The 52,299-nt window shown below is 36.8% G+C and overlaps 5 protein-coding genes across 15 annotated transcripts; 4 read left to right on the top strand and 1 right to left on the bottom strand.

The window, feature by feature from the left end:
- The first annotated feature begins 209 nt into the window (after positions 1-209).
- Positions 210-1,743, top strand: akip1 (A kinase (PRKA) interacting protein 1). The gene is made up of 5 exons (XM_051870124.1): positions 210-377; positions 638-813; positions 895-975; positions 1,058-1,162; positions 1,310-1,743. Exons 2-5 carry the CDS (start codon positions 661-663, stop codon positions 1,451-1,453), a joined length of 483 nt encoding a protein of 160 aa, XP_051726084.1. The 5' UTR covers positions 210-377; positions 638-660; the 3' UTR covers positions 1,454-1,743.
- c18h11orf16 (chromosome 18 C11orf16 homolog) lies at positions 1,670-9,721 on the bottom strand. 10 transcript variants are annotated; one of them, XM_051870121.1, is made up of 10 exons: positions 8,610-9,720; positions 7,905-8,005; positions 7,051-7,769; positions 6,680-6,897; positions 5,827-6,183; positions 5,584-5,714; positions 5,359-5,500; positions 3,813-4,050; positions 3,126-3,701; positions 1,670-2,104 (listed from the first exon to the last, which is right to left on the bottom strand). In XM_051870121.1, exons 4-10 carry the CDS (start codon positions 6,887-6,889, stop codon positions 1,842-1,844), a joined length of 1,917 nt encoding a protein of 638 aa, XP_051726081.1. In that variant the 5' UTR covers positions 6,890-6,897; positions 7,051-7,769; positions 7,905-8,005; positions 8,610-9,720; the 3' UTR covers positions 1,670-1,841. The 10 variants fall into 10 exon arrangements, with proteins under 10 accessions (XP_051726081.1, XP_051726079.1, XP_051726080.1 ...); XM_051870119.1 differs by having other exon boundaries at positions 8,604-9,720; XM_051870120.1 differs by having other exon boundaries at positions 7,051-8,005; positions 8,610-8,696; positions 9,608-9,715.
- An 89-nt stretch (positions 9,722-9,810) lies between these two features.
- znf143b (zinc finger protein 143b) lies at positions 9,811-19,491 on the top strand. Of its 2 annotated transcripts, none has more exons than XM_051870110.1 (16): positions 9,811-9,935; positions 13,126-13,241; positions 13,333-13,422; positions 13,603-13,698; positions 13,790-13,870; positions 14,157-14,341; positions 14,574-14,642; positions 14,726-14,842; positions 14,944-15,019; positions 15,101-15,226; positions 15,352-15,531; positions 15,665-15,892; positions 16,641-16,774; positions 17,288-17,443; positions 17,545-17,688; positions 19,140-19,491. In XM_051870110.1, the coding sequence occupies exons 1-16, from the start codon at positions 9,811-9,813 to the stop codon at positions 19,221-19,223; spliced, it is 2,007 nt and encodes a 668-aa protein (XP_051726070.1). In that variant the 3' UTR covers positions 19,224-19,491. The 2 variants fall into 2 exon arrangements, with proteins under 2 accessions (XP_051726070.1, XP_051726071.1); XM_051870111.1 differs by having other exon boundaries at positions 13,615-13,698.
- Positions 19,492-20,122: 631 nt separating this feature from the next.
- Positions 20,123-25,800, top strand: wee1 (WEE1 G2 checkpoint kinase). The gene is made up of 10 exons (XM_051870123.1): positions 20,123-21,210; positions 21,656-21,861; positions 22,189-22,255; positions 23,007-23,179; positions 23,287-23,555; positions 23,659-23,751; positions 23,844-23,929; positions 24,029-24,199; positions 24,325-24,470; positions 24,598-25,800. Exons 1-10 carry the CDS (start codon positions 20,740-20,742, stop codon positions 24,752-24,754), a joined length of 1,839 nt encoding a protein of 612 aa, XP_051726083.1. The 5' UTR covers positions 20,123-20,739; the 3' UTR covers positions 24,755-25,800.
- A 339-nt stretch (positions 25,801-26,139) lies between these two features.
- swap70b (switching B cell complex subunit SWAP70b) lies at positions 26,140-48,043 on the top strand. The gene is made up of 12 exons (XM_051870915.1): positions 26,140-26,337; positions 26,996-27,136; positions 33,778-33,951; positions 34,826-35,053; positions 36,674-36,820; positions 36,980-37,088; positions 37,932-38,113; positions 40,388-40,495; positions 41,047-41,213; positions 46,015-46,213; positions 46,385-46,481; positions 47,152-48,043. The coding sequence occupies exons 1-12, from the start codon at positions 26,179-26,181 to the stop codon at positions 47,268-47,270; spliced, it is 1,830 nt and encodes a 609-aa protein (XP_051726875.1). The 5' UTR covers positions 26,140-26,178; the 3' UTR covers positions 47,271-48,043.
- Positions 48,044-52,299: the final 4,256 nt, after the last annotated feature.

Genomic DNA, 52,299 nt, shown 5'->3' on the forward strand with positions numbered 1-52,299 from the left:
AAGTTTTGAATAGGTCTAGTTAATGTTGCAAGTTGACATGATAAGCTTATTAAAACGCCTTAAATGAAGGCAAACAGTACATAACGTATTTTTTTTTAATTTTTTTTTTTTAAATGTAGATTATAGGTTAAAAAAAGTAAATTAATGTAATATTGGTATTCTTGTTTGTGTCGCGTTTAAACCAAGGGCAAAAGACTCCATTTCCCAGCAACGCGTCACGTGGGAGAGGAGGAAATGCATTTGAACTTTCACTTTAGCGACTACACACCCATCACTAACATACAGCGGCAACAGTTTGAGAATTATTGGCCTAAATGCGGTGATGAGTTTATAGAGTTCAGCGAACAAACAGCTAACATTTTGGGCGCCATTTGAACGTAAGTTTTGCATTTAAATGCAGATAAATTTGTATGTTCATGTTTGCCACGCGCTTAAAATTTTGGAGAAAAATGAAATCCAAAACAAGTAAAAAAATTCTGACTTCCGCTTCTAAATAGTAGCACAGTTTTCATGAATGCAAATATGTCCAAAATCAGAATTATTGCTCTGCTGCAAATAGTTTTTCGTATTATGACGTAATTGTTGTGAGAATCATTTTGTTTATATGAGATGCAATAACGGGCATATGCAATTCCAGTGCACTCGAGGACGCTTGTGTACATGGCCAGTGAATCCTGGCTGGAGTCTTCCCTGCGCCGTTCATCTAAACTCGGGCAGGAGGTGTTGGAAAAGGCAAAAAGACGGTCTGTTAGCTGCTCAAGTGCAAGACCAAGACCTTCACCCATGTTCAATCACTATGAGAGTGACTCAGAAGTGAGTAGACTTAATTCCCATCAGTTAGGTCACTAAATAAATAACGTCCATGACACTAATTCTTTTTGTCTGGTGTTACAGAGAGACGTTTCCCATTCAAACTTGGACCATGCTTTTGCTACAATAGTGGAGTACATGTCTGAGACTACAAGACAGTGCCAGGTGGAAAAATGCTTTATTCGTTCATTTACTTTAACTGTGTTGAGATGTGAATTAGAAGAAACAGCTTGTGTTTCTTTAACAGAAGTTTTATAAGACTGTGCACCTGGCTCAGCCCAGTGAGCGAGAACACATCTGTCGCTACCATTCACAGCAGATGTTGAGGACTGCAGCCATCAAACGAGACATTGTAAGTATTGAACTTAGCAAAAAATAAAAAAATACGTATATTTTTTGTCATATTGTGAATGAACTTGAACCGTGAAGGCATAGTACAACATTTTAACCAGGCCATAGTTAATACATCAGAGTGGTTCATCTACATATTTTATTGAAGGGTTCATCAGAACCAGAGGATTTTCTTATCGAAGTGTCTCCAGGAACCTATTCCATCACAGCAGCAATGCAAGACACAAGACCAGAGACGAAAACTGTCCACATCGACGCAGGAGAAAGCATAAGCCTTACATTCAACCTCTGAACTTGAACCTGTATATGAGTGAAATTCAATGCCTTAATTGAGGACTTGCACTGAAATATTAAATGCACTGACTCTTCTTGATTTATCTTTGTGTGTTCATAAGTGTTATTGTTTAATACTCAGGAATATTTATTTTGGCTATTCATTTTTATAGTAATCATGAATTTATAATGAGGCATAAAAGCCATAATGAGATTTTACAGCAAGACAAAAATGTACATGTAATTTCACTTTATTTATACCTCTTACAGACGTTTCATTTTAATAAAGTTTTGCATGATTTTACACAATAGTATTTTGTATTCACTTTGTACACCAGCAATAAGATATTTGAATTACAAACAAACATCATCCCTGAAAAATATCAGCTAAAGCTGACTAGCAATTCTCATAACACTTTGAACTTTGGCTGTGGAACTAGTATCACTTTATTTGGCCTTGTGCTGATTGCTACAGATATTGGTGATGGTGATGACTTTAATTCAGTTGATCCAAATATGTCCCTCATATTGACTCCTCGTTTTGGTGATTCACGAACCAGTTTAAATAAAGAGCTGTGATTGGTCATCATAGAGTTATCTGTAGCGCTCCCAGAAGTCCCAGTGTCTCTTGGCCAAGAATGGGTTACATTTGGAGACCTGACTGCTCTTCCTGAAATACCAAGAACACTCAGTACAAATTAAATCCGTTTTGAAAGACCAAATGGTTCTAAATGACATTAGTTCGTCTGCACACGTTTCTGCCACATATATACTACTACCATTAAAATGTTCGGTAAAATTATTAAAATGCTTTTGAAAGAAGTCTCTTATGCTCACCAAGTCTGTATTTATTTGCTCAAAAATACAGTTAAAAACTGTAATATTGTGAACTATTATTACAATTTAAAATAACTGTTTTCTATTTGAATGTCTTTTAAAATGTAATTTATTCCTGTGATGGCAAAGCTGAATTTTCAGCATCATTACTCCAGTCTTTAGTGTGACATGATCCTTCAGAAATCATTCTAATATGCTAATTTAGTGCTCAAGAAACATTTCTTATTATTATCAATGTTGAAAACAGTTGTGTTGCTTAAGTGCAAACCATGATTTTTTTTTTTCAGGACTTTGATGAATAGAAAGTTCAGCAATTTTTAAAAATTATTTGAAATAGAAATCTTTTGTAAGATTATAAATGTCTTTACTGTAACTGATAAATTTAATTAAAAAAAAAAAAAAAAAAAACATTATTGACCCCAAACTTTTGAATGGTAGTGTATATGCTCAAATATACTATGTCAGATCATGATCAGTACTTTTAATGTATTTGTCCATTTGACAGCTACGGTCAAACCAAAATTTATTCAGACACCTTGAACATTTCATTCATTAATACAGTTTATTCACTATAGTTGGTAATAAAATATGACAACGTCTCAGAGTTAAACTGTCAGAATTTTTTTTTCTTAATTATGACAGATAACACTTAAGCAAAACATGGTCAGGTCAAAGTGAATAATTTTTGGTTCCAAATTTTTATCAATTTTACTGGTAGTCCACTGTATGAATTTATTTTGCTATCCTCACTTACATAAATGAACTATAGTGTTCTGCACCCACCAGTAAAAATATATAAAAAATGTCAGAATGATTTTTGGTTTGACTGTATGTCGTAAATATTTAATCATTACCTGGTTGCTTGTGCTGTGGTTCTGCAGAACCACTTTTCCAGTATCTCCAGGCTGGTTTGGACTCAGGTTGAGTGTATGGCTTTCTCAGGCAGGAAATCTCTGTGTTTACTGAGCGACTCACCAGTTCTGACCTGTGTTTTCCAGCTGCAGTATCCTCCTCATTCTCATCCGAGTCAGAGGTTGATGATGAGGAAGATGAAGGCACTTGTGTCTGTTGAGAGCTCTGTAATTCTTTCAGTTGGAGATCAACTTTCCTTTCCAGCTCATCTCTCCTCTGGTTGTTCAGTAGTGGAGATGACATGAACATTGGCCAGCATCTCTTGACTGGACAGTGGAGCAGGGGAATGGAGGAGGACAGACTGTGGTGGTTGCACCGGTGACATGGCAACTCAAAACAGTTCATGGTGCTGCAGCAGTGGGAAACCCTGTAGCTACATGGCCTGGATGAATAATGCTGGAGGTCTTTGATAATTTGCTCATGGTGAGAGGCTGGAATCCGTACAGCAAGCTCTTTGGGGACATGAATTGTCATCCCGTTCCAGAAGAGAACCTGGAGTCCCAAAAGACCTTCATCACCTTTAATGAGACAACAGATCTGAGCAAATGAACCTGATTAATTAAATTAACCAAATTAACAGATCACTCTTATGATTTAGTATTGGTTTAAAAATTGTAACTAAAACTTACTTTTTAGAGGATATCTTAGCTCCATACCGGAGACGACTCTTCCAGGCCCATATCTTCTCAGATCTGGCTCCCATGGTGCTAAAACGGTGTCCCCTGGTACTATACTGTGCCCATGTGCAATGGCTAGATTAACTATATCAGGCTGGCAGGTTGGCTGAACTGTATTTAATGTTTCCTTAAATGTATTTCCTTTAGGTCCAAACTTATCAAACTCCACCATATAAAGATTTCCTCTGCCCTAGAGACCAAAAGAAATGTTTAAATGTTGAACAAACTGATTATAAATATAGATTTTAACTAAATTTTCGATTGAATTTGAATTGAAGAGCGGACTATATTTAAAGGATTAGTTCACTTTCAAATGAAAATTACCACAAGCTTTACTCACCCTCAAGCCATCCTAGGTGTATATGACTTTCTTCTTTCTGATGAACACAATCGGAGATATATTAATAAATATCCTGATGCATCCAAGCTTTAAAATGGCAGTGAACGAGATCCACGAGTATGAGCTGAACACAGTGCTTCCATCCACATCCATCCATCATAAACGTACTCCACACGGCTCCGGGTGGTTAATAAAGGCCTTCTGAAGCGAAGCGATGCGTTTGTGTAAAAAAATACCCATATTTAACAAGCTATGAAGTAAAATATCTAGCTTCCGCCAGACCGCCTTCTGTACTCAAATTATGGAAAAAAAATGGAACTGGCATCGCGTCAGTTAAGCTTTTTCCGTACGTTGAATAGGGAAGTTGTAGGACTTAGTGTAAGCTTTTTGAACTGCGAGAGGCATTACACTTTCTTCGTAAGTTGAATGCGGAAGGCGGTCTGGCAGAAGCTAGATGTTTTACTTCATAACTTGTTAAATATGGATATATTTTTTTACACAAACGCATCGCTTCGCTTCAGAAGGCCTTTATTAACCCCCCGGAGCCGTGTGGAGTATGTTTATGATGAATGGATGTGGATGGAAGCACTTTCTTCGGCTCATACTCATTGATCCCGCTCACTGCCATTATAAAGCTCGGATACATCAGGATGTTTATTAATATATCTCCGATTGTGTTCATCAGAAAAAAGAAAGTCATATACACCTAGAATGGCTTGAGGGTGAGTAAAGCTTGGTGACAGTAAAGACTTTCATAATGTTACAAAAGGTTTCTATTTCAAATAAATGTTGTTCTTTTGAACTTTCTATTCATCAAAATTCTGAAAAAAAATGTAGGCCAATCACGTTTTTCACTGAAATATTAACCAGCACAGCGGTTTTAAATCAGCATATCAGAATTATTTCTGAAGGATCATGTGACACTGAAGACTGGAGTAACGATGCTGAAAATTCAGCTTTGCCATCACATGAATAAATTACATTTTAAAATATACTGAAATAGAAAATTGAATATAATTTTAAATAAATTAAAAAAAAAATTGCAGCCTCGCTAAACATAAGAGACTTCTTTCAGAAACATTAAAAATCGTAGACTCAAAAACTATTGACTAGTAGAGCATGTTTATGATGATATTCTGTTTTTTCCCCCCTCAGTACCTGATGTATGATTGTCCCCAGGTAGTAAAACCCGTCTATTTCTTTCCTGGCTAACACACGACAGCCGCAAATAAGCTCAGCACCTCGCATTACCCTTCCAGATACACATGATACTGCACTAAAAGGATTCACAGGCGAACACCTGTAAAGATATACATTTACCACAATATAATTATTTATTGTTTTTCTTTCTTTCACTCTTTACAGTTAAATTAGAAAGCATACCAGTATGGTGTAGAACAGACACAGCTTGTGCAGTTGTAGTATGGGGCCTGACAGAAGTCCACTGAATGCCTTGGATTTTCCGAGTATGATGGACTTTGAATCAGGTCATCCGTTGAATGCAACAAACTGAGCTGTTATATTATAAAACATTAAATGGTGAAAAATATCCGATTAACTAATAAAGGCTGGCTAATATAAGTGGTGGTCAGTCACCATAACATTCTGCAGTTTAAAACTTCTTACCTGATCCACAGCGCCAACTGAGTCGAGAGACATAGCATAACAGCTTCCTCTAGTGGTGGAAGTGATGCACTGCAAGAAGTCTGACATGTCAGTGTTCACGGGAGTCTTGTCAGAGAGGTAAAATATATGCACAGGGCGTGTCACCAGGGTTGATAATGAACCCAAGCATTGTGTGGGGTTGTCTGGGAGACCGTTGGTCACCAAATGGACAGACTGACAGGCAGGGTCAGAGAATGCTAAGGCCAGTGCTGTGTGGAGGTCCCTGCCAGGACTCGTCTGTAACGTGTGGATCCAGCTCAAGGCTTCATAGACTACATCAGGAGTGCAGGGCATCATGTGAGAAGACCATGGTGTTGCCTAGTGAAATATATATAGATATGTGCCCTCGTAATCTTTAATCAAAATAACTTCCACTCCCTCTTGCAGCGACATCTCTTCTCTTCTCTGATGACATGTTAACTGGTGTGAGGGCGGGGCAACCTGTCACTCACATGAGATCGACTAATAGCAAACCACAGCAATCCAACCATCCAATCAATTCCTGATGGACAAAATCAAGTCCCGCCCTACATTTTTTTCTTGTGCAAGAAGCCATTTCTCTTGGATATACGTCACAAGAGGGAAGAAAAGACAGTCGCTGCTTCCGTTTCATGCTGACTTTAATAAACTCAACCATTTAAGATATGAATAAAAATAATGATTAAATTGTAAAACTGTTACTAACCAAATTTGAATCCTCAATATTGGAGACAGTAGTGCCACATGTACAATTATCATACACTTTATGTTTATTAGAATATATATAAGTAACCTTTTGTGACAATATGTTCAGAGTGATTCATTGTAAATTTACCTTGTATGAAAAGCTGATAATGTTGAAGAGTGAGTCTCTGAGTGAAGCTTTAGTAATTAAGGTTTGGATGATAAGATTCTTCACTGGTCCCAAAAAGCCATTCATTCCCACAGATGAGTCCAGAATAAAAGTGATATTTCTGCTTTTACCCATGAACAAGGGAAGGACACTTTGGCTGTGAGATACCTGAGATGACATTGTCACTCGCATCGAATGATCTGCAACACAATTGAATTTGCTGTTAGTCGACTTAAAGACCCATCTGACTAGCTTCTTGTTAACACAAACAACTCTTTTCAACTTTTTGTTAGTAAGCAATAGAATGATTTAGAATGAAAATGCATGTAAAAACAATTAAAAGGTATTCATACCTTTCCTGACTCCAAGAACAGACTTGCAAACTGTAGTAAGTTTTGTTCTATCCCTAGTAATAATCCATTTGAACAAGGATCTCTGTGTCTACTGTGTACTGAGGTTGCCATAGTGAGCGAGCCCTAGAATGTCATTACATCCATCTAGTGGTGACAGAGAACATTTGATGCGCACTTGGGAACATGGTGTAAGTGTGTCTGGAGGGATCATTCTGGTAATTGTTTCTCTAAGCACCTGAGTCTACTAAGAAAATAATAACAAAAAAATGATTAAAACATTTAAGTTGCTTTAATATCACTTGTCTACAGCCTGAAATAAATGACGTCAAACTACTAGTTCTGGGTCACTGAGAACAAAAATGATGCTTAAAATTGCTGATTGGCTCCAGTTTTCAAAATATGCTATTGGGTCAGCATATACAACAGTATAAACAGCCTTAAAGCTGTTTTGCTGCATAATGGCAATGTTTTGCCATCAATTCTAGTTGGTCATGCAGTCCATATGAAGGAAATGTATGACAATGTGAAACAACTTTTGAGGTGCATAAACTATGACCAACATCAGTGGCAGCTTTGTGGCGATTTGAAGGTAGTTGCTCTTTTGCTTGGTCTGCAGACTGGATACACAAAGTACTGCTGTTTTCTCTGCGAATGGGATAGTCGTGCAAGAGATTCCCATTACATCATGAAAGACTGGCCACTCCGACAGTCATTGGAGCCTGGGAGGGAAAGTGTTTAGCATCCACCACTTGTTGAATCAAGGAAGATTTTGTTACCACCTTTACACATCAAGATGGGTCTGATGAAAAAACTTTGTCAAGGACATGGACAAAACACCAGCAGCTTTCAAGTACCTCAGTGGAAAATTGCAAGGTTAAGAGAAGCTATAAAGGAAGGTGTCTTTGTTGGGCCTCAGATTTGTGAACTTCTTCGAGATGATGCATTTGACCATGCACTGTGTGGCAAGGAAAAGACAGCATGGAGTTAGTGGCAGTACATTTTCTTGGAAACAACGAGGCAGACAATTACAGGTTGTTGGTGGAAAACCTCCTCAAGGCATACAAAAGCCTTGGTTGCAACAGTGATTTCACTAGGACATTGCAACAATGGAGAAATGCTATCAGGGCAAATGGAGCCCATCAGTGCTTGCAGACTTGCTAGACAGTGACAAGATCATTTAATGAATACAAGAGACAAGCCAAGAAGTGCAGAGTAACACTGAATAAAGTATGTACATGTAAAATGTAAAAAAGTTTTTTGCCTTTTGTTTTATAATAAATTTGATTTTTATAACCATTTTACTGACTTTTAAAGCGTTACATAAACAGGACAGGTGACAGGTACTAGCTACACAATATACATGGACATAAAATGTAAAAACTTAAATATCTTGGAAACAGTAGCCAATCATTTGTTTTGTCATATTTGAATTCAGCACGTCAAAATACATAATAGCACATTTTACAAAGCTGCACCAGGGCTGAAACTGTTAAAAATGTGTATGATGGCTTTGAGAGAAATGCCATTTGAGATCCTGCACCAGAAAGAGTCACCTGAACCTGATTTCAGTGCTATGACGTCCATCCCAAAGAAAGACTCTCAGTCCAAAAATAGATTATGTGCTGTCATCCTCTCTTCCACAGAAGCTGAAATGTGAAGAGGACACAGAGGTGAGAAAAGCTGATAAAAAATACATGATGTTTTGGAAAAAGGACCCAACTTTGACAGACATTAAAAAGTAGAAATGTTGCAAACGTAGAAAAGTAGCCCTGCGAACATCCAAGAGAAAACTCATTCCTTCATTTGCATGTGTCAATCAAAAATAGACTTGATACATATTGTAATGGAATACACACATATTTTTATATGGTATTAAACTTACACTATTGGTCAAACGTTTTTTTTAAAGATGTATCTTATATGGAAAACACAGTTAAACAGTAATAATGTGAAATATTAAACTGATAACAACATTTATAAAATTATATATAATAATTAAGCACCAAAGCATATTAGAATCATTTGTGAAGGATCATGTGACACTGAAAACTGGAGTAATCTAATAAACTAATTACACTAATAAATTACATTTTAAAAGATATTCAAATAGTTTAAAACAGTTATTTTAAATTGTAATACTGTAATATTAAATATAAATAATATTAGTTTATTGCATTTGTCATCAAATAAATGCAGCCTTGGTGAGCATAAGTGACTTCTGACGGGTATACACTATATAATATATTAAGGCATTTTTTTTTTTTTTGCATAAAAACCTGAAACTAACACAACATAAAAAAATAAGCATGGTGTAAGAATGTATGTCATTCTGATACAAAACTTCATCATTTCAAACAGGGTACTCGTCAGACAAACAGAAAAAGTGAAGCCGTTCTACTGCACTGCATTGCCCATGCATCCTCACTTCGGCCATGACATAATGCTATTCAAAATGGCTACCAAGCCTTCTGTGACACACTGTATAAATGTGCTGTTATAAAACCAATAAAACCACTGGTCAAGTAATGGCGTTCGAAGAAATGTACACAAAACCCACAGCATCTATCCGCCCAATAAATATATCATGCTCAAACGCTGCTGTGCTAGATTTGCTTATTCACGCTTGAACAATACACCCAACAGACCCGAATGGCGTCCCTAAGGTGCCCCTGAACATGAATTTCTGACAACACGAATTCGCATGGACTGGCGTTCAGCCAATGGGAGCGCGTCAGAAGCCTCATTCAGCCAATCGCATATATGTATTACCGATCAGTTGGAGGAATTCTTCCGTTATTCATGTTCTGGGGTTGTATTTTCTGCATAGCGTTTCCTGCCCTGGTGCATGGTGGTCGAACGAAGGGATTGTTGGAAAATTTTCGGAGGTTAGTATATAAATGTGTTTTTACCCAGTGTGCCTTATTTCCTCAGACGCCGCTTAGCTGGAGGGTGTGGCAGTGGAAGTGTGGTGGAAGATGAAGTGGGATTCAAAACGAAATAAAATAGTGAAAATGCATCGGAAGCGGTGTTTTATTTATTAAAGGCAGTTGGACGCAGGGTTGTAATCGGTTGCAACATTGTAACGTTCCGATTGTGATTGTCAAGTTACCGCAGCAACGAACTTAACATGGGCTAACGGCTGTTCTTTCGTTTAAACGCCTTTATAAGGGACTAAATAACTTTACGTTAGTTTGGGACATGGTATAGTTATATGAATCTCAACGGCGATTATATTATGTAAACATTAGGAAACGGCCAGAGTAAAACGCGAGCATTTTGGTAGCATATTTGCTAACATGTGAGGATGAGTTAGCATGACAGATGTCCTGTCAACTAATAAAACTAAAAACTTGTGAGCAACTTTAGCCGGGTTGCCTTTACATTCCTGCCGTTTTCCGTAATTTACTAACTTTTGTACTCCTAGTGTTATTATTTACAAACATGTTTCTTAGCTATTTGGCTAAAATGGGCATTAGTATTGAAATGCCCGCGTTAGCACATACTCGAATTCGATACACGTGCCTAATCTCAACATTTATTATTGCACCATATGAAATACTCTTCGCAGAATGCTAAGCAATATTCTACGGCAAGCCGTTTTAACATTTACATAATAGCATAACTATTGTCTATTTTGTTATGTTACTAGTACTTTAATAATTTAAAATTTTATATATATATATATATATATATATATATATATATATATATACATACATGTATATAAATTCTAATAGTGTCAAGTAATATTTCATTGTTACTGGTGACAAATTACACATTTTTGCCATTGAATCCTTTGGGCATCTGTCTTTCACCCATTCACTTCTGACTAGTACAGGTGCTGGTCATATAATTAGAATATCATCAAAAAGTTCATTTTTTTATTATAAATTATTTTTAAAAATGAAGCTTTCATATATTCTAGATTCCCTACATGTAAAGTAAAACATTTCAAAAGTTTTTTTTTTTTAAATTTTGATGATTAGAGCGTACAGCTCATGAAAGTCCAAAATCCAGTATTTCAAAATATTAGAATATTTCCTAAAATCAATCAAAAAATGGATTTGCAAAACAGAAAAGTTAAAGTTCTTTAAAGTATGTTCTTTTGTGCACTCAATACTTGATCGGCAGGACATATTACAGCAAATGACTTGCTCCTAGCACAAATTACAGCATCAGTGAAGTATGGCATGGAAGTGATCAGCCTGTGGCACTGCTGAGGCACTATTGAGCCTTCAGATCATCTGTATATTGTTGGATCGACTGTTTCTCATCTTTCTCTTGAAAATATCCCATAGATTCAGGTCAGGCATATTGGCTGGCCAATAAAGCACAGTAATATCATGGTCAGCAAACCACTTGGAAGTGGTTTTTGCACTGTGGGCAGGTGCTAAAGTCCTGCTGGAAAAGGAAATCAGCATCTCCATAAAGCTTGTCAGCAGATGGAAGCATAAAGTGCTTCAAAATCTCCTGGAAGATGGCTGCATTGACTTTGCACTTGATAAAACACAATGGACCAACACCAGCAGACGTCACGCCCCCCCCAAATCATTATTGACTTCAGAAACTTCACACTAGACTTCAAGCAGCTTGGATTCTGTGCCTCTCCAGTCTTCCTTCAGACTCTGGGACCATGATTTCAACATGAAATGCAAAATTTACTTTTATCTGAAAAGAGGACTTTCGACCACTGTTCACTGTCCAGTTCTTTTTCTCCTTAGCCCAGGTAAGATGCTTCTGACATTGTCTCTGGTTCAGAAGTGGCTCGGTAGTCCTTTTCCTGAAGATGTCTGAGTGTGGTGACTCTTGATGCGCTGACTCCGGCTTCATTCTACTCATTGTGAAGCTCTCCCAAGTGTTTGAATCGGCTTTACTTGACAGTATTGTCAAGCTTGCGGTCATCCCTGTTGCTTGTGCACCTTTGCCTACCCAATTTCTTCCTTCCAGTCAACTTTGCATTTAATATGCTTTGATATTTCACTCTGTAAACAGCCACCCCATTCAGTAATGACCTTCTGTGACTTACTCTCTTTGTGGAGGGTGTCAATGATTGTCTCCTGGACCATTGCCAAGTCAGCAGTCTTCCCCATTAGTGTGGTTTCAAAAAACAAAAGATACCCGGATTTTATACTGTAGGGATGGTCATTTAATGAAACTCAAATGTAAATATTCTAATATTTTGAGATACTGGATTTTGGACTTTCATTAGCTGTACGCTCTAATCAACAAATTTACAAAAAAAAACTTTTGAAATGTTTTACTTTACATGTAGGGAATCTAGAATATATGAAAGTTTCATTTTTTAAAATAATTTACAATAAAAAAATGAACTTTTTCACGATATTCTAATTATATGACCAGCACCTGTATGTACACTAGGTGTTGCTGGTATCTATTCCATTTTTCCCAGCACTAATTGAATATACACAAGTCTTTTATTCAAGTAAACACTGCTACAAGTTACATGTTTAATATTACTAGAAAGAGTTTTAATTGAGCTATAACACATGGCCCACAGTCACTACTTACTAGTAATTATAGTACATTTATATAATGATTAAATAAAGTATATTTAAAATGTAAAAAGTACTAGGACAAAAATAGATATTAGTTTTAGGAAATGCATATTAAAATGATTTCTATAGAATTGACATGAGCAACTACACAAGTACAGTTCTGAACAATATAGTACTGTAGGGGTATGTTCACTATGATTTAATTTTATTTAAATATGTGGAAATCTTTAAAAAATTTGGTCATACAGAAAGAGTACACATGCACAAAACCATGATCATAACTAATAACTATAAAAAAAAAAGTAATATCCTGTAATAATGTAATATCCTGCGATTTTTGTCAATGTGTGTTTGCAGTTTGTAAACTGAATATTGCTAAAATATTTGTATAATACATTTAGGGACAAAAAAAGTAGTTCATGCACTGTTTAAATTCTGTAAAATGGCAATAAGAGTACTTCAAAACCCACCATGACAATAAACCATCACAGGCGTTTGATTGGCATTTGAACCCTCTGGGTTTTAACACAAAATCTTTGATGGTTGTTGGTTTGTACAGGCAGATCATGCTCTTAGCCCAGGTGAATCGAGACACCCAGGGCATGGAGTTTCAAAGTGTGGACGGGGACCCGCAGCAGGTCACCCTTTGTCTGACGGAGGCAGTAACGGTTGGAGGTGAGATGGATATGGATAATATTTCTGCAGTAGTATTATATTTTGTGCATAGTGCAATGTAGATGAATAACGGCCAACTGTTACCACACAGATGACAACATGGAGGGAATGGACACAGTGAGCTTGCAGGCGGTGACTTTAGTGGATGGCTCCACAGCATACATCCAACATAGCCCTAAAGGTACACATAAGGACTACTTTTTGCAATGCATTAGCTAATAATCTGGTTCTTCTGATTAAAAAAAAGTCTAAGATATTTTATTTACTGATTTGAAGATGTCCAGTATTTCATTCAACAAATATTGTGTACTGCACAAATGTTCTTGCTCAGTCCACATTCAAATCTTACAGCATATAATAGTTTCTCTCACAGAAAACAAAATAATGGAAGGACAAGTGATTCAACTGGAGGATGGATCTGCTGCTTATGTCCAGCACCTACCAATGTCTAAAACAGGTATATTTATATGGATTTCATTTTTGATAAGACTTTTTCTGTATTGTAAAGATTATACATTTGCCTTTATGCTTTAAAATGTATTTCTTAGGTGGAGAAGGATTGAGACTAGAAGATGGGCAAGCTGTGCAACTGGAGGATGGAACGACCGCTTACATTCATGCACCCAAAGGTCTGTCTCTGAAAAACTATCTACTACTGTGTATTGTGATTACGATTACAGCATGTCACTCCTCAGACATGGCGAAGACAAGCTCCAACAGATGCCAACAGACTCCGACAGGGGTAACACACTAATCCAACAAAACCCGACGAAGTGTTTGTTGCCGTCTGTTGGTGCTGTGTGGCCTTTACAGACACTAGATTCTTTTTTTAAAAAAAATACATTTTCAGCTTAAATGTTAGATTCATTCTGATGAAATCAAGTAAGCAAATCTCCATGTGTTCACTCTTTTTAGAAACATATGATCAGGGCGGTTTACAGGCTGTTCAGCTGGAGGATGGCACCACTGCATATATTCAGCATATGCCTCCATCCAACACCATCTTGGCCATCCAGGCAGATGGTACTGTAGCAGACTTACAGACGGAGGGCACGATTGACGCAGAGACCATCAGTGTGCTGGAGCAATACTCTACTAAGGTTAAGATCACTGCCCTGTCACTTATTCTGTATTCTTACTATTTATTCTGTTTATATGGTTTAATTTGCCCACTCTGTATTTGAATGCTAAAAGAATTTAAACTTGTATATATGCTTTTTGTGTACTGTATGTGATACGCCTTGTTTCTTTTTAATTGTTAATTTAAAGAAAGTGTTTTATGTTTATGTAATGTAACCACATATGTGTTTTAAAATGTGTGCCTTTTTGTAGATGGAGGCCACAGAATGTAGTACTGGGTTACTTGGTCGAGGAGACTCTGATGGCAGTGTGCATATGCAGGTACTGTGTCTACTGATACTATTTTCTGCATAAAATGAATGCTTTGCATGTTAATGAAGCTGTGACCCACTTTGTGTACTCAGATTGTACTGCAGGGTCAAGACAGTCGGTCACCTAGAGTCCAGCATGTTGGGGAAAAGGCTTTCCGTTGTGATCATGAGGGTTGTGGAAAACTCTACACTACTGCTCACCATCTGAAGGTGAAATCATGCAAGAGAGGAGTTTTTCTGTTCAGATGTGCCCTAAGTCTTTGTAGTACTTTATTCATTTCTTAACCATGTGGTTTTCGAAATATTTTTAGGTGCATGAAAGATCGCACACTGGGGATAAACCATACATTTGTGAACATATGGGTTGTGGCAAAAAGTTTGCAACAGGTACCGATTTTTTTTCCAAAAGCACATTTCAATTTTTTTTTCGTACAAGCAGCATTTTATTTTTCTTTCGGCTGTCTTCAGGGTATGGTCTCAAGAGTCACGTCCGAACACACACTGGAGAGAAACCGTATCACTGTCAGGAACTTAACTGCCTCAAGTCTTTCAAAACCTCTGGAGACTTACAAAAACACACAAGAACACATACAGGTGGTTTTCATATTTACCTGGGTTTCATCTGGCTTATAAAATAATTTTGTCTTAAAAAGATGAATTTAAGTTTTTGGTTTGTTTTTAAATTTGTTGTTTAAATCACGTACCTGTTCATTTTCTAGGCGAAAAACCATTTAAATGTCCATTTGAAGGATGTGGGAGATCTTTCACCACTTCAAACATTCGTAAAGTCCACATCCGTACTCACACAGGCGAGAGGCCGTACTACTGCTCCGAACCTAGCTGTGGAAGAGCCTTTGCAAGTGCCACCAATTACAAAAATCACATGAGGATCCACACAGGTACTTGTGTTGTCCTCTCTAACTGCTTTCAAAATCTTATAAAGTATCATTATAATAAAACCAGAAGCTTCGAGTTTGCAATCATTTATTTATAATTTCAGACAATAAGTTTAAAAGTGTGTCTCATCTTCAGGTGAGAAGCCTTACGTCTGCACTGTTCCTGGCTGTGACAAGCGTTTCACTGAGTACTCCAGCTTGTACAAGCACCATGTGGTTCATACGCCCTGCAAACCCTACAACTGTAACCACTGCGGAAAGACGTATAAGCAGATTTCTACATTAGCCATGCATAAACGCACAGCGCACAATGACACCGAGCCCATAGAAGAGGAACAAGAAGCTTATTTTGAGCCTCCTGCAGGTCTGTTTACTTAAATCTCCATTCACAAACAATGACTACATTTACATGTGAGCCAATAATATGATTATTCCAGTAATCAGGATTATTACTTACTTAATCGCAGTAAGATGTGTAAATGACACGAGCAAACCTCTTCACTCCTGTTTACATGCAATTTTCATTATTCTGATTATTCGCTAAGAATTGTGGTAATTTTTACCACTGTTATTCACGCACCCCATCGCATACAGTGGGTGTGTTACTGGCCACTGTTTTAATCTACTTATTTCAAATGTAAAACATCTCTATGGATGTCTATTGGATCTATTTTTATTGGATTTTTTCAGTGACATGCCTAAAATGTCTTCATTTCAATGTTTTCAACCATTAATATACTGCATTATATTAATGTTTGGCAACATTGTCAACGTGAACATTAATCTGCGCATGACAACGTCATCCATGTACGTCACACGCACATACACACTTAGGTTAGGTTGGAATAGATGCGATTAAAATGTTTACATGTCTGTTTATTGCAATTTAAAATCTGCATACATCACATTTTACTACAATTATGGTTACTGCGATTATGTGCTTCACATCAATTTGATTATAAGTATTGTGTTTACATGAGTGTTTACAAGTTAAATCGCAATAATGCCTAAACTTACTGTAATCACATTATTAGACTGCATGTAAATGTAGTCAAAAACCATGTAATATTGATGAACTAAAAATCTGAATTTCAAAATTGCACCTTTTTCAGAGGCCATTGATGAACCTGGGTTAATGTACACACCAACAGTGGTGGAAGATGACTCTGGGTCTGAGCAGATGTCAGGATCAGAGATCATGGGACAACAGCATGTGGCTCTCATATCTCAGGATGGCACACAACAGGTCAGTGATGATTTACTCTGTGTCTGCACCGAACGCGACCAGTGTTGCGTCACGTCGCACCACAACAGCTATAAGCTGTCTGCAATGGACGCGACTAAACGACCATTGCAAATCCATTTGTCCTTCATGTCAGAAATAGCGCAGGCACTTGGAGTATGTAAGAAATAGAACGGGGCATCAGTTTACTGGAGTAATTTATTGTGTTGTCTCTCACCGCACCACATCCAGTGTAGACAGTAGCATCACTGATTATAATTTTGTCATGTCACGTCGCTTGCGTCCGGTGTAGACACGGTGTTATATAAATGTCCACCAATGCTCTGTTGATCTCACACAATATCATCCGGATCTATTTTATTTCACTTTCGCCTCATACTTGAGAGTTTGCAATATGAAACATCAAAAAAATCACAGTGGAAAAGTAAAACACATGTTGATGTAGTAAAATTTATGTCAGGGTGGTGGATATGCAGTTATCTTCCAGGTAAATACATATTGTCTTTTCCCTCTCAGGTTCTGTCTCAAGCAGATATGCAGGCTATGGGAGGCACGATTACCATGGTAACGCAAGAGGGAACCACCATAACCATCCCAGCACATGAAGCAATGCTTTCTTCGGGGGGAGCTCATTCTGTTACTATGGTGTCTGCAGATGGTACAGAGGGACAGGTAGGTGGTGTTACTAGCTGGTTTCCTACCTAGGGACTCCATTACTTTGCTAAATACACAAATAATTTGAGCTAATTTTGTTAACTTTATTTGCATTTTAGGTGGCTATTGTGACGCCAGATCTGTCTGCATACCAGACAGAAGAAGGGGAGCTCGTGCAAGATCAGGAACAGCATGTGGTTTCCACAAGACCACACCCAGTCACACTGCTGGCTACCTCTAACGGCACACACATAGCTGTGCAGGTATAGAATATATACAAACGCCGACACGCGTTATGGAATTTTACTCTCACAAACAGAGTTACATTAACACACACAGCTAGGAGCGGTCACAAAGCTTAAATCATGTGTTTACTTTGCCTGAGAGTAAATAATAAAAATTGCAGTTAATGCTGTAAACCTTTAAGCCCCTTTTAGGGTGGGAACATGCAATTATTTCCAAAAGACTGTTTGTTGGTAGCTGGTAGTATCCTTCTTTCCATTTGAGTGTTTTTTTAGGATGTGTGTTAATGTGTGTAGGTCTCAACTGAATTAGTATTGTAGACTGTTCTGTAGGTCTAATGATTGGAAGCATTTGAAATGAAATGCACTACTCTCTCAGTATGATATAAATCATTTTAAGCTAAGCCAGACTAAATATATTTGATACAATATCACCTGGTTTCACAGACAAGGATTAAGCTAGTCCTAGACTAAAATGCATGTTTGAGCTGTTTTAACTGAAAGTAACTTGCTTTGACATATCTTAAAATATGTCAGTGCCATTGTTTTGTCTCAAGATGCACATCAGTAATGTTTTTTTTCTAGGGCACATTTATAAAAGCTACTTAGATGCCCTAATTGAATTAAGGCCTAATCCTGTCTGTGAAACCAGGCCTATATTTCTTTAAAAAAAAAAATCTTTACACCAAAGCCAGGGTCATTTTTTTTTTATGACTAAAGTGCATAAATGTGATTAAAAATACAGATTTTGTGGATACCTGAGAGAAGATTAATGCAAAATTGGTGCAACATAAACTTAAAATTAAGGTGTGCAAAAACAGTCACCAGTTTTGTACTCATGTCCCTGGTTTCACAAACAAGGCTTAAGCTAATCCTAGACTAAAATGCATGTTTGAGCTGTTTTAACTGAAAGTAACTTGTACTGACATATCTTAAAATATGTCAGTGCCATTGTTTTGTCTCTCAAGATGCACCCCAGTAATGTTTTTTTTTTCTAGGGTATGTTTATAAAATCTACTTAAAAGTCCTAATTGAACTAAGGTCTTATCCTGACTTAGCTTAAGTCCTGTCTATGAAACTAATCTTTTTAAAAATCCTGGCTTCCAAATAATACTATTTAATTAAGCATTGATTTCAGCTCTTAGTGTGTAATAATAGTTTAAATCAGTAGCAGATAATGATCTAATAATTATGATTAGTGATTGTATCACTTGTCTTTTTTGCACTAATGGAGAACTAACTGAGCAACCTAGTCCAATCAACCTTGTTGACTGGTTTGCCATTCAGTCCTGATTAATGAGCCCTTACTGCCAACAAAGGGGCAATGTGTCATTCTCTAGAAGAGTGACTCTCTGCTTGGTGGGTGGTGCCATTGAGCATTGCAAGATTGACAGTTTTTAAATTATTTTTTATACATTAACTGCAAACATTTTAGTTTTATTAAATTGAATTTCTACTTTTTTCCCTCTCAGCTCAGTGATCAGCCCTCCCTAGAAGAAGCCATCAGAATAGCATCAAGAATACAGCAAGGAGAAACTCCTGGCATGGATGATTAACTCAAATTGTATAACAGTGAACTAAACGTCTCAAGGGGGTGTGTGTGTGTGTGTGTCTGCGTGTATGTGTTTATGTAAGTCTGGGTATTGAAAAGCATCATAGTTTTTTCTAATGCTGACATCATGAATGCAATATATCAAAAAGATATTTTTGTGTGGATATGTACATAACTGTTTTAAAAGTAGAGTTTTTCTGTATATATTTGATTATGCTATTTTTTTGCAAACTGTTAAGAAAAGGCCTACAAATATATTTAAAAAAGAAAGATTTCATTGTATTGTATTCTTTGACTTAACAGCAAAATGTGCAATTTACAAACTTGAGTCTTCTAGTTAAATGAATTCCACCAGTTTTATTTTTATTTTTATATTTACCATATAAATCTTAGGGACTTCCCAAACATGGCTTCTAATTTCAATACTGTGATTGTTGGTTTTATGAGTTGCTCAAAACAATTCTGGAAAGTCCCATTAATATGGTGTGCAAAACATCATTTGTGTAACAAGCTTTTTAACAGGCTTTTAAGTGATTGCTATTGTTAACTGATTGCCAGTCAATTCCACTGGAGAAGCTCTGCCATCAAAACAAAACCATGTGGCTAATTTACACCACCATAAAAAAACTACCAAAATGATTAATCTTAAATGTAAATATTAAATATAATGCCGTGTAATTAATGTAACATGTTCCAGTGTGCCATAATGAAAGCTATTGTCACAAAAAACATTCATCTGATCAACTCAGTGATCAAACGAGACCATTTCGTAGATGAAAGAGGAGCATTCGCGCCAAATTGAGGTCACAGTCTGTGGACATTTCAGGGGAGGGGCTTACCGACGTAGTACTTACGTCCCTCCTATCTTTTAAACTTTGGAAGTCGGCGTTCATTGGTGTATATCACGTCACATGACCAACGGTCGCGGGAAGAGTTTGACCACGCTTGTTAGTGGGAGGAGTAGCTCGCCATTCAAACTAGTCTTGTAAACATTATTGTCTTAAACGATACTATTTTGGATGTTTTGACATGTTTTAAGAAGTTTACCTTTTAGTTCGGCGTTATATATATCGCGCTATTACTATTAGGAATTTATTTTTTTCTAGTTCTTTCAAAATCAGTTGGAAGTTTGTGGAGCAGCCATTTTTTCACCCGAAACGTCTCCGTGGACGCTTGTTTTATACGATTTCGACGTCGTTATCAGTTTCTATATGCGTCTAAACTGAACTTGTTTGGACTTGTCACGGAGATATCAGTCAGCGGGAGGAGAAGATATTTTTCGGACAATCTGTAGCAGTTTTCCTCCTGGAACAAGTTTGGAATCACATCGCTGTTTTCGGGACTGTTCATCAGCGCTCTGGTTGTTGCATTGCATGAGCAGTATTAGATATGTTTATCTAAATTACATAATCTCTGCCTGATTTCCCAGCCGTTGGGCTGGTTTTTATACTTTTACACAACTTGGTTTGTGTTTTTTTAAGTTTTATCCTTTTACATAAACTGAACTTTTATCTGGAAAGATGAGTTTCGGCCCACGGAGGCACGGCAAGTCTCCAAATCTGAAACCCGTTCGCCAGAAGTTGCAGTTTTCGGCAAGTGATGGTGAAGAGGACAGCATCGAAGATGCGAACAACAGCACCGGGGCCGAATCGGGCTTCACGGAGCTGGACTCCCCGTTGTCCGTGCGGCGCAGCAACGATAAGAGGCCGGAGGACCTGGGCAGCAGCAGCCCGCTTAGCCGAACCAGAGACGACGACGAGTCCTGGGATGAGGAGGGATTTGGCTCACCGTCTCGCGCTAAACAAACTTTTTACATGAAAAGCTCTCCATCGCCAAGGAAAAGTCCCCAGGCTTACGATAGTTCTCCCGAAAGGAGTTACATTCATGATGACATGGAAGGATCCAGCTCCCCTATCCCGGACTGTCCTGATACACCACCCCATAAAACCTTCAGAAAACTCCGTCTCTTCGATACCCCTCATACTCCAAAGGTTTGTATTCACACAGTTAACTTAATAACTAAGAACAAAAAAATGTTTTTAAACATCGGTTCCTCTCAAATGCTGAACGTGAGAGCATATTTTGTTGTTTACATTTGTATAATTAATTCTCCTTACGTTTTTCCTCTGTCATTGTTAATATTCAAAAAAATCTAATTAAGTAGTTATGATTTGAAAAAACAGTCCAGCCTTTACCAGGTGGATGAGCTCAGCCTAGTGACCCAGAAATTTGACTTACTGTACAAAGTTGCGTAACAGCTTTAGTGAATCAGTCTATTGATACTAGCACATCATTACATCATTTAAAGTGTTCCGTTTTTTCCCTGTTTTTGTTTTGATACTGTCGGTTTGTTTTTTAATTTTCCTGTGCTGTGGTCTTTTGCTTTAGGAATGTGTTTTAAATGATTTTTAAAATGACTTAATTATGCATCTACAGAGCTTGTTGTCGAGGGCCAGGACGATGGGATCGACGAACCGGAGAGTCGCCCTGTTTAAGAATGTGGATTCCACGAGCAAAGCCTGTCTGGACGGAAGACGAAACCAGACACCTCTAGTAAACATCAACCCCTTCACCCCGGACTCCATTCTGGTGCAGTCATCGACACTACAAAGAAACAACAGGAAACGATCACACTGGAATGAGTATGTTGACCACAGTTTAAAATGTCTTTTCTAACTTTTCCTCGTGTTTTTTTTTTTATATTGGTTAACCTCCAGGAGGTTACTAAGTGCTGTGAAGTAGTTTTAATAGAATGACAGACTAATGTGTCGATTCTGGACAGGTGTGGCACAGGTTGCAGAACCGTTCGTTAAATCCGTTTACTAATTCTGTTACAAGACAAAAAGTTGGCGAGGAACCAGCTCCTCGTGTTCGCTCCATCTACACGCCATGTGCTTAGTCAGTCCTTTCTGCTGCCCCCTAGCGCTTGATGTGTGAATCCGTTCTAATAATGTCTTTTCTTTCTGTAGCTCATGTGGGGAGGACATGGATGCAAGTGACGCTGAGATAGAGGAGGAGCTAATTCCGCCCTCAAAGGTAAATTTGAATTAATTATAGCTGAGAGTTATTAGAACTTATGCTCTTAAATACTTATACTACTTTTTTTAACCAATGAAGCACTGAAATAAATTTAGGCAGAAACTGACACAAACTCAAACTGATTTTTAAATCAAACCTAGGACTTTATTTTCTCTGTCAAAGTTCCTGTTATTGAATGTTAAAGTAACAGTTTTTGGTCAGTTTCAGTCTGGATTTTTAATTTGTTTTCCCGGCTGAATACAGGAAATGGCAATCGTTTTCTGTGGCAGGAATTTTGGTGCATCCCTACTTGCAGTCAAACCAAAATTTATTCAGACACCTTGAACATTTCATTAATTAATACAGATTATTCACTATAGTTTAAAAAAAAAATGGTAATAAAATATGACAAGATCTCAGAGTTAAACTGTGTCAGAAAAAAATAATCTTAATTATGTCAGATAACACTTAAGCAAAACATGGTCAGGTCAAAGTGTCTGAATTTTTGGTTCCAAATTTTTATCAATTTTACTGGTAATCCACTTTATGTTGAATTTTTGGGAATGATGTCACAGTTTACTTTATTTTGCTATCCTCACTTACATAAATGAACTATAGTGTCCTGCACCCACTAGTAAAAATATATTAAAAAATATCAAAAGTATTTTTTGGTTTGACTATATCCATGACTGTGTAGTTAGTTAAGTACCACTGTATTTTTTTTTTTTTTTTTTTTTTTTCTGTCTAATAAAAACTGATTTTTCCACAGAGGATCACAATGATGGAGAATAACATGATGTCCAGATATGCATCTGAATTCCATGAGCTGGAGAAGATTGGCTCTGGAGAGTTTGGTTCTGTTTTCAAATGCGTCAAGAGGTTGGACGGGTGTATCTACGCCATCAAACGTTCGAAAAAACCCCTGGCAGGCTCTGTGGATGAGTAAGTGAACACAACACCTTTTATGAATGTGGTTTCTATTACTCTAACTATATTGAATGGAGGTTCTTATTGTTTTCTAATTATTCCTGTGAATTTTCTCCCAATAGGCAAAATGCACTTCGTGAGGTATATGCACATGCAGTTCTTGGACAGCACCCCCATGTTGTGAGGTATTATTCTGCTTGGGCAGAAGATGACCACATGCTGATCCAGAATGAGTACTGCAATGGTGGAACCCTGTCTGATGTCATTGCTGAGAATAACAGACGCATGCACTTCCTGTCTGCGATGGAGCTGAAGGATCTGCTGCTGCAAGTCTCTCGTGGACTCAAGTACATTCACTCTACGGCACTTGTTCACATGGATATCAAGCCAAGTATGTATTTGCTTGTTACAGCCTTTAAAATATCTTGTTGATGTGTTATGTTAAATTGCAATTTTATTTTTATGCTTTAATTTTGGGATTTTTTTTTTTTCAGGCAATATATTCATTTCACGCAAACCTGCTCCAAGTGTAGAGGAATTTGAAGATGAAGAAGATGGGCCCACCACAAGTGTGGTGTACAAAATAGGTAAGATACTGAAATTACATGCCCAGATGATGGTTTAATACACACTTGGCTTAATGGAGTGGACAAGAGTTTGACAATCTCTTCTGTATCAGGTGATCTAGGTCATGTTACAACGGTTACCAATCCACAAGTTGAAGAAGGTGACAGCAGATACCTGGCAAATGAAGTTCTTCAGGAGGTAAACACTTGTTTTCATTCTGGATCTTAAGAAATTGCTGGCAGGTCACAATCTTCTGTGAAATATATCATGTACTAATTTAGCTGATCTTGCCCACAGGACTACAGTAACCTGAAAAAGGCAGACATATTTGCCCTTGCTCTGACTGTAGTCAGTGCCTCTGGAGCAGAGCCCCTTCCCACCAATGGAGAAAAGTGGCACAAAATCCGACAGGGCATTCTGCCCCATATCCCACAAGTGCTTTCTCAGGAATTTTTAAGCTTGTTGAAGGTGAGGTTTCTTCTATAAAGTAGTCCTAAATATAAGTAATTCACTCTAGTGCTTTCCATTTCTGCCAGAACTGTGTTGAATGGGGTCTTGAATGTTTGATTAAAATGCATATATCCTCCTGACAGCTTATGATCCATCCCGACCCAACACGGCGACCCTCAACCTCTGACCTCGTCAGGCATCCCGTTCTTCTGACTGCTTCCAGAATGAGTGCTGACCAGCTGCGTGTAGAGCTCAACGCTGAGAAATTCAAGAACGCACTTCTGCAGAAGTATGTGACGTATTCTTTCATTTACAAAGGCAAATTCTTGGTCTTTTACTTGTTATAAACATACTAAATGCTACTGGTGGAAACTGTACTTCTTTGGATTTAATTAATTCTGGTTTTTGTTTCTCAGGGAGCTAAAGAAAGCTCAGATGGCAAAGGCTGCAGCAGAAGAGAGGGTTCTGTCCACAGACCGTGTTCTCACACGTTCCACAGTCCAGTCCAGCTCCAGAGCTTCTCGAATCATCGGGAAGAAGATGAACCGCTCTGTTAGCCTCACCATTTACTGAACTGAAATCCAGACAAAGGAGATGGCCAATCCTGTATAGGAACTACAGTGGTGCTTATGAAAGATTGTGCACACAGACAGTTTTGTCTGTAGCCAGAAGGATGACACAGACTGTCATGTGACTTATAGTGCTTATACTGTTTGACACAAGTACCATGGCCTTTACTGAAGCTTGGGACCTTCTGCCTTGTTTTGGCAATAGCCTCTGAGTACGTAATGCAGATCTGCCTTACCAGTTAGGTTTGACTTCTAAAAATCTCTGACAGAATTGCCTTATGATGGACACATTTTTAGTATAGATCTGTCTTCCTAATCCTTGCTTTAAGTTCCATAGGTAAGAGTCAAAATGGTCTCCCTGCACTTGCTTTCTCAAAGGTGCAGTGTTGCTCTTTACCAAATTGGAGGTGTGTGCCCCTATTGAGCCCTGATATGTGAATGTACCAGATCGAAGATTTGTGCACCTTACTGCCTGTGAAAAATGCCTGTTGGGCCACAGAACTTGGGGATTGAGTTAGATTGCCATTAAAATGAGCACTTTGGAGGCAATGGTGAGCTTGCCACAGAAAGCCTGCTGCTATTCATGTTCGTCTGTATCCAGTTAGGGTTGGAAGATTTTTTTTTTTGTTTGTTTGTTTAAATGCCTTTTAAATCATTTTATCCATTCTAACAAGCAATATTTCATAATATCATCATCATCATCATCATCATCATAAGTGTTTGTGCTCCAGTAACTTTTTTTTTGCAGATTACATCCACTGATTTTTTTTTTTTTTGCTGATTTAACCATGTGACAAATGCATGCTTAAAACTGGAAGCAAATGATTTAAATGTACATATGCCATTCAAATCTCCAACCCTATTTTTGTAGCATTAAAACAATCTTTGTCCATTTCATCTTTTGTCCTTAGTTAATAATGTATAGTTTTGACTTTTGTGCTCCATAAACTACATTGATAGGGTACTGTTTAGATTCTTTGGTCTTGTTAATCCTCAAAACTTCATTTTGTCTGTAAATATGTTCATTTTAATAAACTGTTTTCACCTGAATGCACCTAGTTTGTTTTATATAAACTTTAACAGCTTGCATTTGAAACGATATTTTTAATTAAATATACATTAAGGTGAAAAATGCATTAATTTTCTGAGTACCATTACATTCTGAAGGCGCTGGAACGGCTTAATGTTTCTATGGTTACGCTCCGGTGAACGCAAATTCCTTTCGTGAGTCTATCGCATTTTGCGGGTACTAAAATGTTTGGAAACGTCGTCGAAACATACATATGTACAAAATTGGCAAATGCCTATTGATGTCATACATTGCTTCCAAGTCTTTCAACAGCACGCGCTCATCGCTGAGTGGTGCTCGAACTGCGAGTTCTGTAGTTCTACTTCTAAGGTCATGTGACCGCTCTATTGTAAAACCTCATGAGAAAACAGTTCACATCAAGAGCAACGCCACACAGCAGCCGGGAGACACTACCTCTGAAAATGGGACTAAGGGACGAACTCCTCAAGGCAATATGGCATGCATTCACAGCCCTGGATGTGGATAAAAGTGGGAAAGTGTCTAAGTCGCAGTTGAAGGTTTGTTTTTGCCGTTAAATTAACTGTCTTGTTCTTTTAAAATTGAGCACTGGAGTGTAAACGTTGTTTCAATGGCTCAGTGCAGGAAATTCTTAGAGTTTAAGGACGCGTGAATCATAGTAGCCGCACTGACTGTAAATCTAACAATGTTTTATGTGACGTTTTTCCTTTATAATTTCAAACTCGAATTTGTTTCACAACTTTATAAAGTGCTCTTGGACAGAGAGTGCTGCTTCTAGTATCTGAACTTATTGTTGTGTGTTACGGATGAGGTATTAGATAATATATAACTGCAGCCTCACTATTTACACACTTTTAGTTATTTTCTAATCGTTCTCAAACCATTGAATTTGTTACAGACCTCTAAAAATGTATCCATATTTAAATACATTCAGATGAAATGGAAGAGTTATGCAAATTATTTAAGGTAATTATATCAATATTTTGTCTAGCATATGAATGACAAAAAATGTATACAGGTTTTCCCAAAAAATACACAACATGAGTTCAACAATGAAAAAAATCACTACTTCCTAAGTGTTTAAGCACTGATTTAGATAACAGTTATTGAATATGAATATCCATTATTGAATATGAATATCCATTATTGAGTTATTATTGGATATGTTTTGGTGTTAATCTCAGTGGTGCCTTGCAGGTGCTTTCCCATAACCTCTGCACAGTGATGAAGATCCCTCATGATCCTGTAGCTCTGGAGGAACACTTTAGAGATGATGATGAGGGTCCTGTTTCCAATCAGGGATACATGCCTTACCTGAACAGGTTCATTCTGGACAAGGTGAGTGCTTTTTTCATTGTCCAAAGTTTTGAGGATTGTGGGCCATCGCTGAGTGGAAAAATGACCTTGAGACAAACATGTCTGGATTTCCCACATGTGGACCTTTTTAGATTTTTTTTTAGTCTTAGTTTTTCTGAAGATGAAATATATGTAGACTGTACTGATAAATGTTTTTGAGGGCCATTCTTATTACAAACAGCATGCAGTTTTACATGCTAAACTCTTTTATGGATGTTCATTTTCTTATGTGAAAGTTTTTCATGGTACGTGCTACTCTTTCATAGTTTCATGGTACACTTACCTCAATTTGACTAAGACAACTAGTGCATTTAGATCTTTTTAAAGTAAATATTAGATAAAGTAATGAAAGGCTTTCATGCATGAGAATTTGTTTCGTTTTGCAAGAGAAATGATGTTGAAAGTAACATGGAAGAATTGCTTTCTTTGTAATTTCTCATTTTCTTGTGCAAAAAGGAAACAGAAGGAGGGAAGAGATTTCACAATGTACCACAAAGCAGTTAAATGTGTTTAGGAAAAAATGTGTTGTTAAAAGGTATCATACACAATATTTAATTTTAATGGCTAAAATTCTTATAGTGGAAAGACAAATTATATGCTTTGGCTATTTTATGTTTGTCTGCGGTCTCATGTTTAACACGCTTTGGGGCATTTACATCACTAGCCACATATTGTCAGCTTTCTCTGGTCAGAATTTTGCCTCTGATTGTATAGTTGTATGACTGACCAAATACTCACTCCACCCTGCTGCAAAGAGACCCGCCTTTCCCCTTTCTCTGCATTCTATTTTGATTTTCAGCCAAGTAATTTAACTTGCGGTCAGTGGGAGAAAACAAGTTACAGTGCTTCACTTAGTTTTACACTCATACATTCACATACAACACACACAGTCATCGCATTCTGTCTGAGACGGTACACAAACAGATTAGTCTTAGTCACACATCTTAATTCTCATTGAAATACTATGTATGATTGTGTAATTTCGGGGGAAATTATGCCCCACATCTTTCTTACCCTTTCAGCTCTTTTGATTCCAGAAGTGCATTGTCTGTAAAATGCCCTGATGTTAAATGAGGAACAAAAGAGCGCATACTTCACGAACACAAGACCAAAATAGAGTGACGCTATATCAAAATGGGCTAGTGCTGTGTGACCCACTTCTTCTGAAATGTAGTGTGGTTATGCATGCTGTGGCCACAATATGATCAGAGTTCAAAATGCATTTGTTTCTCAGCTATGTTTTACTTGAGATGATAGTTTGTAGTAATATTAATTAATAAAAATTAATACTTTTATTCAGCAATAATAATTTAAATGGATTTTAAAAAGTGACAGGCAACATTGTTACAAAAATTTATTTTGAACTTTCTTATTCATCAAAGAATCCTGAAAAAAATGTATGTTTACACAAAAATATTAAGCAGAACAACTGTTTTCTACGGAGCCCCGCACATGACATGCAAGAAAAAAAATTAAATCGTGCGCGCGATTTACTATTTCGTTCCCTCGATTTATAAATCATGCGCATGATTTATAAATCGAGGGAACGAAATAGTAAATCGTGCACACGTTTTAGTAAATCGAGGGAACGAATTAGTAAATCGTGCGCACGATTTAGCCTACTATTTTTTTCCTGCATGTCATGTCCTGGGGCTCCGTAGTTTTCAACAATGATAATAATAAGAAATGTTTCTTGAGCAGCAAATCTGCATATTAGAGTAATTACTGAAGGGTCATGTGACACTGCAGACTGGACGAATGGCTGCTGAAAATTCAACTTTGCCATCAATAAATTACTTTTTAAATATTAAAATAGAACTAGAATTAGAATTTCACTGAGTGGAAAAATGATCTTGCGACAAAAATGTGTGGATTTCCCACATGTGGACTTTTTAGATTTTTTTAATCTTAGTTTTTCTCTAGATAAAATGTATGTTGACTGTACTGATAAATAATGTTTTTCTTATTACAAACAGCATGCAGTTTTACATGCTAAATCATAAATGCTAAATTAATTTATGGATGTTCATTTTCTTATGTGAAAGTTTTTCATGGTGCATGGTACTCTTTCATCGTTTCGTGGTACACATACCTCAATTTGACTAAAACAATAATAAGAACCCAGACATTTTAAATCCTAATCATATTTTACGATATAACTTTTTTGCTGTATTTATGATGAAATAAATGCTGCTTTGGAGACTTAAAAACATTCAGACAAAAACATTAAAAAGAGTAATGGCTGCTGAAAGTTCAGCTTTTGCCATCACAGGAATAAATCAAATTTTAAATATTAAAATAGACCACAGTCATTTTAAATTATAAACTTAAAAACATTCAGACAAAAACATTAAGAAGACTTAACAACCCTAAACGTTTGAGCCGTAGTGTACATAATTTAATATATGTGTCATAGTGATGTATTCTAGAGTGTTTAATTCTTAATGGTTAATCGCAGCATTCTTCAGTTAAGTATGTTTAAAAAATGACCACTAAAGTGTATAATTGACTATTGTCCCAGGCAATTGATTTTTTACACATGCTAGTTTAATGTATTTTATATTACTCTTTCACCTCACATAATAAATACTTTGAAGTAAAATGAATACTTTATGTCCATTCCAGTTTTTAAAGTTGTTGACACTAGCTGTTGAAGTTAGTTGACACTGTTATGTGAACGTCTAGCGCTCAGTATTCAGGTTGTGTCATTATTACAGGTCAATTATACATGTACTGTAAGTCCTCTATAGTTATAACTGATTGCATTGACTAGCTGTCAGAATCCATGCAGTCTTGCTCATCCCAAACACTTCATACCACAAAACTTAAGACTTTCTCGCCCTCACAACCCCGCACAGTCAGAGAAACCATAAAGCAGTTATTCACAGGCGTGATAAAGTCTATTTATGAATGTGATGGAGCCCAAGCTCCACTGAATACAAATGAACAGCTTCATCTGGAGAAGAACAGAGGCTCCACTGGCCACTCAGGTCTCCACAAGGCCCCTATTGTGAGGCTCCCGGAGAAAGCAGGGGCGCGATGGGAGGTGCGTCTGTAAGCGAGGGATAAAATCTGGCACATATACTAGTAAAGAGGAGCTGCCATTTCAAAACAAACAGACTTACACCACTGCAACTGAGACGGCGTTTGAGTTGGTGGATTACAGTGACACACTGTTTAATGGGAGTTGTCTGGTCTCTTTTGTTGCAAACATTACTCCACCAGGACTATAAATAGTGTAGGGCTATGATAGGTCATAGCTTCTTCCTGTGGTTTGGTTTTAATGTGCGAGTTCATAATTAGATCTTAATTTAAAAATGATAGGAAGTTCAGCATTTCTCTGTCAACTGTAGTCTAAATTTGTGTAATTTACATATTTTCTGTGCTTATTTTTTTGGTCTTAATTTTTTTTTTAATCCATTAGGATTGAAATGTGATTTTTTTCCCCTTTTGGAGCTAAAAGGATAATCAATTTACACAAAATATTTCAAAAACGAACATGCAACATTTGCTAATAACAGCTGTTAAAATTTTGCAGATGTTTGTTGAGCTGTTATTGTGCTGCTGAGCTGGGGTGCGTTTCCCAAAGCCAGCTATGGTTGCAAGTTCCATCGTTACCAATAGAGTTCAATGGATTTTGCAACCAAAGTTGGCTAATGATGCTTTTGGGAAATGCTGAACTAAAAACTAAAAAATGTTTCCTTTGCATTTTCCGCATACAGACCGTTCACATGGATCTGTGAAAATGACTAAAAACGCTGTATTATGCATGCCAGGCCAGTAGTTGGCGATGTCACTTTGTAAAGAAAAACTATGTGCCTATACACTATATCAAAGAATATACACTAACAAGAAGCGACACTCAATAGAACATTCCATTGCAACACCGGCGCCCAGCAGCAGCCCTGCGTTTCGGCCATTTTGTGGTGAAAGCAACTCGGCAGTCCACTAGTTTCTATGGCAATATCAGCTGCTTTGTTAAAAAAAACGTACATTAAAGCTGAAATCCAACTTGAACGATGACAACACAGAGTAAAATACTATCACTAGTGATCATCAAATCCTTTTAACAGTTTATTTTACAGATTTTGTGTTTAAGTCTTCCACTTTTTTCACAAAACCTTTGCTCTCTAGAAACCCAGTCAGTTTGGGTTAAAATTCTTTGAAATTCAAGTATTAGCATTATAAACACTGAATTAATACCAACATATGAAATTAAATTACAGACATGCATCAGAAAAATTGGGAATGTTGGACAATAAATATATGAATATATTTATTACTTGATAACTTGATTTTGCAGTGTTGTCTAATGTCCATTAAAGCAAAAGTGTCCAAAAGTGGGAATTATGCGATAACGGACACAGCAATGCATCATGTATTATAAGATCGTTATGTCTGTAGCGTGACCCATTAAAATGTACAATATAGCCTGTTTCAATTCAGACCTAGTGGAGTGATACTATTATTATTACTCCACTAGGTCTGAATATTGTTCGCTGCAAACATGATGATCTTAAATGTATTCATTATTAATTTACTATTAATAAATGTGTAAAGTTGCATAAAATGGAAATACTCAATAAAGTACTAGGCTGGTTAGTGGAAGCTAACTACGTTACCTCAGATGGTTGAATGGTTGGATTCCACAACTGGTAAAAATAAAACATATATAAGACAATACAACATTTACTGTAGGTGCCATAAAATTTACTGATGATTTCATTTGAAAAATGTTCTTTTGCGCTTCTGATTTGGCTGTGAAATTCGTCGATTTTGGGTGCGTAAGATGTGAAGGATTCTATGGTCCAGTTAGTATTTTCACCCCATAATGGCGGCCGCGCTACCGGAGCGTCATCTAGTGGCTGTTGCCCAAAAATATCAGAGTGTCGCCTCTTGGGTTCTATACTCTTTGACTATATTGCCAAAAGTATTGGGACACCCCTCCAAATCATTGAATTCAGGTGTTCCAATCACTTTCATGGCCACAGGTGTATAAAATCAAGCACCTAGGCATGCAGACTGCTTCTACAAACATTTGTGAAAGAATGGGTCGCTCTCAGGAGCTCAGTGAATTTAAGCGTGGTACCGTGATAGGTTGCCACCTGTGCAATAAGTCCATTCATGAAATTTCCTCATTACTAAAATTTATTCCATGGTCAACTGTTAGTGGTATTATAACAAAGTGGAAGCAGTTGGGAACAACAGCAACTCAGCCACGAAGTGGTAGGCCACGTGTTCACTGGAGTGACGAATCACGCTTCTCTGTCTGGCAATCCGATGAACGAGTCTGGGTTTGGCGGTTGCCAGAAGAACGATACTTGCCTGACTGCATTGTGCCAAGTGTAATGTTTGGTGGAGGGGGGATTATGGTGTGGTGTTGTTTTTCAGGGGTTGGGCTTGGCCCCTTAGCTCCAGTGAAAGGAACTCTTAATGCTTCAGCATACCAAGACATTTTGGACAATTTCATGCTCCCAACTTTGTGGGAATGGCTCCTTCCTGTTCCAACATGACTGTGCACCAGTGCACAAAGCAAGGTCCATAAAGACATGGATGAGCGAGTTTGGTGTGGAGGAACTTGACTGGCCTGCATAGAGTCCTGACCTCAACCCGACAGAACACCTTTGGGATGAATTAGAGCGGAGACTGCGAACACGTAATACGCCAGCGCATGACGTCACCGTTTTTTCAAATTCACGTTTTTGTAGTTTACACATCATGGAGACAATAGAGTGGTGCAGGTATGACGTCAGAACACGGAAGCCTAATTGGCTGCTGGTTCCTTCTAGATTTTCCTATGGGTTTTATAATGGGGTTTTTCAATTTATGTGTGAAGTAAAGCCTGTAGTAAACATAACTTGACTATACTTTGACATTTTGTTGTACAACGTAAATAACAACACACCCATAGCGAAAACTCAATTTTTGAAGCAGTTATGTTCATTTTTGAAAAGTGTGTGCAGTGTACGTTGTAGAACAAAACGTCAAAGTATAGTCAAGTTATGTTTACCACAGGCTTTATTTTACTCAAAAATTGAAAAACCCCATTATAAAACCTTTATAGGAAAATTTCGAGGGAACCCATGGCAAATTAGACTTCCAGGTTCTGACATCATTCCTGAACTACTTTACTACTTTATCAGTTTGAAACCTGTTTTTCAAAAGTTTGCATTTTCAGGCCACCAAAACTCTGTTGTGTAAATGAATGGCCAAAACGCATAAAAATGTTAGTTTTTGTCGTGTAAACGGCCCCAAAGCTTGCTTTGCTAAAATGTTTTGCAGTTTTCCTAACAGAATATTCAGCACTAGTCAGATGGGCACTGGTTGCAAAACTGTGCCCAGAATGCTCCAAAAGTATCCATGGGAACTCTAGTTAAGTACTGAGGGAAAAACATGTCTTATTTGCAGTGTTGTGTGTGCCTTGAATAGGTTTCAGGCCTTCTTTGCACTTGTAAACCAGATTCAGGACATTTTGTTCATTCTGATCTGTACATCAAATCTACTTAGTGTTGAACCTGTCTAACACTTTATTTCATTCTGTTGTTTTTGGCATATGCCCATTATTTTTGCATTTCTCAGTTCCATAAGGTCTCATGAGGACATTTCTTTTTTTTCCCCTGCAGGTCCAGGACAACTTTGACCGAATAGATTTTAATAGGATGTGCTGGACTCTGTGTGCCAGAAAAAATCTAAACAGAAACCACCTTCTTATCTCAGATGATGATGCATTTAAGATATGGTGCATTTTCAACTTCCTGTCTGAGGATAAATATCCATTGGTCATGGTCTCAGAGGAGGTGAGAAGGATAACTAATTTTTTGCTAAATTCTGAAACAGCCTGGTAGAATCATTTGCAAAGTCATGCAAACTTACATGCAAGATGAAAAAGGTGCTGCTATATCTCCATGTGATTTCTATTCAGTAAATTTAGATGCAGACATCTGCATACTGAAAATAGACATACATGTACCATACATGTACACCTTTTAAGCAATTATTTTCATGAGTTTTTGAGTCATTTGTGATTACTGGAGAAGATTTTTACAAATAATTATTTAATTTCACACAAAGAGCAGGTCCGTTCTGACAAAATATTTTGGAGCTTAACAACAATAATTTGTATTCAACAAATTTCCATTAAAAAATGTTTTATTAATTTTCCTGACCTTTCCAGGCCTGCAAATAAAAATTCTCAATATTTCCTCAAGTTTTTGGAAACCATGTAAGAAAGAGAACAGCCTTTTTCAAAACACCTTTCATGATTAATAGTGTAGTTCCTATTTCTAATCACCCATTATATTTTATTGTTAAAATTTTTTTTATGGTACTTCTGTTCTTTTTTACAGAACTTCTGTTAGGTTCTCCCATTCCGGTTATGATTGTGATCAAACTGTAACAAGGAAGTTGCCAGCTTTCTGTTTTATGTCACTATGATATCTGTGATGTCTTAATAGAGAGAGATACTAACTATATTAGTATCATTATACTTTTCTTAGTGGTATCAATCTTAGTTATATCAATACAATTACTGAATGTGCCGAAGAAAACTAAAAATATCTATGTTGTTGCACACACAAAACAAGCATCACTAGGCCCATGAAAATACTTATCCATTTCAACACAAAGTATCATAAAGTATTGATATAATTTTGTGTTTGTTCTCTACCTCAGATAGAGTACTTCCTTCGTAAGCTAACGGAAGCCATGGGTGGCAGCTGGATCGAAGAAAAATTTGAAGAGTACAAGATCCAGCTGAGCAGCAAGCACCAGTGTCTGATTGTGTGGGAGCTGATCGAGCTGGTGGGTATGGGTCACTTCAGTAAGGGCATGGACCGCCAGACCCTCTCCATGGGCATTAATGAAGTGTTCCAGGAACTTATTCTGGATGTGCTCAAACAGGTATGTATGGCTCTAGTATAATATAAACTGTATACAGTATACGCATACAAAATGTATCTTTTGCCATGCCTTCCAATGGCGTTAGAATTGAGAAAATCTACTGGCCATAAATATTTCTAATCGGCTATCAAACGATGTTTGTACCTATGGAAATGGTATTACTTAGCTGTTTTTTCCTTTCATATTTTTGACAAAAATGTTATGTCACCCACATCATGTGAGATGAGCCAGGGAATTGGCACCTGTCACAAACATTTTTTTTCTCATATTGTCATTTTGGTGGCTTAATTTGAGAAATATTTCACACATGTGTTGCCACATGGAGTTATGAAGAAAAACATTTTGAATAAAATTTTCACTGAGGTAAAAATGTTTAGGAGACAAGTTTCTTTAGTGAATGGTTTGTTTTGCATCATTCCATCATGTATTATATACTTTGATTTGATATATACCATGTCACCTAAGTTACCAGTCAATTTTTCTTCTTATTTGGCAAGTGTTAATTTTGGACCCTAAATACATTTAGTTATTATATTTATAGAGAGTTGTGCTCATACATTTTGCAGGATCTGTTTGATTTACAGATTAGAAATAGTAATGTTGTGAAATATTATTACAGTTTAAAACAAATGTTTTTTTATTTATTTTTTTTAAGCTATTTTAAACAGGTAATTTATTCCTGTGATGGCAAAGCTGAAATTTCAGCAGCTATTACTCCAGTCTTTAGCATCACATGATCTGCTGATTTGGTGCTAAAGAAACATTTCTTATTATTATCACTGTTGAAAACAGATATATTTTTGTCAAAACTGTGATATATTTTTCCAGGAATATAAAGTTCAAAAGAATGTATTAATTTTTTTTTCTTTACTGTCACTTTTGATCAATTTAATGCATAATTTTGACTATTTTTTTAATATAGTCAACATCTTGGTCAGAAAGTAAACTATGAGCAGTATGTGAATTTGCTGTGCAAAAATGTACAGTTCTGCTCATTAAGTCATTTTGAATGAATATGGAAAATCCAGTTTGATTTAATCAGTGTTTCACTGTGGCAGTTGTTGCCAAACCTGTTGCAATTCAGTTTCCTCATGCTTAAGAAAGTAGGTCATACCTGTAATGTTAATTTCTTGACAGAACCTATGCAATATGAGTGTTAATTATGACCTTTAGTAGATTGATTTCTGACTATCAGCCTTGATATCAGCTGCCTGTGTTTTGATGTCTGTATGTTTAGTAGATCTGAGGGAAATGTGAACAAAGCACACTTGCATCAGTGTTGTTTTCTGCTTTGACTGTGAATGAGAGAGAGAGATTGGTGCCAAGGCCAGCTGTGCAGTCACAGCCAGGAACAGATACAGATTAACTAAGTCATAGGAAACTGATGCTTAAACAGGATGCATGGCGTGAAATGCGCATTTAGTGTTAAAGACGCCTTAGAAAAAAAAGAGCAACTGAGTCAGCATGGAGGATCCAGACTTTTTGGTCCATTTAGCACTTGTAGCAGTGATACAGAATGACTCATAGATAATGTGAGGAGCAGGACTCACTGTTGTTTCCACTTGTTGACTCCACCAGAAGGGTACTGTCAATGTGACCTGTTCCTTTGACCTCTTACAGGGTTACATGATGAAAAAGGGCCACAAAAGGAAGAACTGGACCGAGCGGTGGTTCCTGTTGAAGCCCAGCGTAATTTCATATTATGCCAGTGAAGATCTTACAGAGAAGAAAGGAGACATACTACTAGATGGAAACTGTTGTGTTGAGGCAAGAATGATTTTTCACGCTGATTTATTGTTAACATGATTTCAGCTTGGCTTTACTTTAAGTAATGGTTAATGTGTCTGCAATTCTTACGGTGACATCATTCTCATGAGCACATTTCCTTTTCCTCTTCTTGTGATGACCTCATGCATTCCTCTGCAGTCCTTACCCGATAAGGAGGGCAAAAAGTGCCTTTTCTACGTTAAGTGCTCTGACAAAAGCTTTGAAATCAGTGCCTCCGATAAGAAGAAAAAACAAGAGTGGATTCAAGGTGAGATATGAGATATCCAATCAAAAGTTTATACACAATGAATTTACATTTATTTACTTTGATTGAATTTGTTTTGATATAAATGTGTATGCTTAATTACATATTTTGTAGAATAATGGTTTAGAAATATAAGTTATGCCAGCCTATGAATTTTCTACACAGAATAAAATTTATTTAAAAATAATTTTGATATTAAGAAGATTGGGCTGGAAGGAAAACAGGAAACAAGAGTCCAGCACACATTCAGTGCTTCAGTCCCAGGATGCACCTCATGTAGTTGGATCAGAGAATGTCTAGAGTGTGCAGAACTGTGATTTAATCAAATGGCAACTTTAAAGAAGCTCAAATATAATACATTTTATGTCACTACATTAGTAAAATAACATTTCTCTGTTTTAATCTAGTTTAAAAGATAATTTATATCTGTGATGGCAAAGCTAAATTTTTAGCATCATTACATTCAGTGTCACATGATCCTTCAGAAATCATTCTGATATGCTGATTTGGTGCTCAAGAAACATTTTTATCATTATCAATGTGAAAAAAACAAAACAGTTGTGCTGCTTAATATTTTTGTGGAAACATGATACTTTTTCAGGATTCTTTGCGGTAGTGTATTGGTACTTTACCATTATTCTAAAATGTGGTAAATACTCTAATAAAGAAGGAGTGGGTCTGTCAAAGTTTACTGAGTGCATACTGTTTATATTCTTCTTTATTGCTATTTACCATTGTCAGGTTAGTATATTGTTATTACATTTTTCTGAGAGTTATCTTGTATATAATATAGTATAGTAGAATATATATAGAAGTATATAATTTCTGTCCTTTATGCCCACTCAGCTATTCAGACTTGTATCACACTCCTGAAGGTCGGACGTCCGGCTCCACACCACGAGGCACGGCAGAAACGGCGAGAGTTACGGCAGAAACAACAGGCTGAGCAGGAAGAACTGGAGCTGAGGATGAGAGAGCTGCAGACGGCCAATGAGAACAAACAGAGAGAGCTGGAGGCCATGAGGGAGGTCTGTAATGTTCTATGACAAAAGCTTCTGAGCTTCCAGTCTCAAGCAACTCGCACAAACAAATGTCTCTCTCAGCCCTTTTACTGGGAGTCGCATGTTTTGTTCATTCTACATTTTAAATTTTATTTATATTTGATTTTGTTACTCTGTGTAAAAAACAAAACAAAAAAACAATCCTTACGAGACGTCACCATGTCTGGAAAATTTGACTACAACTATGGGACTTGTAGAAAGACCTGTATTTAGTCATGCATATGGAATGGCAACACAGCATTTTTCTTTTTAAATGAAAAGATAAAGTGCTGTAGGTGTCATGAACAAAACTACAAACATACCCCCCTGCACTGCAGTTTAATGTGCGAAACAGGAACTTTGTCTGTTGCCACACTGACCATCCATGAAACAATGTTTCCCCAGGAACTCAGGGTGGCTCTTCGTAATCTCTCTCTGTCTCTGCTATTCATAAATTTTGACTTCACTGAAACCCTCTTCTTTAATTTCAAGTATTTCAAGTACCACCTTCCCTATTTACGCCCTCTACAGAAACTTTCAGCAGAAGTTGTTTAATCCTAAACAGCCTGTACTGAAAGCTGAAATCAGATTAGCTCGAGTGTGTGGTTTCACACCCTATAGAAAGATGTGGATTGAGCAAAGAAGTGAGTGTAGAATGTATGTGTGAGAGTTGGGGGTTGGGAGTTTGGAGGAATGGTGGTTTCTTATTTAACCCCTCTTAACCTTCTTTCATCTAATTTCTCGTTATCCTAATTATCTTTTCCGATTGAGTGATTTAATATTGTTAAATCAGAGTTTAGCCAGACTTATCCCCAATGAGTTTTGTCACCAGCAAGTGGATTTAAATCTGTAAGATAAGCATGACCATGAACAGATTTAACACATTGGCTTACCAACCAAGACTGAGATTTGAATGGTTTTAAAGGGTTTTGTTGTTTGTTATTCTGCGTTTATAGACTTTAAGTAATACTAAATTCATTTTTTGGCATACAATAACAAATACAAACCAATAATTAAGACTTGATTCTTTGACTATCTATCTGTTTAAAGCAATATGTAGCAATGACCACAAAAAACAAGTTAAAAACATTCAAAAATATACTATTTTTTTCATTATCTTAAAAAATATTTTAAATATATAAAACACATTATAAATTGGACTTATAGGATTATAAATTGGACTTATTGGAATTATATATAAATTGGACTGAATAGTAGGAAATCAGAAAAAAGCATACAACAAGAGGCAAAAACGTGCTCTTCAAAATTGTTTAAATGCATAAAAACGAAATTATTGGCATAAAAATGTAAAACTAAAATTAAGAGATTTGAATCTGACTAATAATAATAATCAAAATAATAATAATTGAAAAGCATTTAAAAAATAAACTTACTGCAACATCTTAACAGCTGACAGCTGATTACAGTAAATTACAAACAACACAATATTCTCTGATAGAAAACCAGTCTGACACAGTAAATACAGTGTTAACTGGGAACAATCATTTAATTTACGGTGATGACAAGTTCTCATTGTCTGATCCAATTGTGTCTGAACTGTTGTCTGAATGGAGAACAGTCCAGCATTGATGTGTCAGTGCCCCTCCCCCTGTCCTCTAATACATAGCAGGACAATAGGGGCCTGGGGAGAGAGCTAGAGAGGGCCGTTCCAAACCCTGAGGAGTTCATACTGGAACAATACCTGCCCTGTCACTCAGCATGGCCACCTGGGATCTTACACTGACCTGCCATCTGACCACAACCATATAGACAGTGATTGAGGGGTGACAATGTGGTCAGCTGTGTAAATGGAGGAAATTGTTGCTGTTCATTGTATTTAGCTAGAAATCAAAAATTGTACTCTGGCTTTTACAACATTGTGATTTTTCTCATTAAAATCTGTTGTGTTAAAAGCAAAAAAAAAAGTATCATGAATGGACAGTGTTTTTTTTTTTTTTTTGCACAATGTGTAAAGGGTTATGGTGGGTGTGATGGATGTGTCAGTTTTAGTGGTTCTGTGGTTTATTTGTGTTTGGTTTGCTGAAAGACAGTGCTGTGCTGAAGTTTGCATATGATACATATTCACTGGCCCTAATCCAGATGGTACTGCCCCTCTCTGACCACTTGCATTCTGGGTAGTGGTATTCAAGCCAATGAGGAGAAGCTGCTGTTTCCTCCTTTAATAACCAACTCTTAAAATCCAGTTCAACATGATGTGTATCTGTTTTCTTTACAAATTAAGAAAGTCTTTGTGTTGCACAGAAACTGGAGGAGGCCGCAGCCAATGCAGCAGAAGAGGAACACAGACGTCTGCAGACCCAGAACGAGCTGCAGGACCTCTACAGGGTGGAAATGGAGAAAGAGAAAATGGTACTTGTTTGCTCTTTAAACCTAATTGGTGACTGTTTGGCTTGCATACTATTGACATAGCACTGACTCTTCTATGGTTTTGATAGCTTATACCTAGAGAGGTTAATCTGTCCAATAGTAGTCATTCATTACTTTAGCTCCACAGGTCCATATTTGATCATTACAGGAAGTACGCTGCAGCATATGTTCTGCTTTCTACTATTATAACTAGAAATGTGGAAGCACAAAATTTGTACACAGTCACACATAAAAACATCAGTCTCTTTCTCTCTGAACTGATAATTTTGATTTTATGGAATTTCTTTAAAGGGATAGTTCACTTAGAAATTACGTTTGTCATCATTTGGTCATCCTCAGGTTGTTCCAAACCTGAAAGACTTTACTTTCTTCTGTGGAACACAAAAGAAGATATTTTGAAAAATGTTTTTGTCTAATGAAAGTCAGTGGGGTCCAATGTTGTTTCGTTAATTAAAAAATTCTTTGAAATATCTTCTTTTGTGTTTCTCAGAATAAAGAATTTTTTATTAATTTAGAAATTTTGTGTGTTTTAGGTGCGGCAGCAAATGGAGGAACAGGTGGCTCAAAAGTCCAGTGAGTTAGAGCAGTATCTGCAGCGCGTACGTGAGCTGGAGAGCATGTACCACCGCTTAGAAGAAGCACTAGAGGAAGAAAGACAGGCCAGACAGGATGAGGAAACGGTCAGAAAACTACAGGCCAGGTAAATATGTGTATATCGTCAGGGCCGTTTCTGACTATTTTGGTGCCCTATTTCAGCAATATAGTGTAAGACATACATAAAAAAAATAACATAAGATCGATTAGCCTATTCAAAATATTTTATAGGAGACAGAGATCTAAGACGGAGATTTTCACATATGAACAGAATGCTTTGTTTTCAGGGCATTTTTTAAAATACCGCAGCAAAACTTGGTAATGGTAATGGTCATGGTAATGGTAATGATCACCAAACAATTGTGTTACTTTGGAAAAACCGTCATTTATTTTTTAAAAAATGAATAGTTTTAAAGGGTTAGTTCACCCAGAAATGAAAATTGTGTCATTTATTACTCACCCTCATGTCGTTCCACACCCGTAAGACCTTTGTTCATCTTCAAAACACAAATTAAGATATTTTTGATGAAATCCGATGGCTCAGTGAGGCCTCTGTTGCCAGCAAGATAATAAACACTTTCATATGCCCAGAAAGCTACTAAAGACATATTAAAAGAGTTCATGTGACTACAGTGGTTCAACCTTAATGTTATAAAGCCACGAGAATACTTTTTGTGCACCAAAAAAGCAAAATAACTTCTCAACAATATCTAGTGATGGGCGATTTCAAAACACTGCTTCGAAGCTTTATGAATCTTTTTTTTCAAATCAGTGGTTCGGAGCGCCAAAGTCACATGATTTCAGTAAACGAGGCTTCATTACATCATAAGTGTTTCGAAATTTCAATAGTTCACTTTGGCAGTTTGATACGTGATCCGAACTACTGATTCGAAACAAAAGATTCGTAAAGCTTCGAAACAGTGTTTTGAAATCGGCCATCACTAGATATTGTTGAAAGTTGTCATTTTGTTTTTTTGGCGCACAAAAAGTATTCTTGTCGCTTTATAATATTAAGGTTGAATCACTGTAGTCACATGAACTGTTTTAAAAATGTTTTTAATACCTTTCTGGGCATCTGAAAGTGTTAATTATCTTGCTGGCAATAGAGGCCTCACTGAGCCATCGGATATAATTAAAAATATCTTAATTTGTGTTCCGAAGATGAACGAAGGTCTTACGGGTGTGGAACGACATGAGGGTGAGTAATAAATGATATAATTTTCATTTTTGGGTGAACTAACCCTTTAATATTGACTAAATATTAGTATTTCTGATCACAATCTTTTTAATAACGTGAAAAATTCCATCTTTCTTATGCTAATAGTAAAGTCAAGTCACCTTTGTTTATATTGCGCTTTATACAATACAGATTCTTTCAAAGCAACACAGTAATAAACTGGAAAATAACTGTGGTAATGTTGCAAAGTTCTTCAGTTATGAAACAAATACAATTTCATCTGTAAAGCAACTCTAAAAAGACAAATCAAGCATAGTGTTAGTCCTGGCAGTTTGCATCAGCTGACTCTAAGCTGATCCACGTCTACCTATAGGAATACGATGCCTATCACAGCATCCCTATATATAAGGTCCATTCAGTATTATCAGCAGCTTTATCGTGTTGCTCAGGAGCTAATTACCCTCCCTCATCCCCAGCTCCTCCTCTCGTCCAGTCAGGACTTGGCCTCTGATATACCTCTTCGAATCAGATTAATTTTTCTTGAATTATGTTGGTACATTAAATTATTGTCATTAAGAACATTAATGATATGATATCTGCATATGTTTATATTGGTTCTGTTCTATTACCCTAAGGGGGGTTATTGCTGCTCTCCCTGCTCTTATGGGCAGGGAGGTAATTCACGAGTTTACACTTACAAATAATCAGATAGAGTAAAGTAGTATGCGTATTTGGCGTGCTGTCTGAGGAGAGGGCTCTGAGCTCAGCATATTGACCCGAACCCACTCCCCAGGCCCCCCGTATTTCTGGTTAGGACAGTAACCAGGCGAGTGCGAGGAGACAGGGTGGTGGAGGGATGCTGAAAACTGTTGAGAAACATGGGTGAGTCAGCTGTGTATGTAAGAAATAACTGACGACAGGCCATTGAATTCTTAGGAAATAATGCACACGTTACACCTTGGGTGTGCATTATTTTCTAAGAATTAAATGGCCCGTCGTCAATTATTCGGCTTATACCACGCCTCAAGACACTGTTCCGATGTTGTATTTCAAGATATTTGTCAGGTTTTTGTCCTTAAAACACTCTTGTGTGTGGGACTAATTTCTTACGCATCTCATATAGCGAAACGAAACTATAAGTTCATCTACCTCAAGAATCGCACAGTTATTACCTCGCTGGTGAGTCATTTTTACTGATTAATTCGTCAGAGCAAAACGTTTATGTGCGAGTGTGTGTCCGTACTATACAGTACGTGTGAACGTTTGAAATAGAGAGGGAGAGCGCGCAAGAGTATGCACATTTTTTAGGACACAATAAAATGTATTTTGTAGCACTATAGGTTTTCACCCTATAGTGTACTATATTTATTTGCTTGGTCAGTGTCATTGTGGGTTTTGTTTCTTTTGCTGTTGTAGGCTGTAGGACCTTTTGAAATAACTGAAATCATTTGGCGAAGTGATATGGAACTGTAATGCGGTCAAGACCTGCCTAGAACTACTTTAGCCGTGCGTTTCCCTGAAAATAATTGCACACCTTAGAACGTTGATCAACCAATCACATTCGAGCATTCAACAGCCCCGTAGTATATATATATATATATATATATATATATATATATAAATAATATAATATGGGTCTTCATTCATGCTGATTGGGTAGACAAGTTAATTGCTGATTGCTGGTTGGAATGATGTGATGATTAGTTTAGATCATTTGAACGTGTTCCTCCCAAACTTTGTTAATAAAACATAATTTCTTACCCAGAACAGAACCCAATACCGCCAATCCGAACTCTATGCTAATTGCCAATCATCTTTGACGATGATGGTCCTGACAGGAGTGTTATAATATTTAGTCGCTTAAATGTACTTCACATATTAATTTTTAAAATGCATTGTTATTATGTTAACATGTCAATGGGGGCAATGCTCCACCAGAACTGGCCCTATATTTAGTGGATCAAGGTTCTTTGCACAAAGACAACATGCTATTTTTCTAACAACAAGCCATGGACTGCAAAGTGCTCCATCACAGAAGTTCATGCAGTTTCTAACACAATGGACATGCCTCAGTTTGTTTCTTCCAAGGTTATTTGTTCCTCAATGTAGTGTATTTGAGAATAAGCTGTAGTCTGATCTTCCCAGTAGTTCCAAAGTAACATATTACTAAACCATAGACACACAGTTAAGGCATGAAGGTCATGTGGCACCTGGAATGGGGCAACCTACAAAGGGCCATCGATTTCCTTGTAAGGTGGGAAGTTGGAGTAGCGTCACAAACACATGATGTCTGTACAAGTCTGCAGTTCCTGTTCCCTGTCTCACCCCATGAAACCCAACTCTCTTCCTGTGTTTGTGCTGACCCATTGCAAGCTCATCACTTCACCCAAACTGACACAATCTGCACTAGACCCTTGTGTGAATTCCCCTCATTTATATGGTCCCATACTGTATATACGATCTTGTACTTGACTCGCAAAGGCCATTTAGCCCATGCTTAAAACATATACAATTTTATGTGTTAATGCTTGCTTTATACAGTCTATTTTTTACTTTACCTCACATTTGTAACGGTATGTATGTCAGTGTTTGGCAGGGTTGTGAGCCATTCAGAAATTGAACTGTGAATGTTTTTTAAATTCCAAAACAATTCCTGTATTTGTATTTAATTTGAATTGAGGGAGCAAACGGGATGCAGAATTGTATGCAAGGAAGTAGAATTAAAATGAATTTAAACTATACTTTTTAACTTGAACACCAAATTTGAATGTTAGAATGACAAAACCTTGTTTGAAAGTTATTGCGTTACTCCTTAAAAAAGCAACTGATTGCATTACTTCTCATCTGGGCTGGATTGCAATTTTTTTGGCAAATGTAAAGGCTCTTTCACACCAAAAAGTGAAATGAATAAACCTTAGGATGAAGGAAATGCAAATTCATACATGTACAGTAGTCCATTCTGCATTGCAGAAGAATAGATTGCAGGAGAAGAATAGGACACTCTGTTTCATTTTTTGTTTTTTATTGCTGAAGTAAAATATAATGTTTATCTAAAGTAATTTTTGCTTATTAGTATGGTTGAATTGGATCATCGAAGGTCAGCAGCAAAGGCAGATTAGTATATTTGTGTCATTTAACATATTTAATTATTGTAGGTTTGCATGATACACTACAGTTTGCATTTCACTGTTTTTATTCATTTTGAGAAATACTGTTTTTGTGCAAGTGAGATGCTCATATTTAATCAAGAACAACAAAAACCATAATGTTTACACAGCACACACAACAACTCTGCACCTCTGTACCTAATTTCTCTCAACATGGGGACAGGGGAGTTCAATAAATAGGAAGACAAAGTAACGTGAGTTACTTGTTTGAAAAAGTAACTCAGATATTTTGTTGTAAATTTAAAAGTAATGTGTTACTTTACTAGTTACTTGAAAAAGTAATCTGATTACGTAACTTGTAATGTGTTACCCAACACTGTTCAAATTCACTCTTGTACTGGTGTTATCTCATTAATACACTATGACAAATAATTTAGAAATATATACTATTTTTTTGTGGCACAGCAGTAACGCAAGAGCTTGCAACAAGGATTTCCCATTTCCTCCTGCCACTTTTCTGTTTGTCTCTCTACCGGTTGTTAAATAAAAATCTAAAAAGCTTGTAAAAAGGAAAATATAGTAGCTTTTTAAAATGTGAGCATGTGCATCTCTGTCTGCTGCAGGCTGTTGGAGGAGGAGGTATCCAAGCGTGCAGAGCTTGAGCAGATACACCTGTATCAACAGCAGACCATTACTCAGACACAAGCAGAGAAGCAGGAGCTGGAACGCGAACGGCTGGCAAAGGAAAGCGCTCTGGATTCTGCCATGCAGCAGCTGCAGCAGCTCGAAGCGGAGAGACAAGGGGCACTGGAGCAATATGAGGTAAGAGACTAGAATAATATAGCCGCAGGCTAATTTTACTGAAGCTGTGATCATTCTTGCTTTCAAAAATGTTCCTGTGTAGATTGCCATCTAGTGGCTGAATGGGGCAATGTAACCACTCTTTTATATTACTACTTCTCATGGTGAGTTTGTATGTTTTTGTCTGAACAGGAGGTGATGAAGAAACTAGCAGATGCTGCTAATAATACAAGGAGCTGGAAAGACAAGGTGACACAGCATGAGGGACTCATACGACTCATTCAGCCAGGTGACCTTTTTCTGTTATCTTTAATATTTTAGAAATTCAAGATTTTTTTTTTATTTTTATTTTTTATTTTTTATTTAAGCACTTTTATTTAACATTTATTTACCAGCACCTGATATTTTCACATATGACTATCATTTTTAGGTTAAGTCTTATTCACATTAAGACTTAAAGGATTAGTTCACTTTCAAATGAAAATTACCCCAAGCTTTACTCAACCTCAAGCCATCCTATATGACTTTCTTCTTTCTAATGAACACAATCTGAGAAATATTAATAAATATCCTGACGCATCTGAGCTTTATAATGGCAGTAAGCGTTACCAAACGAGTATGAGCTGAAGAAAGTGTCTCCATCCACATCCATCCATCATAAACGTACTCCACACAGCTCCAGGGGGTTAATAAAGGCCTTCTGAAGCGAAGCGATGCGTTTGTGTAAAAAAAATAATCTATATTTAACAAGTTATGAAGTAAAATATCTAGCTTCCACCAGACCACCTTCTGTATTCAAATTACCATGTGTAAAACTCTCGCAGTTAAAAATACAGCTGACTGAATTAATTTCTTATGCTCATATGATTCTAATTTGTGAGTTAAATTAGATAAAAATGTCTGCTGAATTAATAAATTTTCATATCTTATTCATCTTATTGTATGTTTTGGTTTTTCAGGTCCTAAGCACCCTCAGAAAATCACAAACTGGGGACCTGCAGCATTCACAGAGACAGAGCTGAGTCTGAGAGAGAAGGACTGGCAGGATAAGAAAAACAGGCCTGCTACACCGCAGTAGTGCCCTTAAAGTGTTCCTAGTTATACTGTGCTGTTAATACACCGTTACTGTAGATAAAGTCACTAGTGAAGTATGTATACTGCCTCTGTGGGGTTAGTCTCTGACCACACTAAAACTGTAGGCCATTTGACTTTACATAAGGTAAAGTTTAGCCTGGCCTCATCTGAAGAATCGTGTCTCACCATTCCAATCTATACTGTAACATTCCAGTGTCATTTTGCCCTCTGCTTTGAAGTGATTTTATACATTTTTGTATGATGTTCTATATCTTGTGAATGTGTTGATTTTGGTGCATTTCCACCAAAGTACTGGCAGATGTTTCTTCCCCGTAGTTGGTGAGTTTTAAACCTTTTTTTTTTATTTTTATAAAAGTAAAAAAAATAATGAAGTAAAAAAAACCTCACTGACCAAGTAACTTTTTACAAAGTGCACTTATGCATACATTGCAGTCATCTCTAATTTAGTATCAAAAATGTCTATTTTACATTTTAAATAGTAATACATCATGCAAAATGGATTTTGATATTGTATTCATAATACTTTTGCTAGCACAGTTAACATAGCAGTTGTTCCCATACTCATTCAAGGAGACATGATTGCAGTATTAACTAATTATTAACAAAACATTTTACCACAATTTATCTGTGTTTTTGGGATTATTCAGTCAATTACAATGCCATACCAAACTGCTGTATTTGCCTCAAACTAACGCCCAGATTTAAGTGCCAAGACTGTATTGTTTATCATTCAATAAAAAGGCATTATTTAATAGATGTATTATTTATAGTGTTGTTTACAAATTATTTTGTTCAGTGCATGGAAGGTGTTGGTGGTTTTAATAGTGACCGTCCACAAGGGGTCGATAGATTACTGTATTTGCAACTGCTGCTTGTAGAAATTGTTGGATATTGGATGTGAAGGAGACTTAAATTAGGTTGAAAAGAGCTATTTGTTAAAATGTATCTATAAATATGTTATGTATTCCTAATTTATAATCTGACAAATATATAGGCCTATCATCTGTTTTAAATATTACTAAATTCTATCAAGATGTATTACATGAGTCAAACAATGAAAATATGATGGATCTTGAAAGGAAAATTGTGAATGGGAGGGCAGGAGACTGTACAATGTGGTCTTTGAACTGGCGTGTGCATAAATGTGTTCCTGATCAAGCGTGACACAAGGCTATTACAAAGGTTGGCCACCTTTCAGGCCACCGTCATCCTCCAAGGACATGATAATTGGATTCCTGATACACTCACAGTTTCCATAAACTATTCATGTCTATAAGTGATTGAAAATCGTTCATAGTCTAAACAACCAACTCACAAATTTAGCGTTGACTTGGAGCAAAGATGTATCGTCGGCTTAATTTCTCAATGGGGAGCCATGTATTCAGATAACAGGGAGGAAATTGAATTTCTTATTTAGCATACTTGCTCGTGTACAGCATGGAAATGATTAAAATGAGATAGGAATTGTGATTATTTTAAGCTGTATAATTGACTTTGACCAGAGGTTAATGCTTCTCTTTCCTAAGAGGCTGACATATCAACACTTGCACACACTAAATTTGTATCGCTGCCATTCTTGTTCGGAAGTGTCTGATTTGTGTTATTAGGCACAAGGGTCCATTTGTTTTCCATGAACTCATCCTGTGAAATTATCACAAAAATTCATGCCTTATCTTGCCAGATATTAATTTCTAGTTAGTTTACACGATGTGCTTCTTTTGAGTGCCGCGTGCCATGTATTGAAAATAGGAAAACAAAAGGAAAGCATGAGTACATTGTCAACAAAAATAATATCAATCGGTGCTTAAACAAACTTTTTTTAAATAAAATGTATGTGATCATTATATTTACGTTGGAAAATTAATAAAACTGTACATTAATATATGCCTATTTAAAAATATTTTTATTATTATTTAATGTAGGCCTAATGTTAAGACTTTGCAATAAGATCACATTTGTTAACATTAGTTAATGCATTAGCTAATATGAGCTAACAATGAGCAATATGTTTTATTGCATTTTTAAAAAAAAAATCTGGGTTAATGTTAGTGAATAAAAATAGAATTATTTGTTCATGTTAGTTCACAGTGCATTAAAGGGTTAGTTCACCCAAAAATGAAAATTCTGTAATTAATTACTCACCTTCATGTTGTTCCAAACCCGTAAAACCTTCATTCATTTTCAGAACACAAATTAAGATATTTTTGATAAAATCCGATGGCTCAGTGAGGTCTCCATTGACAGCAAGATAATTTACACTTTAAAATGCCCAGAAAGGTACTAAAGACGTATTTAAAACAGTTCATGTGACTACAGTGGTTCAACCTTAATGTTATGAAGCGACAAGAATACTTTGTGTGCCAAAAAAACCCCCCAAATAACGACTTTATTCAACAATATCTAGTGATTTAAAACACTGCTTCATGAAGCTTTGAAGCTTTACGAATGTTTTGTTTCGAATCAGTGGTTCAGAGCACGTATCAAACTGCCAAAGTCACGTGAACCATTGAAATTTTGAAACTCTTATGACGTAACAAAGCCTCGTTTACTGAAATCATGTGACTTTGGCAGTTTGATACACGCTCCAAACCACTGATTCGAAACAAATGATTCGTAAAGCTTCGAAGCTTCATGAAGCAGTGTTTTGAAATCGGCAATCACTAAAATTGTTGAATAAAGTCATTATTTTGTTTTTTTGGCGCACAAAAAGTATTCTCGTCACTTCATAACATTAAGGTTGAACCACTGTAGTCACATGAACTGTTTTAAATATGTCTTTAGTAGCTTTCTGGGCATTGAAAGTGTTAATTATCTTGCTATCAATGCAGGCCTCACTGAGCCATCGGATTTCATCAAAAATATCTTAATTTGTGTTATGAAGATGAATGAAGGTCTTACGGGTGTGGAATGACATGAGGATGAGTAATTAATGACAGAATTTTCATTTTTGGGTGAACTAACCCTTTAACTTTTTGATTTAAAAGTTTAGATTAATATATCTTTTAAATATACCTATTATATATTATTATATTTTACGTATACTAATACTTATACTTAAATGTCTACCAGTAGGCACCCCATTTGAATTGTGCTTGTTTGTGTTTAGAAGTGAGAAATGTGGTGCACAAGAATTATATTTTCCCTGTTCTGGACTGGCAATTAGCCAAATTATTGTGTCACTAATGTTTGTGTATGTACTGCAATAGCTATACCACGCAAACACAGAGGGTAAAAGGTGGACCACATTAATATCTTATGTAACACGTACAGCTGTGGTTGTAATAAATGGTGTAACTGACAATACCACTTAAAGCTGTATTTACTGCCGAGACCGACCCAGTGACCCCCAGGCCCGTCCAACACTCTCAAAATTTTGCAGTCAATTTATGCTGAAATATTTTGGCTCATTAAAGTATAACCCGGTCTCGCGTGTGTTCTCACATGCAATCAGATATTTGATGATAAAAGCAATATTTATTTCAACTACGTCCCCCCTGGCTGATTGATTGGCTTTGGCGAAAGACGTCATTAGTGATGTAAATGGGCGATTCTCTGCATTCCTCCAAATCTATCTGATGTACATCCAGAAAAAAAAGTGCTGCACTTATTAAAAAATGAGCACAACAACAACAGAATAATTTGCAATATCGCAGCCCATATTTATGCATCCATCATCATTTGTTGTTCCGGCACGGACTACACGTCTCACCACTTGACACTTGGAAAAGCCTGAGTTGATGAAATATCTTTTCAATGACCTTCAAAATTATTTATATATTAAAAGAAAAATCTAATGATTGTGCAAATATCTGCATACTACGTGAGTGACGGAGATCAAGAAACAGGCTATGGGTAAATGTGCACTCCAGATGCACGGCGTTCTGGCTGAACTAACTGGCGTCTCTACGCAATGAGATGGAGGGTCATTAACAGTGGTGCACATGAGGCGGTGCTCCGGATGCGCCCCGCTCCCCAGCAGCGCCTGTATCCCATCATTCCTCTTTCAAACTTCCTTGAATCCATCAGCTCCGGTTTGGGGCCTTCTGCACTAGCGCAACATTCCAGAGAAATGATGTGAAACAGAAATGCATCAAATTCCTGATCTGGAATACATCGCTGGGTTATGCCTGTCCGTGGCCCCTCAGTAGATACTGTAAAAAGGGGCTCTGGGGTGTCCGCGGAAAGGCATTTTTACATCTGCGCTGTGAGGAGCTGCTAGCACCTCTGGGGAGCCATGTGTTCAGTTTAATTCTTTGAGTCTTTGGAATGTGTGAGTGTTGTAAAAGTCACAGCTATCTATGGAACTGATTAGTGGCTTGTTCTGCATTGATAGTCTGCAGGGGTTTGTCATTTTTTTTCAGAGTTCTAAATAAATTACAGTAAAAGGATTCATAAGTGTTACAGTTCCAATAATATTTCGTTTAACTCAGGTTTATAGGATAATAACTATATGAAAACAAAACAAGGATCCGAGCATTTTTCATAATCAAAGCTGTACAGCGTAAGTGTACAAGTAAATGATGATGTCCAGCACTGCACATATAGAGCTGCTGACATTTCCGACATAGATCCAGTCTAAACGAGATGTGACTGGCTCAAACCACCCCTCTACCAACACTGGCTCTCGCTCTGGCCGATAATGGTCTTAAATGCTGTGATAAAAAGGTTGGGACAAGGATGTGAATATTAAGGTTTCAACTCACATTGCTAATATACAGTGTCTATATGTTTGAGGGTGAATCTGACGAATTGTTAAGGTAAAATATATTAATAATATAATTAACAATATTAAAAATTTTTTTATACATTTTTATACATACTCTACTTTTGAACTTTCAAAAAATCCTGAAAAAAACAAATGTAGCAGTTTTATTAAGATATTAAGCATCACATATTTTTTACAATGATAATAATAAGTGTCTCTTGAGCATCAAATTAGCATATTAAAGTGATTTCTGAAGGATCATGTGACACTGAAGACTGACGTAATGGCAGCTTTGCCATCACAAGAA

The sequence above is a fragment of the Ctenopharyngodon idella genome, chromosome 18 (genome assembly GCF_019924925.1).
Source record: "Ctenopharyngodon idella isolate HZGC_01 chromosome 18, HZGC01, whole genome shotgun sequence".
Taxonomy (NCBI): Eukaryota; Metazoa; Chordata; class Actinopteri; order Cypriniformes; family Xenocyprididae; genus Ctenopharyngodon; species Ctenopharyngodon idella.

What these genes read in the sequence shown, in the direction of transcription:
- c18h11orf16 (XM_051870121.1), bottom strand. Translation starts at nt 6,889, where the DNA reads ATGCGAGTGACAATGTCATCTCAGGTATCTCACAGCCAAAGTGTCCTT. An exon ending in TGGGGACAATCATACATCAG is followed by an intron (nt 4,051 to 5,358) that starts GTACTGAGGGGG and finishes TTTGGTCTCTAG; the next exon opens with GGCAGAGGAAATCTTTATAT. An exon ending in GCTAAGATATCCTCTAAAAA is followed by an intron (nt 3,702 to 3,812) that starts GTAAGTTTTAGT and finishes GTCTCATTAAAG; the next exon opens with GTGATGAAGGTCTTTTGGGA.
- znf143b (XM_051870110.1), top strand. Translation starts at nt 9,811, where the DNA reads ATGTATTACCGATCAGTTGGAGGAATTCTTCCGTTATTCATGTTCTGG. An exon ending in TTGTTGGAAAATTTTCGGAG is followed by an intron (nt 9,936 to 13,125) that starts GTTAGTATATAA and finishes TGGTTTGTACAG; the next exon opens with GCAGATCATGCTCTTAGCCC. An exon ending in CTCAGGATGGCACACAACAG is followed by an intron (nt 16,775 to 17,287) that starts GTCAGTGATGAT and finishes TTTCCCTCTCAG; the next exon opens with GTTCTGTCTCAAGCAGATAT.
- swap70b (XM_051870915.1), top strand. Translation starts at nt 26,179, where the DNA reads ATGAGAAAACAGTTCACATCAAGAGCAACGCCACACAGCAGCCGGGAG. An exon ending in AAATGGAGAAAGAGAAAATG is followed by an intron (nt 40,496 to 41,046) that starts GTACTTGTTTGC and finishes TGTGTGTTTTAG; the next exon opens with GTGCGGCAGCAAATGGAGGA. An exon ending in GTCAGAAAACTACAGGCCAG is followed by an intron (nt 41,214 to 46,014) that starts GTAAATATGTGT and finishes TGTCTGCTGCAG; the next exon opens with GCTGTTGGAGGAGGAGGTAT.
- wee1 (XM_051870123.1), top strand. Translation starts at nt 20,740, where the DNA reads ATGAGTTTCGGCCCACGGAGGCACGGCAAGTCTCCAAATCTGAAACCC. An exon ending in AAACGATCACACTGGAATGA is followed by an intron (nt 21,862 to 22,188) that starts GTATGTTGACCA and finishes TTCTTTCTGTAG; the next exon opens with CTCATGTGGGGAGGACATGG. An exon ending in CAAATGAAGTTCTTCAGGAG is followed by an intron (nt 23,930 to 24,028) that starts GTAAACACTTGT and finishes TCTTGCCCACAG; the next exon opens with GACTACAGTAACCTGAAAAA.
- akip1 (XM_051870124.1), top strand. Translation starts at nt 661, where the DNA reads ATGGCCAGTGAATCCTGGCTGGAGTCTTCCCTGCGCCGTTCATCTAAA. An exon ending in ACTATGAGAGTGACTCAGAA is followed by an intron (nt 814 to 894) that starts GTGAGTAGACTT and finishes CTGGTGTTACAG; the next exon opens with AGAGACGTTTCCCATTCAAA. An exon ending in CAGCCATCAAACGAGACATT is followed by an intron (nt 1,163 to 1,309) that starts GTAAGTATTGAA and finishes ATTTTATTGAAG; the next exon opens with GGTTCATCAGAACCAGAGGA.